Genomic DNA, 72,089 nt, shown 5'->3' on the forward strand with positions numbered 1-72,089 from the left:
TCCTATCGGCCCATTTCACTCCTCAACGCTGAGCCGAAAATTCTGGCCAAACTCCTGGCTACTCGTTTGATTAGGGTACTTGGCGATTTGGTACACCCGGATCAATCTGGCTTCATCCCGCACCGAAACACAGCATTAAACCTTAGGCGTCTTCATGGCGTCATCGCCAGGGCGGGCACGTTGCGGGAACCGGCTATTGTGGCATCTCTTGATGCCACGATGGCCTTTGACACGGTGGAGTGGGCATACTTATGGGCCGTGCTGGCCAAGTTTGGTTTCGGTCGCGGTTTTGTGAGTTGGGTTCGGTTGCTGTACGAGGGGCCACTAGCGAATGTTGTGGTGAATGGTCGGGCATCTACTCCGTTTCAGCTTGGTAGGGGTACTCGGCAGGGTTGTCCCCTGTCGCCTCTGTTGTTCGCCCTCGCACCGTTGGCTGCGTGGATACGTTGGCACCCCGATATACGGGGCCTTCGGTGGTCGCCTGATCACGAGGACCGTATTTCGCTTTATGCCGATGATATCCTGCTGTATCTTGCCTCACCTAAGAAGTCACTTATAGTGGTCTGTGACGTACTCGCCTCGTTCGGTAGGAACTCGGGGCTTGTGATTAATTGGGGCAAATCGTACTTGTACGTTCTTAGTGGCGAGGTCCCACCGATCCCTAGAACATGTTCGATACAGGTAGCCCAGCAGGGTTTCGTGTATTTGGGGATTTTTATATCCATGGATCCTGCTGTGCGCTATGAGAGGAATCTGCTCCCCCCCTTGGCGCGCTTGAGGTGAGATGTTGAAGGTTGGCGGAGGCTGCCGCTCTCCCTTGTTGGGCGTGCGGCCCTGTTCAAAATGATGTCTCTTCCCCGCTTCCTTTACGCCCTCCAGAACACCTTGGACTGGGTACCGGCCAAATACTTTCGGGAGGTCGAAGGCCTCCAACGGACGTTGCTGTGGGATGGGCGGCCGCGAATAGCTATTTCAAAGTTGACGCTCCCATGGTACGATGGGGGCATCGCGCTCCCAGACATCCGACGGTACTATTGGGCCACGCAGCTGAGCGCGATCAACCATGGGCTTTATGGCCCTGCCCTCCGCCCTGGATATGCCATGGATAGGTGGCTGCTGCGTGGCGGCAACTACTACAGGGCGTTGTATTTGCGGTCCTTAGACTCGTCCCTTACGGGGCCCACAGGCGTGGCGGTGCGTGTATGGAAGATGGCGACTGATTCGTTGGGCTGGAAGGGTAGGCTCACCCTCGCCACCCCATTGTTTGAATCTGAAAGATTGGGAAGACTCTGGCATACGAAGGGCTTTGATAAGTGGGACCTGATAGGTATATCCAAGGTGGGAGATGTGCTGCATAAGGGGAGGGTGAAGTCCTTCGAGGAGTTGCAGACTGAGTATGAGCTAGGGCCCTCAGAGTATTTCAGGTATATCCGGCTGCGTCACGCCCTCCGATCAGTCCTCGTTGAGGGTGAGAAGGTGCCGGAGTCCTCTCCCCTTGAGGACCGAGTCCTTGATGGTCATATGCCCGAGAGCACGATCTCGCTTATATATAAGAAGTTGATTAACGTCCGGGCAGACATGCTTTTGGGGCTGAGAGAACAGTGGACTAGGGATGGCCTTGAGTTGGATAATGAGGACTGGCAGTCAGCGGTTTCTTCTCCTAAGGAGGTTGCGATCCCGTCGCGTCTGAGGCTGGTGCAGCTTAAAATACTGCACCGGGTGTACGTGACGGGGCCAAGGCTGGTCCACATGGGATTCTCGGAGGACGGCCTGTGCAGAAGGGGATGTGGTATGGTGGGTACTTTCCTGCACATCATTTGGGAATGTAGTGCCATTGTGGAGTTCTGGAGGAGAGTCCATGCAGTTATGGGGGAGGTGACGGGCACAGCGGTACAGCCGGAGGCGCGGTGTTGCCTCCTGAACGTCTGGGGGCCCACTGACCTCGATGAGGCGCAGACCCAATGGGTGACTCTGGGTAACATGGTAGCAAAAAGGGATATCGCGCGATTGTGGGGCTCCTCGGGACCCCCTACACTGACCGCGTGGAAGGAGAACATGGACTGGAGCATGTTTAGGGAGAAGACGGTCTACTGCTCTAGAGGTCGCCCCCGGAAGTGGCATGCCATCTGGGGGCGGTGGAACCAATACAGGGGGGGAATATGTCTTGCCCCGGATCTGGAACCTCCCGAGGAACAGCTTTCCCCCTAACCTACTTTCCAGCAGAGTTGGGTTCTAGGAATCGTTTTGGGCCTCTGCTGTCCCCCTTCCTCCGTACACAGTTTTTGTAACTAGTAGACGAGTGGGGTCCTGCCTCCCCTTGGGGCATTCGCCATTGGCTTTCAATGTTCTTGCCTTGCTGGGGTTTGTTGTGAGTTTTTTCTGTATTTACTTAAAATTGGACCTTTGCACTACTCTTTGAACTATATTGGGGACACATCACTGTATCCAACTCTTAATGCTGCCGAACCTCCGGGCTGTCGGCTGAATAGCTGTGTCCTGAATTCTGAAATAAAGGTTTTCCAAAAAAAAAAAAAAAAGAAAATGTCTGTATTGAAGTAGAGCGGTGAGGGTGTAATAGGCAAGGGGTTATACTACAGACTCACACACCTGCGTGTTTTGCTGTTTGACCTGCGGTATTTGCTTGCTTCTGTTGTTGAATGTCAGCTTTAGGCTAGCGCCACAAAGCTACCAGGAAAGAACGAGAAAGCCCATCTTTTTCTTTTATCCAGTATAGTGTCCTGTTGCCGATGCACATTGCGTTTTGAGCAGGGGCCCGATTCGTACTACAGGAGAGGGTAGATTAATCTAGAACACACTATCCCTGTGCAGTGTTGGCATTCCAAGGATGCAAGCCTTCCCTTGTTGACTGTTTTTAAATGAACGCCGACACACATGCCTGAGGCAGACTCCAAGGAAACAAGCGCGCGTATGCCTCCTGCTAAAAGTGGGAGGGAGAGCACACAAAGCGTTTCTTACGCTGCTGTTGATAATAAATAAACAAGCATTTACCGCGCGGCATGCATAGATGGGTGCTGCAGCCAGAGAGAGAGGCGGAGGGAGTTGTGTGAGCGCGAAAGCACTTAATGAGCCATGATGGCTCGTAACTGTGAAACAAGGCTAATCAGATAAGAAAGGCAGATGGCGGCTGCGCGCGTTCACGCACCCATGCACGCAAGCTTTAGGCCAGGAAAAGCTTGTGGGTTGCACTTTGAAAACCCCCTTATTGAAAGTCGAACAAGCCGCGCATGCGCTGCTCTAGGCTCGACCTAAAAAGAAGATAAACCAAAATTAAAACCTCAATTAAAAAGAAGAAGGTAGCAGGCCTTAAAGTTAGAAATGGAAAGGATACTGCTGACTCAACTTATGAACGTGGAATGGGCTCTGATGATGCTAGACAGTGCAGCTGAAGTAACAATAGCTCGCCAGAACCTGATGAAATTTCTGGTGACAGCGGTGTTGAATGAACATATCATGGTGGAGTCACCTGATATTAGGGTAAGTGTCCAGCACCCGTTATATGAAATAACACTCCAAATGGAGGGGGACAAACCCAGAAAAATTAAAGATCTCTTTTGGGAGAACCTGACTTATGGCTATGACATCCTTTTGGCTGAAAAAGATTGTCCATCTGAGATTGTTATGGTGTGCCCAAAGGGATAAACAGTAATTTTTCCTGCTTTTTCTGACCTCTTTCCAGTATCACTAAAACATTCATACGCACAGGAGTGGGCGGTAGCACTTGCTCCCGCATTTTATCGCAACCATGTAGGGTACGATACGGAGTTACCTCACCATATAATACCAGTAAAAACTACTCCAACTCAACAGAGACAGTACACAATAAAACAAGAAGCGAAAAAGCAAGTCAGGAAGATCTTAGATCAACTTGAAAACCAAATTGTAATAGAGAATTGCACCTCTTCAATGAATAATCAATTGTTTCCCGTAATTAAAACTAGACGGTATTATTTGTCAGGTTTCGACTACAAACATTTGAATATATGCACAGACATTTGCAGTACAGAATGCACACAGTGCAGCATTAATGAATAACATTGTGCGGAAGAAAATACAAAACAACACTAGATATCTCAAATTTCTTCTGCCAAAATATAGCAAATGAGAGCAGATACTTGACAGCATTCTCAGCCCTAGGCTCTGAGCGTCAATTTAGTAGACTGCCCCAAGGGTATAAGAATAGCCGTGGGTTTTTGTCAGCTAGGGTAACAGAGTTCCTTCAAAATTTTGATGAGGAGGCATTGTCCTATGTAGATAATATTTATGACGGATGATGATTTATTGGATCATTTGACCAGGGTGAGCAACATAATTTTGGGATTCGCCTCTGAGGGCTACAAATTCAACTTTCAAAAATAGCCCACCTCAATGTCCTATTTTTGGGATATGAGTTGTCAAGTGAAGGGAAAAGCCTAGCAGTTAACTTTTTAGAAAAGTGTGCGCTGCTCCAAACGCCAACATCTCTGAAAAACTCACAATCCATATTGGGATTCCTATATTTTGGCAGAACATACATTTTGGATTACACAGAAAAAGTGAAACCTTTCTACGATTTATTCAGACCTGATTTTTCAATTGGACATTGGACACAGGAACACATAGATATCCTTCGTTCCTTACAGGCTGACATGATAGCTTCCAAACACCGACACACAAGTGTAAATTCCACAAATCTGGTGATCCGTGTAATCGCGGGTCAATCAGGGTACCCTTACCTAAAATTCAATGAAGGCGAAACGGTACCCATAACGTACAAATCACATTTGTACACAAACGCTGAAATGTGCTTTGCTTCTACAGAAAAAATTCTGACAGCAGAACAGACTGCTGTAGTGTGAGAAAGAGAATTGGCACAGGGGAAACTAATAATTGTTGTAACTCCAGTACCGGCCTTAGATACTGTTATAAAAGCAAGCGTTCCATATGCAAAAGCGCTCCATTCACGGTGGATACAATGGGCTAGTTCTCTCACTGCAACAGATATAGACTACAAATGATATTCTACATAAAAAACACAAGCATTTCTGCAATACAAACAAGAATATCCTCTCCCGAATGAAATAATGCCTCTAGATCAGTATGAATACATTATTTACACTGACTGTTCTGCTCAGCCTGCCATAGCAAGTAAACAACCCTACAGCGCAGCTTGTGCGATAGTAAAAAGACGTATGCAGGAAGGCAAGTTCCATCCTAGCAGTACAAAGACAGTCTCTAGGAGACTGCATGGCACAGACGGCAGAATTAAAAGTCCTATTACTGGCACTTATAAATACGGATCGGGAATTCCCCACACTTATAGTATGCAATTAATTTTACTGTGTCCAGTCTTACAATGAATATCTTCACTACTGGGGTCAAAATGGGTTTAAAGACTCAAAAGGTTACACAATAAAGCACAAATTGCTTTGGGAACAAGTGGCAGAGCTGACTAAAGACTTGGCAAGAGCTCACGGGATACACACGCTTTGGTCATCAACGTGATGGCATTCACATTGAAGGGAATTAATTGGCTGATGAAGTCGCCATGGCAACAGTGCGAACTGCTGCCTTAGCTGTAATCACTTGTTCTAGCATGAGAATAGACGGACCGATAATGGTAGCTGTCATTGCTTCATGTAAAAACAGCTCAGCCGTGCCAACGGCTTTCCACTCAAGTACTTCTACAAGTTAGATGCAAAAAATATTCTGTATGCTCAAATTCCAGGAGTGGGGGATAGAGTAATACCAAACTTGGATTGCAGATTAGATTTTATTCTAGCTGCACACAAGAGTCTGGGTTCTGCACACACAGGGATTACAGCCACAGTTTCTCTGCTGAAACAATGCTATTGGTGGCCAGGTTTAACAAAACAGACAAAAGCATTTGTCCTTAAGTGCGACATTTGTCAGCAGATGAAGGGTTTGACCGAAGCACGTCCGGCACAAACACCATTACTAATATCAGACAGAACTCTCGCTTGTGTCTATTTGGACCACTGCAGCCCCTTACAATCTGATGGGGCTTACAAGTTCATTTTGGTGGCAGTGGATTCATGCTCTAGATTCCTGTGGGTTTGGCCTCAGCACTCGGCTGACGCTCAAACTGTTATAAGGGATTTGCGAGTCTTCATAAGGACATACGTAATTGGCACATTACATTCTGACCGTGGCCCTGCGCTTAGCTCCAGAAGCTATTGGAAGTTTGGGTGTTGCACTGCGGTACTCATCTCTGTATCATCCCAAGGGAAATTAGATTGTGGAGAGGAAAAATCGGGACTTAAAGCAATCCTTAACAGCTAGGGTATTAGGCTTGGGTGGTAGTTGGGTCAATCACCTATATGGGGTCCAGGGGGCACTTAATAACATGCCAAGAAATTATCTAGGAGGTATCACCCCTTACGAAGTCCTATTTGGGACGTGAATGTAGGTACCTGACCTTGATTGTGGCAGCACAGTGGTGAATGAAAAACCATTTGACATCAATAAATGTTTGGCTGTTTTACAGGAACTCAATGAATTCCGGGCAGTACAAAGCAACACCCAAGTAAAACGCACCGCCACTGAGGAAGTAAAACCAGTAACAGCAAGACCTGCCTGGGTCCCTAAAGTCTGGGATCTGGTCAGAGAAAAGATTGTGGACAAGAAATAATTTGGGCCATCATACAGAACGCCTGTACCTGTCCTGGCTGTCGAAGGAACAAGAACAGTACTTCTTCCGCCCCTTGCTGGCAAGAAAAAAAAAAAGAGATTTGTCTCCATTGATCTGATCAAACCACACTATGTGGCCAATCCTGAATAGCAGGCCACGTGGCATCCTGGGTAGCTGCCGATCTCCTCTCGCTACCCTACCGTAAGTTTAGATAGAAAGACTGATAACATTTGAAAAGTCTTCTATACGTAGTAAAGAAGTTAGCAACAATGAAATGGAACTCGTTCCTATTGAAATTGAACATCAAAATACAAATGAAACACAGATCTCAATTCGTCCTACCACCGACATCTACATCAATATGCCTCTAAAAGAGACATCTGCAAGTTCAACAGAACCTGCTGAGCTACCAAAGATCGCCCGAACTGCATCTGGCTACTTCATCGATTTCTACACATTTTCTCTGGATCCAAGTGAACCTGAGTCACTGCCAGCTCCAATTTCCTGCCAAAAAAAGGGCATGATTTCTAACTTTTTCTGAAAAAGATATACCTAATCTCACCATGGCTACAACTCTGGAAAATAACTGGAATACTGTTCCTACTATTCTGGATAGGTTTAGTGACTGTCTTTTTCTTACTCGTGAATGGACATAGTCTTCCAGAACGCTCCGCAGTATCAGATGTGACCTTGGTGCTGAAACCTCATATGTCATCTCATCGTGAACAGAGAGACCTGTCCTATGTGAACATTACAGCAATTCCAGTTCCTGACGGAATAGTTTGGGACAGAGTTTCATATGATGTATTTGGTCCCACTGAACTTTTAAAAATACTACATGTATTCAAAATTCCTTTAAATGATATCATCACCTCCAGTACATGTTCTAACGATTGGGATTTTGAAACTGTTAATAGTATGCTGTCTGATTTAGAACTGTCTGATGACTCATCTGATTTTGATACCATGTACTGTTACCACCATTATGGTCATCACTTTCTGCATAAAACAAGTGCACCATGTACTGTTTTCGCGTACCACCAATGGGAACATTGCCCAACAACACCGAAAGGTAGTTCACAAACGTTTGCACAAAAGTTTGCTTATTTTTCTGGGTTTAATACATCAGATCCACGCTCACATATTTATAAGCTTGCACCTACATCCGCAAAGAAAAATATGCTTACTAACACAAAACAGATATTCTGCATCCTTCATTGCCCAACTGTCTGAACAGGGTTTCGACTTGCGGAAAGACACTATAGACATAAAATCAGTCTTGGGTACTAAGGAATGGCAGGTTCAGGGAACTGAGGCATTATTTAGAGTGTGCCTCACACCACAACAAATTATCTTCCTGAACGACTCTGTGCAATAGACTTTCTGTCATGGGTTAGCCAAGATTAGGGACTTGAACACACCTTGTATTCCCTTGCTTTCATACTTGGAGGGATGGCAAAACTATACAGCTAACGGTGAGGGTACACTAGATGACATCATGCATAACGTTTCATACAATTCAACAGACCACAGTTGGAAGGGATGGTTGTTTTAGCCTAACAACACAAATAGGTGTCAGTCAAGATTCAAGGGTACCACCGAAGGGTTTAGTACCCATAGGTCTGACTTACGCTATGTACAATGAGAACATCCAGGGGTGGTGACATCATACAGTGTTGGAAAGTTATGCCTAGATTGGCTAAGAACCTCAACACTGTCATAGGTGAAACAACACTTGTCCTTACTCTCAGGCAACATGGATTTTAGGGATTTTTTGCTAGGTCCCCGAAAGCCACCCCAGAAACACTTCCTATACGCAGTTTATAATGACATTTTGAAAATCTCTCAACAAGAAGCTGCAGAGAGTTTGCGTGAAATTGGCAGAATTAACTTAGTAAAGGCTTTGGCTGACAATGGTATGACCACACTGACATCCAAAATGTATTCACTGGGCAACATTGTATCTTCTGCTATAGAAATAATGGAACAGAATCTGTCCCTCTTACAACATGGACAATCACAGTTACGTTCTATTGTGTCGTTAAGCAAGACGCTACAATCATTGCGCTCTGGTATGTGCCCTGGCGCTATATCAACAGTGCGTCTCTGTTCTTTGCATATAATTTGACTGAAAAGTAGACAACAATGGCGCAAAGGGATGCGAAATATACAATGCTGCGCATTGAAAAATTAGACCAATTACCTTTCACCGTGGCAGAGTCACCGTCCACAGAATGGGTAATTCATGGCCATATAAAATTGGCAGTAACAACTTTCCAGTTTCAAAATTGCCTAGAACACCACCAGGTAGGCAGGTATCAAGCAATGGGTAGGGAATTCATCCATGAATCTTGGGAGTTACCGTACAGATTTAGATGCAGGAATGGGGACACTTAAGTGTTTCTCAGCGGTACAGACCGAATTCTTTGAGTGGATCTCTCATTTGCCAGAATATTATGCTCCATGGGGCCTGTAACGGCTCAGTTGCACACTTGTCCTGTCATTTGAAAAGGTCACGAGTTGCTGTGACTAATCCAGTGTTCAGGCTGCTCTCAAACACAAGTTACTTAATGCTAAATGATCAAGGCTGTTGTGGGATTCTTGCAGGTACCTCATATCTAGTCACAGTAAGTTCCAGGGTTACTTGTTGTATGCAAGTATTGTTTCCACTGACCCACACAGTCAGGGAGGCGCCGTTATGGCCTTCATTGAATGTTACCTCTATACGGTTTGATACTCTGAGCCAAATAAAAGCCACACTTTTACAGAAAGATGTGCCCTTAACCTCAGCCAAAGAGTCTTTTTATCTTCAGGTTGCAAGGTCCTCAGCTGAAATACAAGCACTGGTATGAATTAACTGCCCTTTTCATTTCGGATAAATGGTACAGCGTATCTTTAACATGTCTGATACGAAGGGTATTGTCCACCTATTTAAGACCATAGGTTCTGCACTGTTAAGCATCTTTCAGACAGTCTTCGTAGTGATTCCAGCTTTTATACACTCCGTATTTGGAAGCATTTTTGGAGGACTTCCGCTAATTCTGCTACTGGTAGTGGGAATCCTGATTTAATTTTTTCTGCTACGCAATGGACGTCGCAGTCACCAAGGAAATGGGAAAAACGCTCATGGAGCGATGTTACCGTGATCGCATGGTACTCTGTCTGGGCACACCTCGACTTTGGGAGCTAAGCGAGTCTTGATTCCTATCATTTTGACCTGTCTGGATTGACTGTGTTTTGCCTGTTCTCCGCTGCTTGTTCTGCAGATATGAATGCGTGTTGGATCTCTGTCTATCACTTCCATCAGTTGCGCCACCGGATGTGGATGTATTACTGGACCCATTATCGGCCCATGTACTGCAGTGTCCCCAGCGTATTCCCATGTTGATGTCGGCATTCTTTGAGCCACCAGGGGATGCTTCAGCTTTTGTTGGTTTGGATACCGGCTCTACTAAATGCTACTCGGATAAATCCGAGGTTCTTTTCTTCCGTTGTCCTCCGGATCCCTGTTGGATGTCCTGGTGGCCGGCGGATATGTTTCCCCCCTCCAACGTGGCCTCGGTGGCTAAAAATCTCGGTGTGAAGATGGACAACTGTCTTACTTTTAAACCAAAGATTATGAGCCTAGTTGGTCAATGCTTTGGGATTCTAAAAATGCTAAGAAAATTTCTTCCTTTCCTTTCCATCGCCCATAGGAAAATTACGGTGCAGGCCATGATAGGATCTAGGCTGGACTATGCCAATGTCCTTTATCTGGGTCTTCCGAAGCTCCTTCTCTCACGCCTGCAGGATGTGCAGAACTCGGCCGCTCGGGCAATCTTTGGCCTCGGCCACCGCTCCCACGTTATGGGACTGCTGCAGTCTCTTCACTGGCTGCCTATTCAGAGGCGCATTGAATTCAAGGCGCTCACTGTGGCATTTAAGACTCTTTGTGGCACTGGTCCCCTCTATTTGAGGAAGAGGATCGGTTTTCATCTGCCGGCCAGAGCCTTGCGTTCTGCGTCACTGTCTCTTACCACGGTCCCGGCAATTGGGCGCGCCCGGATCGGAGGGCGGTATTTTAAATATCTTGTGCCCTGGGCCTGGAATGCCCTCCTACTGTCTTTAAGAAAGAGTGAGAGCTTGATGGCCTTCAGAAAGAAGCTCAAAACATGGCTGTTTGGCCAATACGTTTTCTCTCCCCTGCTGGAGCTCTACGGTTATGGGTCTGACAGCGCCGGGACACACTGCTTGAGTAGCTGAGCTCTTAACAAAACCCCAGATAACATAACATACTACAGTCACACAGGCGTTTGGATATTTCAACTGCTTCCTCAGCATCGGCTGTGGGAACTGAAGATCATCTTTGCTCGATTGCTCTGATCTGTGAGGTGCTACTGTGACCGTCGTCTGCGATGGCACGCAGCAGCAATGTTGCATCTTCCACACAGAACACATAAACATTTGGCTCTCCATGTGCTGGGAAGAATTCATCCGTTTTCCAAAACAACCAAAATTGGAATTTTAAACAAAACATTTTTTCCTTCTATACTATTACTGAGCACTATGGCTTTCAGACACTCTCAGTTGCTCCAACTATATATATGAACATATTTTAAAGGACTTGTAGGACTTTTAACATATATAAAGGATCTATAGAGTTTTTTGGCACTTTTTATATACCATTAGAAATTTTTTATTCTAAACATTTTTTAAATAATGTTTTTACGATTGATCAGAAGTACATTCACTTTTTAGAATATAGTCTGGTCGGACGAGGAGTGGATGTTATGTTTTGTAATGTACCCCAATATAGTCCTGGGTAGTCACCTAACCTTTCACCTACATTTTCTGTACCATTGTACTACAGAACGGTTTTTGGTATTGACCGTTTACCTAGTTAAGTTGCTACATAAATGTTGTGTGGTTTTCCCAGAAAGCTAGCCTTGTTTATTATGCATGAGGATTCTCAGAATCACAGCAGGATTACCATATTTTGCATAGTAACTATGTATAAGGGTCATCCCTTTCGTCATCCTTGGCCAACATGACACAGCAAGGTAGAAACCCTGAGGATACCTTTTGGGTATATAAACACCATATCTTTGCTGGGGCAGGCATAGGAGAAAGACTTCCATGCTGACGCAAGACGCTAAGGTTCCTGCACGCAGACACGCCAGCACGCAGTGGTCTGACATCCCTCGCGGTGTGTCCATCTCAAGACCAAGACGGGTCCTTCATTCTCTCACAGCAGGTAATGGGTTTGGCTTCAGCCTAGAGGGATTCTTAGCTCTATACCTACATACATGCTAGGTACACCGAGTTAGGGTTGCATCGTAGGAGTACGCATTATTATTGTCCTGTATTTATACACCTGCCTATATTCATTGTTTTAGCACTATGGTAGGAACCTACCATCCATTTACTCTATTGGTGCTTATGATCATTTATATCTGTTTCTGTCTTATGGTTGTTTCAGCACACCTATTTTACATCAGAATGACGCTGGTTCAAAAAATGCTCATTGAAAACGTCCCCACCGTTTGTTCTGTGTATCTCTCGGAGATAAAGTGAGCACAAGTGACTGAGCGAAAAGTACTGTATGGTTTGCACAATCCCTGATGGGACAGGGTTGTCATGTTCGATAGTTGCCAAGAACTATTCTCTCCTTGGTAAGAGGAGTTTACAGTGGCACTGTGAGCTAGCTGGTATGCAGGCGAACATACCCGGTGGGGGTGTCTGAAATCAGTCTGGACAACAATCCCACAGACGATGTTGTCTAAACGCGCCGATCCTATATAGATTTATAGGGACTACACGACAACACGTCACCCAGATAAGCCCCGCCAAGTCACTTGGCCTGAGGGGGGAGGGGAGAACTGCCATACCTTTGTCTGCCTGTGCTGTTTGTTCCCCATTGTTATCACTATTTTCTAGTTTGGCAGGTACCATGTATGCTGCTGTTTTTAAGTTGCGCAGGAGCCATGTACTCTGCAATGCCCTTTTCTCTGCTTTCTAGATGGACAGGTGCCGTGTACTCTGCTGTACACTTTATTTTATGTACTTAAGTTTGAGCGCCCTATTTCAATATCTGTTTACTTAAATGCTAATGCAATAGGTGGTGCTGATTAGTCAAAAGCCTCTTTTGCCTGCTGATCTCAATGTCACCTGGCATGCTTGCTTGTTTTCTATTTCTTCAGCTTCCCTGCCATCTAATTAAAGGCCTCCACTCCCTGCCCTAGTCTTCCACTGCAGATAGCATTCTAATTTACAGGAAACTCTACGTAATCTTCTAGAAGGCTGCAGACAGGCAAATGTATGACAGGCTACAAGTACAGCTTTCAAACTCAGTCCCCTGCTTGGATCCATCGGTCCATCCTGAGCAAGATCTGTCTCTCCCGTTAGCGCCATCCTTGGGTTCCCCCGCCACCTGCAACGAGAATAATCTGGACATCTTCCCCTAGAAGCTGGCAGCCAGCAACCCCTCTGGGAACTTCATCCCTTTGAGACGGCTTCAAACAATCTTGCAACTTGGATTATCACCCGGCGCTGCCTTTTCCCCATCTACTTGACTACAACCATCTTTTCACCATTTAACACTCCAGCTATCCCAGACCATTACACGGACATCAGATTAGTGCACAAACCAGGCCCTTCTAGTTTTGGTATTACCGTTTTCGTTAAGGAAGCTCTACCAATTTGAGATTGAATAAGAAAGCCTTGGATAAAGGAAAAGGACCAGTTGTGTGAAGTAACATAGCGCTAAGGACAGATAAAGATTTTGGAACGATGAGAGCAGAGGCTAAAGGATATGCATTCATGATTCAGCTCAGGGGTTGGTGTTCAAGGGTCCTGCACATGGACTCTAATTCTTTCTAGTAATTCTTGTTTGGCTTCTATCATTAAGGACTCGTACTTCAGGCTGATTGTAAAGCATTCATGTACGGTTGTCTGAAATTATTGTGTTCTTATTACAGAATACCTATCCTGACTGAAGAAGTGTGCCTTACCACTAGAACTTGAGGGGTCGTGCTCATAGGAAATAACTTCCACCCACCATCCTTTTCACGGGAGCTCCAAGGTACACCAAAACCATTGTTCTCTCCCCAACTCCTCTTCTCCATAGGGTTAGTCACCGGTATCAGTCATCTCTCCTGATGCTAATGATTTACCTCAAGGGGAAGTGGTGGAAGATCTTTGCTTCTGCAAAAGTCCTGGGAATTTAGGCGAGTGCCCCTTGTTATGACAGAATCTCTTGACACAGAACCCATGACCCCCACCCCATCCTACTTGTTGCAGTACCATATGTTGGTGGTGGTGTCCATGAGCACCTGTATGAGCCTCCCCCTGATGGTGGGCAGAAAGGCTTTCAATGCCAAGCAAATGGCTTGCGACTCGAGCAGGTTGATGTGCAGCCAGGCTTTCGACGGGGACCAAATGCTTCTGATGTCCAACTCTCCCAATTGGCCTCCTCAACCAGAACTGATGCATCTGTTACCACTGTCAACTCTGGGTGGGTTAAGCAGAAGAGTCTGCCATTGACCCAATCACAATCAAGGAGCCACCAGTGCAGGTCTTTTGCAGTATCCTCCAAAAATCTGGACCTGATCGGAGAGAAGAAGAGTGGGGGGACAAAAGTGTACAATGTTCAGAGTAGCTCCGATGAATGGGGGCATGTGCAAAGGATTCAGGTGTCACTTTGGCTTGTTGATAATGAACCCCAACAATGTTGGGAGATTTGCCAAAGTCTGGAGGTGGGTTACAGCTGCCTTTGGTGAGCACACTGTTAGCGGCCAGTTGTTGAGGTAGGGGAAGAGTGGGACTGCTGACCTTCGAAGATGCACTCTGACAATCACCATCAATTCTGTTGAGGGGCAATGGTGAGGCAAAAGGGGAGCACTGTGAATGAAAAATGCTCTTGTCCCACTGTGAAATTCACACGGTGCCTGTGGGACTGCAGGACGCTGATGTGGAAATAAGCATCCTGCAGGTCCAATGCTACTATTCAGGGTCGAGGGCAGTCAAAACCTGGGCCAGGGTGAGCATCTTGAATTTCTTCTTTTGCAGAAAGGCATTGAGAGGGCAAAGATGTAGAGTAGAATGAATGAAAATAGCTGGAGTAACAACCAAAGCCTGCTTCCAGTGCCAGGACTTTCTCTATGGCCTCTTTGGCCAGAAAGGCCTGCGCTTTGTCGAACATAGACTGGTTCCTCCATCAGTCATTCGAAGGACCGTGCAGGGTGTGGCAGAGTGGAAATGAATGGAAGAGTGCAGCCCCAAAGGACAATTTGTAGGACCCATTTGTCGGAAGTTATTGCTTGCCCCACTGGGAGAAAATGGCAGAACCCGTCTCCTACAAGATGACTATGGTGTTTTTTTTTATTGGGTGCAGAAGATAAACGACATGGAACTGGGCTGCATGCGTCTCTTGTGGTCCATAGGATCTGTGGGATGCATGGCCTCAGCCCTGAAATGGCTGGGAAACATACTGGGCTGATGCATAGGCTGTTGCTGACGCTATTGGTAATGCCTACCGTAGCCATGTAAGGGTCAAACTACTGATAAAACAGTTTCACCGGGGCAGACAGGCCCAAGGAGAATGCTGTGGTCCTACTATGCTTAAATCGCTCAAGGACCAAGTCTGCTTTCCTGTTGAAAGAAGTGAGATCCGTCGAAAGGCATGTACATTAGTGAGGTTTGAATGTCACCGGAGAAGCCGGTAGACCTTATCAAGGTATGTTGTCTGAGTGCTACACTGATGCATGTTTCCCAGCTTAGGCAATTTGAGGTGTCCAGCCTACAAAATATCACAAACTTTTCTGCATCGCAGATATCTTGAATAGCCTGTGTGAGAGAAGCCTGAAGGTCCTCTGGTACAGCAAGCAAACCTTGACTACTGAATCCCAAAGTCTGTAGCAGCTTAGAACAGTTGGCACTGACCACGTGCCAGGCAAGGCTGGTGGAGGAAAACACGTGCTTGCCAAAGATCTCAATGCACTTTGACTTCTTCGATGAAGTAGTAGGGAATGCATTTGTGTTAATCCCACTGGTAGACACCCGCACAACTAAATTTTCAGGAGTCGGGTGTTGGGTTAGAAAAGCCAGGTCAACCGGAGCAGGGCAATGGCGCTGAACTATTTGCCGGTTTACTGGGGCCCCTTAGCATACCTTCGCCCATAATCAAAACAAGGTACCCCTTAGGGCCTCATTTAGAGGGAAAATAAGCTCTGTGTGTATTCAACCTGGTTGGGGGACCTCAGTCAGTACATTTGTCTTTACCTCCATAGTTGAGAGTTGAAGTTCAGGTGCTTCAGCACCATCTGCATTATAACAGCAGAGCCCGGGGGAGAGACCAATCTGGAGAAGTGTCCAGACCATTGGCATCTTGCAATTCCTCACACCAATTGCCATTGGTGTACTGAGATACCAACTCATCCCATAATCATATTGATCATTATCTGAATTTGCCCCTAAAAAGATTTTGGATAGTTTGATTCCTTTCTTGACGAAAGGACAATGTGTCAAAGTCTGATTAGTAGCCGGAAGGCTGCAGCCTAATGGGATCAGGGCATGGCCTCGGTCGAGTTTGAGAAGAGTTTGACTCGGAGTCAGAGAGCATAATTGGTTGCCTCTCTTCCTCGGGATCAGCATCAATGCTTGAGGGTTCAGCACTGGTCATGGCACTGGGATTGAAGCAGCACCAAAGCCAATATAGAAACCGAAGTAGGTTCCGAGGGGAGTGTCCCCTTAATATGAAATCAACAATATCGACGGGACAAAATATCAAAAATAACATATAGATAGTTAAGTCTAGAATTTTTATACCTAATTCTATACATATGTACCTATGCTGTACCTCGATCTTCAAGGTATGTAGATTTGGAGTTAGAAACCATAAATCTATTCTTTCCAATATGCACTTACCATTCGATATTTTGTCCCTCGATTTTCTGTATTTTATAACCGTATGCCACAATATTGTTTTTATTGATATTAAATAGTACTATAGTTCCGAGGTTTCAGCTGGAGCTGAGATTGCAGTTGGAGGTCCTCGTATTTCCTTGGGACTAGGAGGAGCACCAAAGTGAGCCAGTAGGGTGCCAAAAAGACATAGCAGAACTTCACAGAATTCATTTATCTGCTACGATGTCACCGATGACAAGAAATGTGTGTTGCCTCGGCACGTGGGTCGGAATCTGCTCTGAAGGAGATGATTTGGGAAGCGAGACAGAAAGTCACATTGATGCCCTTGTGCCTTCACTGGAGCTTAAATGTGGCAGAAAGGGACAGAGTCCTGCTTTCTTGTGCTTCTTTTTTGACTTACCTGTTGTCTTTGACCGCAACAATAATCTGCTGTGGGAACTACTTCTGGAGTAAGAACGGGAACTCCCTTTCGAACTCGTCCTGCCACAGAGTGGAGTTTTTCGGTGTTTGTTTACATAAAGCTTCACCACACTCTCCCTTATGGTCTTTTGTGTTGATTTTGTGCAATTCCGACATGACTGGAGCCGTGGTCAGACCCAAATTACAAAAGGCATACCAGATGGTCATCTGTCACAGACCTCTGTTTGCGACAGTCCCTAGAAGGCTGGAACCCTTTGGTGTTGTGTGTGACATTTCCCCTGCCCACTGGTATAATAATTTTGAGAGAGAGAATTGTCTCGTGGAAGCGAAGAGGGTAGCTCCGGATCTGCGTCTGGTAGTGTGGAAAGAAAGGAACTGACGTCAGCGTACTACTTGGATGGGGCTTAAATGCGACTCCGCGTCACTTCCGGAGCTGAACATCATTGTCGTGGAGCCTTGATGCTATTTACCATTGTGCAGGGGTACTTCTGAAAAGTTTCTGGATCCAGTATGATGTCTGGGGAATATTCACAAGGCGAGGAATCTGCAAATCTATGTATCTATCAGAAAGTTGTTTCACCAACATACTTACACCAACAGGATCGCAAACGATCCATTTTTGGACAAAATGACAGCCATTTTGTTTATATAACCTCTTTGTCAGGACTCAGTCATTCACCCAAGGGAAAGACTTTTCCGCCCTTATATATAATTGGAGGATTACAGGGTATTTCAAAGCATACCTCTTTCAGATTCCAAGTGTGACCTGGTCAGTGCTTGCCATTGTCACAGCAGGGAGGCACATTGTTCATTTGTCATCCTGTAATCCGTGTCTGGGTCCCATGTGCAGAGCAGCAGGGAGCAGTCCCATTAGCTGCTAAGTGCACTTATTACTAAAGCAAAGCAACGACCAGTGACCAGTCAGGTTCATATAAAAACAGAGGAAGACATTTCCCAGACGCAGGGAAGGCACTCGGCAGTACAAGAAGCCTGGAGGACATGGGATTCAGAGCATCTCGGCCTGTCTCATCAACAAGGTGATGTTGTCATTTGAAAGCTTCAATCGGGACATGGCAGGGTTTTATAGGCAGATGTGCTTCAGATACACAATCAATACCCTCTTAAGAGTGTGTTAACAACTATTAACACCCGAGGAATAGGTCAGTACTTAGGTAATCTACGCTTCAGACTGCTTGGGTTAGTTGGTTGCTCAATAAACTGCAGTCTCACAACTGCTGAAGTTGTGTCGACAAGAGCCCAAATCCACTAACTTTGATTTTATTTCATATGTCATGATAATCTTTGCATAACTGGGAATCTGACCTCTACAGAGAATCTTGGGTGGCCTGCCTTGTATTTCATCCGGTGTCTTTTTTTGTTTTTTGTGTAGAATGCAAGTTTGTGGGAAGTTTTTTGCCGGACTCCTGTTCCTCCTGTCTGTGGAGCTCTGCTGCGCCCAGCACTGGTCATACGGCCTACGACCTGGAGGCAAGAGGGATGCGGAAAACCTCCTTGACTCCTTCCAGGAGGTGAGTTCTATTGTGTTGTGTACAGATCTGTGAGAACGTCGAGGTGGTAGAATTACATCCCTGGCAGTGAGCTCAGCTTAATTAACTTTAGACCTTGGCTAAAAGCCGAAAATGATGGGTATCAGAATACAAATGTCGGTCACCTCAAAAAACACAAGGGGCATATTATCAAGCCAGGCGATAAAATTATCTATGGAATTCCAGTTGAAGCCCAGGTTAGATGTCCTTTACATCTAACATGGTCTTCTATTGGAATTCTCAAGGGCATATTATCAAGCCCATTATCGCCATTTTAGCGGCAGTTTTCTGCCGCTAAAGCGGCGATAATTTTATCGCCTGACTTGATAATATGCCCCCAAGTTTGTTTGAAGTAGCAACGTTTTAAATTTACGTCGATAAAATCCATCAAAACCGACATTGTTCCTACCTACCACAGCCTAATCTCCAGCATTAATATTTCATAAGCTACTTAATCAACTAAACTACAAATATGTGTACCACAACACACTTATTTGATACAAATTCCAATCCAATGATTTGACCCTGAAATATCACTATCTTAATACAACAAGCATTGTCAAAGCCAAGAGGACTGATCTAGGCAAGCCTGCAATTGTTTTTTTTTTTTTTTGCAAACAAATACAATAGACATTAAAAGCAAGAAAAAGTGAAATATCCACTCTCAAGGTGGCAGGCATGTTTGCGAAAAATAAAAAAGTTTGTGAAAAATTAGCCATGAAAGCCGAAATTAGCCTGCCCGCCCCGGTAAAAAAGAAGTGGACTACTTTTTAGGTGGATGTGCAATAGCAAAATATATATATTTATACATTTTGTTTGTAAAACCTGAGGCTAGTGGAGCAGCTGATTCTAAGCCAGATCTTAAAAAAAAAAGTTTTACTTGGGTTTCTTTTCTCTCTTTTTCCTCAGCAAAATGTGACACTCCTGAGTTTCCCAATGTTTTATGTGAAGATTTCCAGTACTCTTCTTTTTGCTTTTGTCAGTGATTTGGAACCAATTGATAGTTATTACAATTAAACGGTGTGAATAAAATAGTTCAGTATTAATCTGGACTAACTACTAGGGGGCAGATTTACAAGCCCCGTGCGCCACTTTTGCGCCGCCGTTGCGTCACTTTTTTGACGCAGCGGCGGCGCAAAGCTAGCGCCATGTTGCGACAGATTTGCAACGTGACGCATCTAGGGAGATGCGTCATGTTGTAAAGCCCTGCGCCACATTAAACTCGCGTCAGGTTTAATGTATGCAGGGTGGGCGTTACGTCGGAAAAAGCCTTGGAAAAGTGACGCAGTGAAATCTACAAGATTTCACTCAGTCACTTTTCCAACGCTGTTGCGTCAAATCCTTACGCCTGCTTCAAGCAGGCGTAAGGCGTGACGCACCATGTTAGGGATAGGGCAGGTTGGAACAGTGCTGGAGTTGCGTCGCGCTTGCGACACAACTTCAGCACTGCGCCAACCTTACGCCAGCAGATGCATCTCGCATCTGCTTGTCCTTGAGCCATGATGCACCGCATTGTAAATGCGGCACATCTGCGGTGGCAAACTTGCGTGATGCATCTTCCCTGGCGCATCTCTGCTGATTTGCAGGGATGCTCCAGGGAACATAAATCTGCCCCCAGATGTACAGTGGAAATGTATACAAAACCAGTGATGTATTTCAATGACCAATCTGGTTTCCGTGGCTCCGAAAACTGGTGCTAAGATTTACAAAGGTTCGCACGATGCAATGCAGTGTGAAAAAATGCATCGATGCATAAACAGGATAAAAAGAGTGCAGTGCCATATTTACAACCAGTAATATACTGATGAGTGTATCAGGGATAGAGGTGGTAAAATGCCATTTTGGTGTGAACCTAAACGCAATTTCCCAGAAATGTAGCTTAGCTTTTGGATGTGGGGTGGAGATGGTTACCTGGTGATCTGATATTGGTAGGATAGGTTATAGTAGTAGCAGCAATATGTTGCAGACGACTAACTGTAAAGAATGGTATGGCATCCCTTTCTTGAAGGCATAGCTATTGACAAGGATGCACCGAAGGCAGCAAGAAAGAGTAGAGTGCATGTGGCCAATTGAGAATTTGATTTATGGGTTGGGAAATGGACACAGGTGGGTGCCCAGTCGCCTAACTACACATATGCATAGGACCCAAGTTTCCCAACTCCTTGTGTGATGTGCTGCTTCAGTGCAGGGGTTTTCTATGAGTTCTGGGACTTGTACTCCTGTTTTCTAAGGAAATAAACAAGACTACAAGTCCCACAATTCAAAGAAAAATCTGGAGTGGCGCAGCCCATGACAACTGGACCTAAAAAACCTGGCAGGGCTGCATATAGGAATAAGCGGTGCGGCAGAAACTGGTGGAAGGGAGAATTGTATAATGTTTCAGTGATGAAATATCGAGAGGGCATTCATGTTTTCTAATGTATCTGATTATTTCTCGTCAATTACAATCGTTTGGGTAGCATGTCATGTTGTAAAACGTATGGGCATCAGGCCACATAATACAGTGACCCTACGCTGGTGCTGTGCATGGAAATGCATTTGTAAAGTCTGTCTTTGCCCAATACCCATACTGCTCTTCCTTTTCCAGCCTGGGAGTGAGGTGGACCAAGCAGCAGAGGTGCAGCATTTTGACTGCACTATTCCCCAACAGAACCCACGCTTTGGTCTCCAGAGAGGGTCCCTTGTAAGTATGACTTAACTTTGGAAGAAGTCAGTCTGTAGCAATAACTCTGGAAGTTCTCAGGTTGTGTGACAGACGCTGGGTGTTTGTTCCTGGCAGGGGAGGCGCCTACCTGACAGGCCGAAGATGCATATCAGGGCTTCCTGCTAGATAACAGCCATGGATGTGGGTGGTTGGCCAGGGGTAAGTCCTGGTTGTCAGTTCCTCTAAGTGCTGTGAAGTTGGTTTGTGTGCTTCGTCCAGCTATCAGGCGGGTGCTTATCCCCCCTCATAGCTGTGGAGCATGAAGGCACATCCTGGTGGCAACTATCTTTCAGGTGCTACCAATAGCTGGTGGTAGAGAGTATGTTGTGTATGGATCATGAAATGCAACAATACCATAACTTTACTCTAGTCAAATTGACAAAGCAGATATTCACAAGAGAATGCATATGCATAGATGTGTAATATATAGATATATATTTGTGCGCGCGCGCATGTGTGTTTTGTTTGTTTCTTGGCTAGGGATGGTGCCCAGTAAATGACAGAGAAGTACCCTGGGCATAGAAAGAAACCTAGATGAGATATGTCAGCGACTGCGGTGTAGTGTTAGAGCAAGTGTAGGCGTCAAAAGTGTTTCCCTTAAGGACGCTGAGCCCCCACATTTGGTATCATCTCATATGGCCTTCTTCTTGAGCATGCCAGGCGGTCATGACATGAGCGGACTCAATATTCATCGGCAAGGTACTTCTTGCATTGCATATGACTATACTAACGCAGTGTATTCTTACAGTGGATGGATGTGAGGGACCCAAAGTGAAAATATAGAACTACTTCATGGTCAACCAATCATTTTATTCAGATTGCCAGTGGGTCGGATTAAAAGAGAATACATGGCATAATTCAACTACTATATCAAGTTCAAAGAGTCTGGGGCTTTCGTCAAGATCAAGGCCCCTGAAACTAACAGTCTCTAATTGGACAATTGATTATTGTGGAGTGTTTACATTGATGAAAAGACAAAATATATCATTAAAAAAGTTAACTGTCTGGGTCTGGTGGCTTAGTGGACTAATGCATCCACTGTAGAGGCCTGTGTTTGACCTCATGGTCACAGGTTCAGATCCAGCCAGACCACTCAGCCTTTCATCCTTCTGGGGTTGATAAAATGAGTACCATAGAGCTAAACATCTGTTATTCAGCGCCAGGATACCCCTCTGGGTGAAGGTGCCGCTTTACAAATTCACATTGTTAAATTCTAGAGTAGGTTGACCTGCTATTCACAAGTAACACAGTGATAGCAACCATTGCTTGAACTTTCTCCCATCTCACAAATATCAATTGGCCTTGGGCGAAATGGGACACCTCTGAAAGGTTGGGGAGGGGCCCCTGAAATGTTGGAGACCCCCCTGCTTTACAGGGGCCTGTGTTATCCCTGCTACGTAGGGCTGCTTTAGGAGAAAGGCCCAGTGGGCTGCCATGTTGGTGATGTGTTGCAGGTGTCATGTGGTCACGTAGAGTGCTCGCCTCCAGGCCGCTTGTGTGGAACAAAAAAGTGAGCCCTGATTTAAGTGACTTGGAGGTAAAGATAATGAACTAGATTGGATACTAAATACACCCTGCAAGAGCAGCAGTGCTGATGTCATTGTTTGTGTGCCTTAATGCAGGAAACAAAACAGAAGAATAATGTGCATCATATCTGGCGTTTTGATTTTCGAATAATAAAACTGATGATACAGTGTAATCATCCGTCCTATGTTGCAGACGTTGCAGCTATATAATCAGAAGATCGCTTGAAAAAATATTTCCTCACGTGAAATAATTGTATTATTTTAAAGGGTGAAGGTGACTGGCCTCTAATATAGGTACGGTCTGGCTAAATCGAACAGCCTAAGATATTAATGCTGAGTGGGAGTCTGTGGTCGTAAGAGTGAGAAGGTGGTAAACTCCTGTTAGAACAAAGCGTAGCTGAATCGGGGGCTGATGAATTTGAGAGTGTCAACTTAGTCAGGTGAGAAATATGTGTAGATATATGTAGAATATGGTCATGAACAGTGCTGCATAATCTTAAAATTTGCTTATCGAGAAACCTTTGGTGTTCTGGTGTAGTGACATATATTGATCCTCCGCTACCATTGAGTGGGGAAGCCATGTTATGCGCTGGATCGAGGAAACGCCTCTATTATGTTAAAGTCAAAGCCGTGGTGTGTTATCATTAAGTCCCAAGATATATGTACTCAACCTGAACACCAAGCGTTGCTCTTTTTCAAAATGTTTGTGGTTGACATTGTGTTGATTGATAGTGTTGAAGTTTTTCACTAACAACCCACTTGACGTCACCATGGTTGTGTTCCTTCTCGGTGAATTGTGGGCTCATTTTAGTGGTAGTACTTCTGTATCGGAGGTTGCTGCAGTGATCTTGTACCAAATCTTAACCATCCTGATTGCCATTCCAACACAACATACATTGGCACTGAATCAAAAATATACATATATATACTCCCTGTTGCTATTTGTGTATTTTCTGAGCTCCTTGGAGGGAGAGGTAAACCCCAGGTCTTGTTCAACGTTTCATTCGCTAAAGTGGCATGTGTCGCAGTTGCGGCGTGAGGCATGACCAGCTATTGGCTTAATATTCCAAAGGATGTGTTGTTTCTCATCCGTTAACTTTCGTGTGGTGTAAATTTATACGTTTCACAAGTTGCAACCCTTTCTGTAAGTGAATAGTAGGTATGAAAAGGAAAGGTCAGAATGTGCCATGGCTTGTTGATTGTTTACTTCATGTAGCTGGCGAGCGGACACAAAGAGGACACAGAGGTAATCCTAGTGGTAGGGGCTTTTGGTATTCCAGAATGGCCTCACCGATGTTGCGTGCACTCTTTTCTTGTCACGTGGTATGCTTTTCATTGGATACTTCTTTTCTTGTAATGTCAGGGTTAGTGTTGACGGCTTGTTCTTCCTATCTAGAGGTGGAGGAACAGGTCTGTCTCCACCTCAGAAATTGTCCAAAGGACAGATTTTCTTTAAACTCCCTAGGATGTTAAGTGTTAATTTTGAATAAAGCATTTCGATCTATAGACAACCTATAAAACTCCATCGTCAGTTGATCTTTACGTGGGGTGATCAATAGATCCAAGAATGTCAGACTTCTTTCTCCGATAGGAATGGTGAAATGGAAGTGAGAGTTTAAGTTGTTGATCCACTATGAAACAACACTGGCACGTCATTAAACTGTGTTAATAACTTCGGGGCAGATTTACAATAAACTAACGCAGCACGGTGCAGCAAGTCATTTTACCGCGCCGCGCTGCCTTAGTTTTGAAGCAGAGGGATGCGACGCATTTAGAACAATATGTCGCGTCTCTGTGCTCCCACCTGTGCACAACCTGCTGTCATGCGCAGACGCGGGCACCCTAGCGCCATGGTGCAAGGATGCCTGCGTCACGGGGATGATTGTTTATGCGCAGAAAGGGTTTCCTTCCTGCACATAAGCAATCAGAAATGGCGTTCTACAACTTCTATGTGTGCTGCATTAGCACACATAGAGCTTGCAAACTGTCATTGTTTTAATGATTCTTTGTGTGCAGGAAGGGACACCTTCCTGTACATAAACAATCACCACAGGTAATTTCCTCTTTCTATGTGTGCTGCAGAATGCTGCACGCATAGAAAGTACAAAAAACACGAGGTGAAATGAATACATTTCTCCTCGTTGCGCCTCTCTATGCCGCCCCTGGGGAGGCGTAGCATTCAGACGCATTTCCAGATTTACGATTTCTTGTAAATCTGAAATTGTGTCAGGTTCCATGGGTGTTGCATGGGAACACCCACAGCAACACCCAGGGAACGCCCCTTTCATGCAAAGTGCTGCGTGTAAAGTGGCCGTATTTACAAGGACAGAAAAAGTCACACAGGGTGGCTTTTTCTGCCTTTGTAAATATTGTGCAGCAAAATGCGCTGCTGGTGCGTCACAAAAAGTGACGCACCAGTGGCGCAAGGGGCTTGTAAATCTGCCCTTGAGGTTTTTTTTTTACATACATTAAGCCAAAGGCAGTGTGTAGAGGGGGCTGGATGGCCAGGTCCTGTGCCCAATACTCTGTGGACAGAGTTTGCACAGTAAGGGTTGGCCGTAGGGTCTTGCCTATGGGCTGGCCATTCACCCACCCATCTGTGGGTATCCAATCCTTGCTGTGCATGGTGTTCAGGTGGCCAAGCTATAGTTGGTCTTTTTTGGGGGGGGGGGGGGGGGGGGGGCACTGCCCTCTGCCATGGTTCGTAAACTCACACAGACTCCTGGGCCCTTGATGGACTTTGCGAACTCTGCAGGAGGTCCAACAGGGCCCAAGAGTGGAACCCAAGATGGGGCCCAACATGGGTCCAAGAGTCCTTGACAGAGGTCTGTGGACCTTGATGTAGGATTTGTGGATCTTGGAGCTGTAAAGGGGTCTGGTGATACTGCTTGAGGGTCTGCATACTCAAAGGCAAAATGTGCTAAGTGCGGGGCGGCTCCATTTAGAGCTCATCCACTGGAGCCGAAGGTCAGGAGAGGCGCCCCATGCTTTTCAGTGGCTCCTTTACTTTTTTCCCCATGATAAGAAGACCGAGCCAAGCCCCATGTTCTGTACTGGCGGATGAAACAGATTTTTCTCTGTTTTGGTCAGCCAATCATGAGCTTCAGGTCCTCTGCCCCAGCTTTGGGGTCTCAGACTCGAAATGGAGTTTGGGAAAAAAAGGTTATTCATCTAATCAGATCTGTCAGCTTTTTTGAAGTTAGACCATCCTCAGACTAATGGTACAGATCTCGTTCCAATTTTAACCCTTTGAAGCCTACCACAAAACTCTTTTAATACCAATATATCAAAACCTAAGGGGCTGATTTACACCAAGCAAATGCAGCTCATTGACTAAAGTACTATTTCATGGCAAGTTTAGTGTAATGTAGTTGAGAGTTTTTCCTGTACTGGAGACAGTGTCCTATGGGCGTTGTACCATTGCTGAGTGTGGGAAGTGGTAATGGCATGACAACCTTCCTCTCCTTGAACAATAGCAATTTTTATAGTATTTTACACAATGCACATCTGCTTCCTGGTGCATGCAAAAGCATATTTTCGGGTGTATTTGTTTTAAACAAAGCAATGTATTTAGCTGAAATTCAAGGAATTAAATTTGTGCAGTAATGTAAAATCGCATTGAAGAGGCCTCATGAATCTTAGGAGAGCTGTTTGTTTGGAAATTCATTTCAACATACTATTGTGAGGTAGTAAACAGTGCTTTTAGCCTGCAAGTTTCGTTGTACAGTGGTAATAATATGGGATTTGTCCTTTGCACTATTGCAATAAGTGTGTTGCTGTGCCCTTATTAGTACATCTGCTGTACATAATATGCTATTCAGCCATGTGTGCATTCATTATAAGATATTACACTTTCCACTGCTGCATATATGGGGTTGCTGAAAAACCACGATAATAAGCTTACGGCCTGTTTTAGGATCTGGCAGACAGAATAGTGTCTGTCAGGATGGAGGAGGACAATACCTCCTCCATCTCAATGGTAATCTGCCTGGTCAATTTAGATAGGATCACTGGCCCAGCGGTCATTCGTACATAGAAGGGAATTGCCTTCACAGCAGTTCCTTTTAATGTACTAAAGGTTTGGTAGACTGCTTCAGTTAGTTTTGTTGACCATCCAAAGTAGGAGTTTGTTTCTGGAGTGAACAAAATAAATTATGACCCCCGTTCCCCCACACTCAAGGTAGTGGGTGACAGTGAGTAAGAAAAAAAGGCACCACTCCTCAATTGGGCCATTGGGGGAAGCATTCTGTCAAGTGAGCTAACTGGGGCTTTGGGTGAGAATGTGTCGTCTGCCCATCTCTATATGAGGTGGGTGGACTGAGAGCTAAGCAGACAGGATACTCTGGCACATTCGTGAAGCAGTACCCTGTCTGCCGAACTCTAAATCAGGCCCTTAGTTTTGCAAAAGCGAAAACAAAACTGAAAAAGGACTAACATTTGGCAGATATGCATTTATGAGGATTGTGGTGTATTATATGGTGTGGTTGTGCGACCTCTCTCTTGAATACTTGATAAAACTGTTTTGGTTTCAGTCAGGCTCATTTGTAAAACCTCTTGCTCAACTCTGGGTGGCTGTGGCTTCGAGCCGCAAGGCTTAAACAAAGGAACTAGTGTCAAGCATTTAGAAGAACCAAACAACAAAATAGGAAAGTCACACAACACGAAAGAAATCCAACTCTGATTTATAAAAATAAATTATATTTCAATGAATTTTGATCACCAGGATGAGCAAAATCCACCAGAAGTTTCTGGAGATAGAGATTTTTAAGTAAAACGTAAATCTTAGTGTTTTCATCCAAAGTGCAAACACGCATTGGTAACTGTAATGTTTGGAAACTGTTGAAAAGTTTTAAAGAGTTGTGTGTGACTACTCCAGCACAGACTGAGCAACCAATTCCTTCAGGGAGACCAATAACAGTATTTGGACAGTTGTATGGTCACCAAAGAAGTCTCAAGTCCAGTCCCACACTTTACACACAGGCCGCCGTAGACTTCAATGGAGTGGTCCTGATGCTGAGGATGCTCTGGGTGCTGTGAGGTCGGCGGGGGCCTTCCTGGGCTTATTCCTCGGTCCACAGATAAAGTGGGGCAACTTGGGTCATTGGGATTGATGTCTCTCGAAGTCCTCTGCGAGCCAGCAGAAGCCCGGCAATGCCAAGGCTACAGGTCTCTGGTCACAGCAGGTTCAGCTGTATCTTTTGATGATAGCTAGTGTCCTTCAATGGTGACCAACCTGCACTCTGACTCCCCCGGGTCGGGTAGACTCAGGTGCAACGCTTGACCATCAGGGAGTGGTCTTCCTGGCTGAACATTGGTGGTCTGCAGCGAGTTTGTGGAAACGGGTATTAACCAGCTGGGACAAGCTGCTTCAGATTTTTTGCCCCTGGTGCTGGAACAGGGAGTCTGCCAACTTACTCTTGCAGTTCACATTTTTGGTCTGGGGTTCTGGAGTGACTTTTCCAGGAGCCAGGAACCACAAGCACAATCCTCTGCTAGCTCAAAGAGCAGCATTTGCAGTCTAGCAGTTGGCACAGCCTCTATTGCCAGGTCCTAGGAAAGAAGGTTCCAGGACACAGTGGTTGCATAACAAAGATTCAGAGTTAACTATAGGGGGTACCTATGTTCCCAGGTTGCTCAAGGGTATTGTTCCCAATTATGTAGATGGGGGATGACATTCTAAGAGAGGGCTCTCCGGATGAGAAGGATGGGTGCCCAACACTGGGGTTCCTTATTGTGGGAACAACTATGCCAACAGTGGGGAGGGGTAGGGTACTGACTCTTGAGGAGGATGTGGCAGAGTCATATCCTCACATTAAGGAGGCACTCATCAAGCTGTTTGGTTTAACCTCTGAGAAATACTGATAGACGTTTAGTAACACACAAAATAGGGGTTAGCTCAGACATGGTAGGCTTTGTGGATGCTCCTGTGAAGTCAATGGAATGCTGTATAAAAGGTAACACAGTATTTACCTAAGTGGGGCTCTACAATTTAGTGGTAACACATACTTACAAATTGTACCTCAGAGTAGTTAAAACAGCATGTGGGAGATCTAGTCCCAGAGAGCTGGAGAAGATAGCTGATGAATGGATATGCACTAGGGTGCCCCAAAAGTCCCAAGGTGGTGTTCACAAGAAAGGACAGGCCCTCTTTAGGGTAAAATATAGGGCCAAAGATAAAAAGGAGTCTCCAAAAGATGTCCAGTTCCGGGGGACGGGGGTTGGGGGGCCACGAGTCCAGAGCCACATCCCATTCAAAGGGAAGGGTGTATCTGGGTAAGAACTTTGACCCTATAAAGGTTGGTATGTGCTATGACTGTAAAAGCCAGGACTCAAGAGGGGAGATACTGTGTGCACCAAAAGGTCACCCACCGGTGACCATCCCAAAGGCAATGTAAGTGTAGGGATGCGGTGGAAGTTGTCCCTGGAAATTGTAAGTGGTACACTGAAGCCACTTTAGTCTCCATGAGTGGGGAAGAAATTGAACCCTTTGCTCACTGGCCTGCCAGTATGGAGAAATACAGGCAGTTGCCAAGTGGCAATGGGTTGGATGTGAAGGCCCTGAGGGATACAGAAGCCAGCATCACCATGGTTATAGCTGAGCTGGTTTCCCCAGAGGAGATCATTCCTGATGAGGTGCACCAGATAGTGAACTTCGACAATGTTACACAGTCATATCACGTAGCTGTGGTAGATTTTGAGTGGGGAGGGAATACTTGCCCAGAGAAAGTATCTGTGTCTCCTGCCATCCCAGTGGAGTGGCAACGACTTTGAAACTTCTGCCTGCGCAGAGGTGGAGAGAAGGACTCATGCAGCATCGCCTGGTCTTCCTGATTTGGTATATATCTCCAGTAGAGCACAGATGCCTCAAAAGGGAAGTCCCTTAAGGTCTGGTGCCTGAACGGGAAGTTGCTTCTCTGAGAGATTTGCCTGACCTGCCAGAACTCCGAGGAGCAAGTAGGCCCGCCAGAGAAGACTTGTACCAGGGACAAAAGACTTGTCCTACTCTTGAAGGCCTGAGTCAGTTAGCTATCTAACAGGAGGAAAAAGATGCCACTGCAACCCATAAGGTTACTGGAAGGAGGGAATCCTGTACAGTGAGGCAAGGGGACCCCAAACCAGGGGCAACAAGGAGAATTCTGGTCCCCCCACCCAACAGTTCACATCCTAGAAAGTGTCCAGTGGAGATGATGTGGACCCTAGCCAATGGGCTACCAGGATTCCTCCCGCCTATGACAACTTGCGGCTATGTGTGGCATCTAGCAATCTCAGACTGCACTATTCTGTCCACTCTCAATATGTCTGAAACCTTCCTCCACTGTTAGGAGCTTGATAGCCCACCTAGAGGTGTGGCTACCTGTGGGCAACACGCCCACGGAAAAATATGGCTTGGCAAATGCTTTCCCTCTCTGTTCCTGATGTCTACTTGAACAAAGGGGCTGCCCCTCTCGAGTGTGGTTGCCATTTGCACATCTAAGGCGGTTTCACCTTTGAAGCTTGCCTTCTGGGCCAACACCCTGTGTGGCTTCCTATGAATGGGAGGTAACCCCTCCCTCTGTGGCAGGGCTCTATTGTTCTAAGGCTGGGGAGTTGTTTATGCTACTACCCAGGAGGGCAGAAGGCTGTCTGGTGGCCGGCAACTGCGAGTGGCTACTTCGAATAACTGGGCAAAGAGTGTCATTGCTTATCTGTAATAGTGACATTAAATTCCCCTTGAGCATCACATCGGGTTTAATGCCACAATTGATTTCATACCTTGAAGTACCCATTGTGGTGGTTCATTCAGAAGTTAGCACAGCTGATGGGCCAGTGTGTAATTCTGTGCTAGCCAATGGGAACACTGGGTTTTCCACAGTAAACACACCAATTTAGGGCTTTTACTGATATGGCGCATATAGAAATATATGTCCTACTTAATAATATACTGCTCCGTGCCCTAGGCCTTGAAAGGCATTCCCTAGGAGAGACTTACATATATTGTTAAGTGAAGTATGGGCTTTGCCATTAGTTTAAATGGCAAAGTTGAACTAGCTGTTTGTTAAAAAAAATGCTCTTCCAGCCTGCAGTGGCAAGCTGGGAGCCATTATGTAGTTTAACTTACAGGCCCTGGGTAGCTTGGTGTCATATACTAGGGACTTGGAAGTAGGTTAGGTCAAGCCAATTGGGATAGCCAATTCAACATACACTTTGTAAAGAGTCAGAACCCGGTCATTGATGTCTGGTTGGCAGGCTTCGGTGCACTCTCAGGGTCGAAAAACGAGTAGCATCAGCCCAAAACTTTGGGCTGAACATGCAAAAAGAGGTATTTTTGTACAGCATTGCCCACCATAACTCATCCTCTGCCATGATTTGCTCTTTGTACACAGCCTTTTTTGTGTTTTGTTTATATCCTATCGGGAGAAGGGTTTACTGAAATTGGTTGAGGGCACAAAATGTGTACATTGTGGCACACCAAAACCGGCGAATTTCAAGGTTTTTTTGTTTTGTGCATGAAGAATGTATTGCCCTCCACCTACAACTTTTCAGCACTTTGACTGATTGGTAAAAACCTGACATACTAATAGAAAACTAATCCTTCTGATCTTCTACCAAATATTGTGCAGATTTGTGGGTCAAAGCTATTAGCAAATTAACACTTTTTTGGCTCCCGTCTTTCTAGCTTGTCTCCTCTTTTATAAAACTGCTCAAATTTGAAAATATCAAGGGCCTAATTTAGTGCTTGGAGGGTGGCCTGCCATTTGTCAGAATGGCGGATTAACCACCTGCCCAATTTAGAGATCACTGCTGGCCCAATGGTGATCGCTGTGATTTTAGAGGAGATGCTGCCATAGTAGCTTCGCTGAAGTCACTAAATGTTGGGTGGGTGGCTGCCATCAGTTTTGATGGCTATCTACCAACGTTTTTGTGTTTACAAACAAAATAAAACTCCAAGTGGGATATTATTTTTGAAAAACAAATAACTATTGACCCCCACACCCAGAAAGTTTTACTCTTGGTGTGGAAAACATTTATTATAATTTTTCTGTTCGTCACCGAAGGGAAAAAAAATGGAAAAAAAATCTGCCCTAAATAGGGAAGTTGGTGTGATGCCCTTTCTCCAACGGTCAGCACTCCATAAGGCCATCAGAGTATGTTTTCCACCGATGGAGCCAACGGCAACCACCAACAGAAAGTTGGTGGTCCACCCAACTTACAATAGGGTGAGCGGACCAAGGACTGGCGGACAAGGTACTCCATCACTTTTGTGAGAGTTTTCCTGTCCAACAAACTCTGAATAAGGCCTCAAGAGAATGCTTAACCTTCTATGTGGCTACCAAATTTCACTATTCGTCAAAAGATGCTAAACTTATTTTTAAAAAAATGCTTTTTCAACTATCAAGCTATATGAAAGAGTTAACCCTTTCAGAGCCATCTGGCACCTTTTTAAGTGCTAATATCCCCAAAACTACTGAACAGTTTTACACCTTACTTCAAAAAGCATTCTCTTTGAGTAAAGTTCTACATTCATAACAAGTTTGACATAAATCTGTTACGTTTAAAAAAGTTTTTTTATTATATTGTTGCTATAGTGGTGAGCAAACTTTTCCCTGTTAACTAAAATGGAAAAAAACATCTTTGGGGCGCCAAAATGCAAAAACACGTCTGTTTGACCACTATAACAATTTTTCCCTACACAGAACTTCACGAAAATTGCCATGTAGTTCCTATAAATCTATGTAGGATCTGCGCTTTAAGACAGCATAAACTATGGGATTGGTGTCCAGACTGATTCCAGACACCACCCAAAGGAGATGCTCGCCTGTAGACCAGCTAGTTCATAGTACCACTATAAGCCCCCCAACCTTACCAAGGAGCAAGTAGTTTCTGGCAGCTATTGAACATGACAACCCTGACCCCTCAGGAATTGCGGAAACAGTACAGTACTTTTCACTCAGTCACTCATACTCACTTTGTCTCAGAGAGATGCACAGAATAAATGGTGGGGACGTTTTCAATAAGTATTGAACCAGTGTCATTCTATTATAAAATTTGTGTGCTGCAACAACCAATAGACAGAAACAGATATATACGATTACAAACACCAACAGAGTAAATAAAAGGCAGAGCTCTACCATGGTGCTAAAACAGTGAATATATGCAGGCATATAGATACATGGTAGTAATTATGCATACTCCTACGATGCTAACCCTAGCTAAATGTACCTGAATGTACCAAGCATGAATGTAAGTGTAGAGCCAAGAATCCACCTAGAAAAGAGCCATCCCAATTACCTGATATGAGAGAATGAAGGACCCCGTATTGGTCTCGAGTTGGACACCCCGCGAGGGATGTCGGACCACTGCGTGCTGGAGTGTCTGTGTGCAGGGACTTCAGCGTCTCGTGTCAGCATGGAAGTTTTCTCCTTGCCCAGTGAAGATGTGGTACTTACACACCTGGAAGGTACCCTCAGGGATTCCTCCTAGCTGAGTCATGGTACTGTGGGCCTGTCGTTCAAGGATGACGATAGAGGTCACCTTTGTACAGAGTTATTATGCAAAAGATGGTAGTTCTGCTGTGATACTGAGAATCCTCATGCATAATAAATGAGGTTAGTTTTTGAAGAAAACCACACAACATTTATTCGGCATCTAGCTAGGTAAAAGGTCAGTGTCAGAACCGTTTTGTAGAATGAGGTAGGGCAAATGTAGGTAAATGGTCATGTATCTACCTATGCCTATATTGGGGTACCTTGTTGCTCATAACATTAGCAACAAACCCAAAGTGCCAAATCTGATGCAAATTCGTCTAAGAGGAGCAAAGTTATGGGCTTTTGAAAATATGCTGTTTAACAAACTACATACCTGTCGGGGTTTGTCAGTAGCACAAGAGAGAAGAATAAGCCACTAACCTTAGTAACAGCCAGCGGGGACGACAGCATGCAGAAAGGCCTCCCTATTCTCCGGGGCACAACCCCCCACAGTGTAGGGGACACATCTATGGGAAATAGCACTCCGGGGAACAGGGAAGGGAAGGTAAATGAGGCAGCGCAGAGGGTCTTGCAATTCTGGGGTTGCGGCAGGTCTAGGCACCTTCTATCGACGTACTATAGAAAGACATAAGACAGAAGGATATTTAACTCTCCGGGATGTATCTAGGTTAAAGTTACCACCACCCCTTTAGACAGAACCCTTCGTTCACTCACAGAGTTCTGAAGGAACTAGCGTCTCTGTCCGTGTTCGGTTGCCTACTTCTCCTACGTTAACTCCTTAAGACCATACACATAACGGAAAAAATGGAAATCAGGCCGCCTGGCTGTTATCTTCACAGCAAGCGGTACACCAACTTGTCCCTTTAGAAAATGTCTCATAAGCGTTAGGTACAATTATCACAGCTTGAACAAGTTGTTCCCTCTAGAAAAGGAATCCTTTTACCTTAATGGAAGAGCCCTCGCGTCTCCCCGCGTATTGCCCTTGCAGTCAAGGCAACCATGGAAAGGCCGAGAAAGGAGAAGGGGTGAAAGTAAGCGTTACCTCTACCAGGCGGTGATTCGTATCTTCGGCTCTGAGGCGGGTAGGAAAGCGTCCGCCCTCAGAGCACCCAACTCACTCCGAGGCGGGAAGGAAAGTGTCCGTCCTCGGAGCTCCGATGCCCATGTCTCGTTCCCTCAGGGTCAGGAATGGCGCACGGTGGAATGTTGCGGGAACTAGATATCCATGCGGGAAGGCAAGCGTCCGCAAACCTTACTTGACAGGAAACAGCATACAGGTAATGCAATGCGAGGAGGACGAGACACGTCCTCTCGCCGTTAGCTACGATGATTGATTGTCAAGCACCCTCCCATTGTGGAGGCGGTGCTTATGTAGGGAATGCCGCCCACGGGAGCCGTGTTGTTGCCCGGCAGGCCCCATTGCCTCCTGGGAGTTGTAGTCCCGTCTACGCCCTGACTGCCTCCACCATCGCCCACAGCTGCAGGTGGACTTACGGGGGTGCGAGAGGCCTTGACCATGCTGGACACATCCTAATACCGTCACAATACCTTTGGTAATGTCTTTTCTGGTGGATACTCTATCTACCTGCAGACTCCTCACTTTAGAATATTTCCCCGGTGTCAGACTGGATCTGGAGAATTTTTAAGCAGTGCTCCCACTTACCACTATCTGGCGTCATGCGGCTCTGCTGTGACTCCGTTCTGCCCTGCATGTGACAAAGTGGATCAGCATATAAGTGTCTTCACTGTGTGCTGACATCAGTTTCTTATCTTTTCTCTTCCTGCTCCCTTAGACACAGAGCATTAACTATTGTTGGTCACAATCTGCAGAGTACTAACTTGGGACCTTTCTAGATGTTAAACAGAGACTGCTCCACAGAAGACAGGGTGCAATGGCAGTAAGGAATCTGCAGCTAGATAAAGTATCCATAAGAAAAAGCATTACTGAAGGTAACTAACTTGTTTTTATGGTGCATACTTTTACCCGCAGATTCCTCCGCTTCGAATAGATAACAGAGTATTTCCCCAAGGTGAAGGGTCTGTGGGGTGGGCTCAGATCAAAACATCCTGCAGACCTGAGCAGGCAGAGTACCATTCCCACCCACCTTGCGGGTGAGGCAGTAGGACTTCGTGAACATGGGCATTGAATCTCACATTGCACCTGGTACATGACACGGACAGGAACCCCTCGAGCCAACACAGTGATAGCGGATTTAGCTCTTGTGGAATGTGCGTTGAGACATTCAGGAGTCTGCTTCATGGCCATATCTTAGTTCACCACTCTATCAACCGCAACAAGGTTATTTTCTGCACAGCCTTCCCTTTCTTTACTCCAGGGAACCCCCACAAAGGTTTATTGTCCACTTGATGATCCTTGGTATGATCTGTGTAAAGGCATATAGCCCATTTGGGGTCAAACAGATTGAGCCTTTCCTCTTTCAAGAAGTGAGGGCCAGTAAAGAAAGCTGGTAGAGCAATGGATTGCCCAATGTGGGAGTCATGACATTTGGGAACAAAGCTGCCAACGCCTCAACAAAAATGTGTGCAGAAGAAATATGGTGTAAGATGGGTGCACCAACAGAGCTTTTAATTCTCTCACATGATTAGCTGATGTAATTGCACTGCAGAAGATAGTGTTCAAAGTCCAAAGACACAGCGAGCAGCTATGCATAGGCTCAAAGGGCGTACATACGAGGAATGTAAGACCAAGGTAAAGTCCCACTGTGGCATCACAAACAGATTGGATGTGTACAGTTGGTCTGGTGAACACAGAAAAGCTGAAAAGACTAACAAATAACCGTTTACCCACTGCCAGGCTTTGCTTGGCTAAAGATAAAACAAACAAAAGGACATCTGATATCTTCGCTTGTTAGGGTTTAGTGTCCCAGATACCAAACCAAGTTACATTTTATCCCAGCGCCAGGCATAAATGGATTTCTTGGAGGGGTGTCTTTTGGTAAGGATGACATCCACCACTTCAGTTGGCAAATTTATTGAAATTATTTCCTGCCACTTATCGATCACACATGGAGGTGTAATTGCGTAGATTTGTGTCAAAGCCCTGCCTAGTTGCTGATTTAAGAGGTCCTTGCAAAGTGGTCGCCTGAACTGAGAGCAGATGCTCATGCTCAGAAGTTAAGGGTACAACACTCTCCTGGCCCAATCAAGGGCGATTAGGATAACTCAAGGTCAGTTGTTTCTGACCTTCTTGAGGTGAATATCAATGATGTCAAAAGATCCACCGGTCATCCAGGACAGACTAGAACAAACCTGCCTCCAACAGCCAGTTGTCAAGGTACGGTAATACAGGGGCTCCCACCCTCTGCCATCTCTTTCATGAGCGTCCAATAGGTGCTATGGTGGCCAAAAGGGAGCATGGAAAACCCAAAATACTTCTGGTCCACCTTCAACTGCAAGGAATGCCTGTGGGGCTGTAGGATGGGCATATGGTGATATGCATCCTGTAAATCTAAGGACACCAGTCCAGAGGTGATAGGATCTGAGCGAAAGTGAGTATTTAGAATATGGCCTTCATCCGCAGGAAGGTGTTCAGAGGTCGGAGATCCAAAATAGGTCTGAGATCCGTGTCCTTCTTCAAGATGAGGATGTATAGGAGTGCAACCCCCCATCTTTCTCAGAGTCCAGTACCTTCTCTATGGCATCTTTGGAGAGCTACAGGTGAACCTCCTGTAACAGTATGGACAAATGGGCTGTTGAAATGCATTCTGGTGTAGGAGCAATATTGGGTGGGGAAGAGGGAAAAATGGCCGTAGCCTTTCTGAACAATATGCAAGGCAGGGGAAGAGGAGTTATAGAACTGATGCCTTCTCACCTGCACGCTATCTACTTGTTTCACTTCCGTGTCCCTGAAAGGACTGAGTTGTCCATTCCATTACTATCTCTGCCTGTACACTAGGGGGCATATTTATGAGCGCATTGCATCATGCTTGCACCACGCATCGTGGTAAATGCATGATGCAAACCTCTAAGTCAGATTTATGAAGCCACGCAAAGTCACTTTGCATGGTTTCATTAATCTGGAGTAAGGCAACGCAGACCAAATCGCTATGTTGCCTTACTCTGCGCAAGGAAGGTGTTCCATGGACGTTGCAGTGTGTGTTCCCACGCCACTCCCATGGTTTTTGACACATTCCCAGATGTACAAGCACTTGTAAATCTGGAAATGAGCCAAAAAGATTTGCCTCCCAAGGAGAGGCTTATATAGGAGAAATATCTTTATTTCTCCTCGTTTTTTAGGTCTCACATGCGCTGCTTAGGAGGACCTTTAGCCATTGTTCAGCTCTTTTTCGAAGCACATACTTGTGCTTGTGGCGGCGTACAGCTTGCGGGACTGCGCAGCGGCACGCCACAAGCACGAGTATGTGCTTTGAAAAAGAGCAGACTGGGCGCGCACGCACGCACCACTCCTGGGCTTGTTTATTTTTTGTTTAAGCGCCCCCTTCCATGTTTTGCATTTGCTGTATGTTGTTAAACTTCCCACGAAGTCGGAGCCGTCCTGCTGCTCAGTCAGTGCTTGTTTTTACTTGTCCTGACGCGGTAAGGTTTCTGCGGAGCTACCTTGGGCTGTTGTGCAGGATGCATCCTTCTTTCTCATCGCTTGACATGTCGCTCTCTTTGTTGTTAAGCTTGTTAACTAAATTGTGCAGCAAGAGGAGGCAGAGTGTGTCACGTAATCCAGTACTTGGTGTGGCGATATAGTTTTGTCATTTTAATGGCATTCATACTGTCGGACAGACGTTCAACGCCTAAATCAAGCATTCAAGATCGGAATGTGAGAAGGTATGTTTTGCAGTGGGTGCCACCGCACCGCAATACGTTGCACATTTTCTTTACATTACAAACGTTTGAACAATTTGAGCTAGAAACTATTTTTACATTGAAATCTGCAAATTCTGCAAGAGATGGTGTATCATGTGGAAAGGATGGTAAATACACAATTATGCGAAAACTTCACATCTGCAGAATCGCTTCATTCTGCTGGACCTTACTATTGGGACCAGTTACCTTACCTCTTATGAAGCGACCTTTTTGAGCTTTGTATTGAAGTGGTATAAGCAGCAGTTAATTGCTCTTTTTAAAATGATCCGTTACCTTATCTTGCAAGCGGTAGAGATGGGTGCATCATGGTCCTGCTCAGCAGTCCGCATGGATGCCTATCAGATCCAGACTATGGCTATAGCCTTTTCAAGCTGCACTTGATCCATCTGGGGGAAGCATGACAGTTGTTGATCCTAAGACCGCTGCTGGGGCACCTTGAGGTGCAGGGATAGAGGCATGTCTTCCAGCACAATGGCAGTTATTCGCCACTGAACCCTTCTTTAACGGATTTGTGCTATCAAAGACAAAATAGGTTTATCTAGAGAAAGGAAAAATCTGAATTGCCTACATTAATAGAAGTACCTGGAGGTCTGGAAGTCCAAAATGCTGCAGTGTTTTGGAACAAAAATATTATGATTCCTAGATGACTGAATAAAAAGTGGATTCTTCAGTTGAATTTTGAGATACTTTTTTTGATACAGCTTCTTCACTGCCAATTTTCACAAGTGAATTGCAGGCGGAACAGCGTATGTGCCATGAGCTCTTTATACTCTTGCCACCTCAAAAACACTTATATGATTAGGCTGTTCGGCGAGTATTTCATCTAGTGTAATATTTATTTATGGACTATTTTGCTTTGGAATATCTTCCCTACAGAATTGCATGTTTAAATACACATTACAAAATCATCACTTAAATATATGAGCATGTTACATAGATATTAAGGTTAAAATAGTGTACATCCATTATGTTGCCGTTGCTCAATTTCAGATAAATAGGCCAAATCATAGCCTCACGAAACTTGGTGAGACCGTCATAGATTTTCATTGAGCAAGTGTGAGAGATTCCCATTAGACTGGTGGGTGGCTTAGTTTTTCTAGACCAGCTCAAATGTATGACCATGAGAGAGGTCAGTAGATACCAGTGCATGGCGAGGTGAAAATACCCAGATGCAAAACGCAAGAACGTGCGAATGGGTCGGAGATCCTTGATCATGTGTTATGCTTCAGAGATTCAGGGTCAAGTGAGATCTTCAGTAGGTACTTGAGATATTTAGGCTAGATTCAATAAGCTGATGTAGACCAGGAGCTGGACTAGACTTTCAAAACCCCACGCGTGTGCCTGTTTAGAAAAAGAGCCGGAGCCTTACCCAAGGCCGCCTCAAACTCGGTACCTCCTATTCTAATGGTGCTTCTGTGCCTATGCCTATAATCTGCAATCATTTGTACCATGTAGGTTGGAGCACATGGCGCTGTTGGGATTTGTCTAAAGTCCGATTTTATTCATTCCGTGTGAGTGTTCTGGCTGTGTGATGTCCGACTGTGTTAGTGTGGTGCCTATGTATCTGTTTGGCTAAATACATGTGAATGGGAGGCTGAGTGCATGTCTGAAGTGATCAGATGCCAATGGGCACCCCTTTTGCAGTCCTCTGATCCATTTGACAAAGTTTGTTCTCGGAGTCGTAGTCTCTTTGTGAGGAGCCATGTTATCACCCTATGGATTCCAGGATATTGGATCATGAGTCTGGCTATCTCTGTGGTGTTGTACTTAAAAGGTGTATATTTTACATAAAAGTGATAGTATTTCTGCTTGAGTATAGTGTCGAGCAGTTTAACATATAATATGTAAAGGAGCACCATGGGGTGTTGGTTCCTGTTTGATTAGGTTTGTGTTCTCGATGTTAACAAGCATTGGCATAGCCAATAGGTCTCGTCTTTGGGACCTTATAAGTGTTTAGTTATCCAGCACAATATCCTTGGTGCAACAGCATCAAGTGTTGCATGGCTAAACACTTATAATGTACCAAAGGCGAGACCTATTGGCTATGCCAATGCTTGTTCCTCTCTCTATGTATGCTGCAGAATGCAGTACACATAAAAAGAGGAAAAAACCTCTCAGGATTGTTTTAGTGTAGGTAGGTGCCCCTTCGTGCACAAAAACAATCCTGCCTAAAACACAGGCACCCTTGCACCATGGTGTAAGAGTGCCTGTGTTGGCACTAGGCTGCCAAAATGGCACGAGCACAGGGGGAAAGGTCAGGAATGTCGTATTTAATAAATACAGTGAATTCCTGCCCTTCCCCTGTTACACAGGGCAGTGTAGCAAGCTGACATGCTGTGCTGGCCAGCGTGGCAATTTTCATAATTATGCCTCTAAGCCCTGGGAATAACCCAGAAGTTTCTCAAACTGCTGCAGAAATTATTTGGCAAGGGTCAACAGCCCCAAGGAGTGTGCTGTACATCTGCTGTCTTGAAAGCATTCCAAACCAGAGTATGCCTTCTCCCCAAAGAGGCAAGACCCATCAAAGGGCGTATCCATAAGTGACTCATGTATATCACTGTAGAAACAAATAGATCTCATCCAGGCATAACTACAAAGATGCTGACAGGTCTGACAATATAGTCTGTGGAATCCAGACCCGTGAGGATAACATACTTGGCAGAATCCTGCCCATTATGTATCGCCTAAGCAAAGGAGGCATAAAGGTCCTCCAGGACGCTGGCCAGATCTCACTGGCCATGTCCCAATGGGGAGGCGTGTAACAGACCGCATTCACAGAGCGTAGTGCTAAGCCTAGCTAAGTGCTGGCCGCTTGCCAGGTAACAGATGGGCAAAAACATTGTTTCGACCAAGCAGCAATCACAGTATCTGTGAGGCCATCGTTAAATAGTTAGTAAGGGATCTGATGCTTCCGGCCCAGTCTGTAGAATCTTCTTCAAAACATTTGCTTTAGTCGGACTGCAGGGCAGGTGTAATTCTAGTACTTCAGCTGCCCTCCGAACCACCACTTTATTCCATTGGTGACAAGTCAAGTTCTGTATCCTGGGAGTATATCAACCCACCAACATTTTTCAAAATTAAGGTAAAATGAATTATCAGTATAATGAGTGGGGAGCAAAGCCATTCTCTTCATCATCATCAATATCCTGAGGTGCAACCTTCTCTGGCAAAGGACCAAAATCAGATCTAAAAGGTAATTGATAGTTACAACATGTGGAGGCACAGTGTTAGAGTCAGTATGCATTACAACGGGTTGCACCTTTGTTATATTATAGCGTGACATTGGTCAGCTTGAGCCAACGTTGGTTGGGGGTCAAACATGGGCATCCGTACTAGGTCATCCTCTGGTGCCGTTGGCTGCTACCAGTGTGGATTGTAGGGCCAGACTGAAAGCCCATATAGGAGTTGGCATGGGCCTCTAAATGGGTCCCAAGCAGACAGACCACACCAGAGAAGGAAAGTAAGGCATCTGGAAGTTCCTGCAGTTCTGTGAGGACCAAAGTCGCAACAGAGGAAGCTGAAAACTGCTGAAATTTTGAAGCATGGCTGCTTTGAAAAGCCTCAATCTGCTCCAGGGTTGACGACAGCATGGTAAATTAAGGACGTGTTGGTACCATCTGGGGAATCTATTCTGTGGCCAGAGATCTCAATGGAGAGTGACTTACATCTTAAGGCCTCTCGCACCTTCTCTTTGGAATCAAAGTGGCAGGAATTAAATGGAGTTTGGCTTCACATTATTATGTTTGAGCTTGTACTTCGACTTATCAGAGAACTTCGACCCAGAAGTGGAGAGATCATGGGAGTGGCCTCATGACTGAGACCAGGCCCACAACATGGAGCAGAAGCAGGATCTACATTAAGGCTGCAACTTCTTGTGTTTGAGGACAAACAAGTTTGCCTCCTGGTCTCTAATCGCCTTTGGGTGCATTAATGCACGCTTATGACACAACTTTGAATCATGTCTAGAGCCCAGGCACCGCATGCACACCTTGTGAAAGGCCTTGACTGATATTTGCTTCATGTAGTCATGAAACAGTTTAAAGCCTGTTGGTTTCAGTGGGGACATTATTCACCAGTCCACAGTACAAGAGATTTTTAGGAATCATCAGAACACAGGCAAAGTTGTAAGTAGAGCTCCTGATCCATGTCTAAAGGCGTAGAAAGAAAAAATTACATCAGAGAACATGGGTACAACTTATATGAGACACTGCTCCATCCCTTCTGGCCGGGAGGTAATTCAGAGCCGCCACAACACCACCTAGCAACATGCTTTACAGTTCTCCGGATCCAGTCTGGCAGTAGAGGTATATTCTAAGGTGAGTAATCTGCTGGTAGATGTATCCATCAGAAATGTAATTTTCACCCGGTTCCATTTTGGCTTAGAACCTGGGTTTCAGAGCACTTAGATAAGCATCGTCTGAGATGGACTGATATTCACACCAAACCAGCAGTTCATAACATTCTAATCCATGTTTTGAACATGTAAAATATATTTTGGTTGGACTGGGTTATGAATCATTCCGCATGTTATTTGGGTTGTGAGTGATTATCTAGCCTGATTTCTGATAGAGACTTCTAACCACAGATTCCTCACCTTTTGGATATTCCTCAGGCATCAGACTGGATCCCGAACATTTTGAGTAGTTCTTCAGCAAGTTGGAGGGTTGCACCATGTGGCTCTACTCTGATGACGTTCCGCTCCAGAATTGATGCGAAAGACCGATATAGCCGCAACTTCCGCATGCTGATGTCCGTTCCTAACTATCTGCATCACCAGATGTTGATCTTGATCCACCGCCTGTTTCTTTGAGTCAACTATTTTCCAAAACTTTTAGTGTGCAAAAGAAATGTCACCTCCCAAGCTGACAGGTTTCAAACCCTGTAAAGACTGTTCGAAACAAATGTCTGACAGTTAATCATCCGGTTTGCCTGTGATTCCTGAGGTTGAGCCACAATTCAGAGACTTCTTGATAAAGTACCTGATGGCCACACGCGACCGCTATACATTGCCAAGAACCGAAAAACTCCGCAACGAGATTGCTCCAAGTCGAAGATTCGTCATTTACAGTTTATAAGTCAAAAGAATCGTTCCAGAGGTCGGTCATTGTCACACTTTAAGTGTTCCGGTAAGTCAAAGAAGATGCATAAAAAATCCAAGCAGAACTTGTCCCCGCCCTGCCACTCACATTCTCATGAGAGAACTTTGTCATGCCTCTCAATCTCACTCCCAAAGTCTGTTTACCTTGGAGCCTATCCCGCAACTTGTCCCAGCACAACTAGAGTGTCTAGGGCCTACTGCAACACAGATGCAGATCGAAGAGTTCTGAAAGGCCATGCTTTGACTCTTCTGATTCTTACCTCCTGCCTCTGGCATGCCTATCCGCCCCAAGGAGCCATAAGGCCCCCCTTCATCCAGGATACCACCAGCGGGTTCATCCTCAGCGTTGGTTGGACCCACCGAATCAACCACTTAGCCTACAATGACTTCACCTCCTGCTCCACACCAATTACAGGAGCCTCTGCATTGATGTTGACTCTGACGCCAGAAGACGTGGTGCCCATTGTGCTCTCTCCGAATCAGTCAGTACTGTTATGACCTTATCAGAGGTCTTGCTTGACTTCAGTTGAAGCGCCGCCTCCCCCACTTGTCTTGCCTCCTCCACAAGGACACACGTTGCCTTGTATTTTTGGTATAATTGGACAATGATAAAATTGCAGGTGATATAAAAGAGTACTCCACACACACAGTAGTTAAAGGGTAGGAGGAAAACGCCCCACTGCGACCTCCTACAATAACCTACACACACGTAGAAATGGGGCTTCGCAAATAAAATCGCTGTGATTTAGATGTGAATAAACACAAAAGGGTTTTAATACTGCCCTCACCCACAGAGAAGTGTGGCATGCTTCATCATAGGGCTGCTAACAAACCTCTGCGCAGACCAACGCTGGAGGTGGAACAATAGGGAGGTTAAGACAAAACAACAAATAAAGAAACAGTGCGGGATCCGGTGAAAAAATGCAGATAAACAATTAAAACTGACCATGGGAACTCCAGATGTATACTTTAATGATGGATACCCTGGTCAGAGTAAAAGGTAATTTAAGGACCAGTGGATGGTGGGCTGTAATGAACCCCCTCCCCCTCCACTCTGCAAACTGTCGACAAGTTTCAGCCGGCGAAGGCAATTTCCTCGGCTTTCATCAGGACTAAAAATAGAAAGATCCCTTAGGTACTATCCCTACCTCCTCACTCATGGGGTAGAGCGTAGACACAAATCTGAGTGAATGCTCACAATAGTGGAAGAGTAACTTGCTCACCGAGGGAAACAGAGTTTCATAAAAACAATGCTTGAACTGGCGGGGGAGCGAGGACAGCTCCCTATAGTCACGCGTTCGTCAAGGTGAGCTATCGTAGACTCATTGTCTCTCTCGGTGCGTGCAGATGTAAAAGGGTAACCATACCATGAACAAAACTGGTCTGATGAACTTCAAGAAGCCAGTGGCCTTGACACTTTCCCCTGAGTCAGGCAAAGGTAATGCATAGGGTTGACGCTGTTCTTGACCTCCAGCAGCCCACCTCAGAGATCAAAACCAATGCCTTGATGGAGGTACTCCATTGGGGCAAAAATATACTAAGCCCTTCTTGCCCTTCAATGAGGTACTTACAAACACCCTCCAAGGGGCATGGGCCAAACCCTGCTCTGGCACCCCCTGTCAATTGCCATACTGCAAGACGACACTACCTTGCCTTGCCGACCCGGCATTTTTGTCTCGGCACCCCTCCCCTGAAAGCTTGGTGGTATGGGCATTCACAGGTCAGATGAACTCAAATACCTTTCCAACTACTCCCCTAATAGGGAGTCCAAATGTGTATGAATATTAGAGAAGAGAGTATTTTCTTCCACCAGCTTGACCATTTGATCTGTGAATGCCATCTGTCCCCTAAGCCACTAATACCACTCTCTTTGGAATTCAGTGGTTCGTGTCCTCCCTGATATCTCAGAAGACCGCTGGCCTGTACTAACTGAAGCCATACAGAACAGTTGTGATGTGGCAAAGTTCACAATTTGTTGTTGCTTGTACACCACTGATTCCATTGGGTGGGCCATTGCAACCAGTGTTACCATTTACTGCCATGTTTGGTTGCAGTGTTCCACTTTTTCCAGCGATGTCCTGTCTTCCCTCATGGACATGCGGTTTGACAGGACTCGGCTGTTTGTGGACAAGGCAGAATTTGATCTAGAGCGGTTGAAGAAGAGTATGGCAACAACACGCTCCCTAGGCTTATGTGCCCAGCAGTTTCCCAGCAGTGGCTCCCATTGCTGGGACAGTCAGGGTCAAAGAGTCACTAAGTCGGCTGCCCCCTCCACCCCCCCGCCACACCCCTTAAACATACCCTTAGTGGAGCACAGCCACCCCAATTGAATTAAAAACCTAATTATTCTTTCCAGATTGGCATACTATCACATCAGACAGGGGTGCACTCCAGATTGTCTGGAAGGGGTACACTTTGCCCTTCATTGCTGCTCCGCCGCACAATTCCACCATCCCCAGAGCAATTGGCAGAGGACCATCTGTATCCGTCTTATGGCAGAAAGTGCAAGCCTTTTTGACCAAAGGGGCTATTGTGAGGGTGCCTGCCTCAGACGCAAACCATAGTTATTTCTTATACTTTCTGATGCCAAAGAAGGCCCTCTTCCTATCTTAGACCTGCACCCTCTCAACACCTTCATCTGTAAGGAAAAATTCAAGATGCTCACACTGGCCCAGGTCTTGACCTTAGAGACAGAATGGTGGCAGTGGATCTGCAGGACACCTATTTCCACATATCGGTCCTGCAGGTCCATCAACACTATCTGAGGTTTGTAGTGGGACAGGAGCATTTTCAGTTCACTTTGCTCCCCTTTGGTCTCACCAGCACCCCTCAAGTGTTCACAAAAGTGGTGGTAGCAGCACACTTTTAGGTCAGAGGCTCCATTCTTCCTCCCTCAGCAACTGGATCTTGAAGGCAGGCATGCGCCAGATTACGGCGAACCACCTGTCATGTTAAAGTTTCACTATCATTTAAAAAAAAAATATCTTTATTTAAATTTTCAACAATTTCGCAATACAGACCAAGCTATCATAGTCCAATTCTGCACTGATATACAATGTTCTTGTCACTGCGACAATGCTAGCATAGTTATGACTCATTTTTTAAATAAAGTGCATCGCATAATGGTATCAGCTGTTTCCCGTCAGTGGACATGTATTAATGATTTGGTATGAGTACGCAGTACCCGCACATACCGTCACATCTAATTGAGGGGTAGGACACTCTTATCTTATATATCTGCTGTTTGTTGTTATTAATATTTGTGCAAATATGTCTATCAATATTTCTATATATGCTGCATGTACGGTACAATTTCTGTAGAACGATAATCAAGAAAGCATATATTTTAGCAGGGTAATTAACATTGTTGCTTTGCCGGATGTCTACATCTTCCGTCCTAAAATAACTCATAACCAATAATTATAAAGAAAAATATAACAAACTGTGAGAAGCCAAATGCACAAAGCTTCCTACATGTAAAGTATTGTGTGCCATGCAGGCGAAGTCACATTGGGGCCATGCTTAACTCGTCCTGTATAGGTTGTTATCCCTAGTGTATGTACAGTTGTGTGGTGTCCAGTGTGTCCCTTGTCAGGGGTCGCATCTATGTTGTAATATAAAGGAAAGTGGAGTCGTTACCCGCCCCTGCATCTCTTCCCAAGGGTGTCCCGTCTACGCTGTCCTGCCGGCCCCCCCGGGCATTCTCTTCAAACCTCTTCGCCTACTGGCCGCCCCTGGGGAGCGCTCGTTTCCCCATTCACCCGCGTGAGAGCTTTCAACATGTCATCCCAGACTTGTGCAATAGGGAACTTACGGAGCCCCGCTGTTTCTTCTCTGTGAAGATTGGCGCTCTCCGCTTGCGCCCAGTTTGCAAGACATTTTAGCCAGTAGGATACCTCTGGTGGGTCCCTGTGCCTCCATTGTTTAGTTATTAATCGTTTTGCGGTGACGAGGCCTAAATCGCATAATCTGGAGCTCACTTTGTTAGTTTTGGTACGTTTATAGAACCCCAGGATGCAAACCTCCCATGTGCGTGGTAGTTCAGCATTGGTGCTGCGGGTTAGAATTTCCGTTATTGCACGCCAGTAGGTATGAAGCAGGGAGCAGGACCACAACATATGCAGCAAATCAGCGCCTAATAAATGGCATCTCGGACAGGCCGAGGTTGTGATGTTAAAGTATCTGTTGATCTTGTCTGGTGAAAGGTACGCTCTGTGTAAGATATATGTTTGTATAAGCTTTAAGCATGAATTACGCGGTATGTGCGTGGTGCTAGCTAAGACACATTCCCAATCTTTGTCTGTCCAGGGTTGACCTCTGTCCTCTGCCCAGTTCGCCCTGAGTTTCTGCAGCGGGTTCGATACATGTGCTAGGAGGGCCTGCACTAGCCAATGAATCACATGTGTTCCCTCCACCATCACATGTAGATACTGTAGCAGCTGATACGTTTGCAGTTCGGTCGACAGATCCCCCCATGTTCGTGTTAATGTCCGTGTGATGGCTGTGTACAGGAGAAACTGTCCTGCCGGCAAGCCGGTGTCTTCTGAAAGGGTTGCAAAGGGCAATAAGACACCATCCGCATATAGATCTCCCAAGGTCTCCACTCCCGCCCCCGTCCAGGCCGCCAGCTCTGTCGGTCATGGCTTCTCTGCCTCGGGGTGTGCCAACCAACGGCAATATCGGAGCGTAACGGACAGTGCCTTTAGTAAGCTGAAGACTCCTACGGTAGCATCTGTAAGCCACCTCAAGGTGTATCTGTGTCGGGCGGGGAGAGCTCGCCAGTGGATGAAATAGGCCACAGATTTGTGTCTGTGTCCATGAGTTTGCCTCCGTAGCGGCATCCGCTAGGTTCTTACCGCTGAGCCACTTCGCGACCTACTGCAGCTGTGCGGCCAAATAATAGAATTCTAGATGGGGGACCGCTAACCCCCCTCGTTCCGGTGGTGTGTATAGTTTCTGCAGTGCTATCCTGGGCCGTCCCGTGTTCCATATATAGCCTCTGACCAATCCCTCCAGCTCCCGGAACAGCCGCACCGGGACATATACTGGAAAGTTTGCAAAATAATACAAAAGTCTGGGCAACACTATCATTTTAGTGAGGGTGACACGGCTCATTACGTTTAGCGGCAGAGTTTTCCAGAATTACATCTGCGCTCGTATATAAGTAATGGTGCGCACCAAGTTGCCTTCCAGTATGTTCGCAGGGGACCTGTAAATGTATATGCCCAGATATCTGAACATTGTCGGGTGGCAGGCGAGCGCCGATCCATTCATTGTTATCCCAATCACGTCCACGTTTTCGTTAAAAGGATAAGTGCCCGACTTGGCCCAGTTCACCTTAAGTCCCGAGATTTCCTCGAACCTGCGGAATATATCGGATACCGCCAGCGGTATCTCCTGCAGATCTTTCATATACAACAACAGGTCATCGGCATACAGGGACACCGTATGAAGCCCATCCTCCAGAGGTATGCTCCAGTCTGCTCCGCCCTCTCTTAGCATGTTCGCCAAGGGCTCCATGGCGAGGGAGAAGAGCAGCGGAGACAACGGGCACCCCTGCCTAGTTCCACGCCTGACCGCATCCGATACAAGTCTGCCTGTGTGAACGCGTACTGTGGGAAGCTGATACAATAACTGTACCATTTGTAAGTACCCATCTCCTAGCTCATATTTACGCAGCAATGCTGCAAGGTAAGGCCACTCCACTGAGTCAAAGGCCTTCTCCAGGTCGAGTACTAGTCAGCCAGATTGTGGCCACTGCTTCGCTGCGTATTTCTGAACTCTGAACAACCTGCGGATGTTAAGGGAGGTATTCCTGGCCGGGATAAAGCCGTTTTGGTCTCCATGAACCAGGGCCGGCACGAACGGGGACAGACGCCTGGCCAGGGTGGAAGCCAGGATTTTGTAATCCGTGTTTAACAAGGCCAGTGGGCAATAAGAGCCTAACTGTACAGGGTCTCTACCTGGTTTCAGGAGAGAGACTAGCGTGGCCTCATTTTGTGTTCGCATGAGAGGGGAGTCCTCCAGGGACGCCACATACACTCGCAGGAGCTCTGGTATCAATATATCAGAGTATGCTTTAAAAAAATCGGCCGGCAGTCCATCTGGACCCGGGTATTTGCCATTCGATAGCGAGAAAATACTCTTGCGCAGTTCGTCTGGTAGCAGAGGGCCCTCCAGTTCATCCTGCTGATGCTCCGCCAGGTTCGGCAACGTCAGTGGCAAGAGAAACTCCTGTATATCTGTGTCCGAGGCCCGCAAGCAAGACTGATACAGTGCAGCATAGTGCTCTACAAATGCCTCGTGTATACCTGCCTGTGTATGGACCATGACGCCATGTACGGTTCGTATAGTCGTCACAGGCGCGGTGATTGTGTCTTGCCGTATTAGCCATGATAACAGCTTGACAGGCTTGTCTCCTGTGTGATGGGTGCGCGCCGAGTGTGCTGGTTAGTTCAGATTTCGAAGGCGGTCAAGCAATCTGGTATGCTCCTCTTTGGCTCGCGTTAGAGACCCGTCTCCGCTCTCTGTGGCCTCCCGCTCTCCCTGAAGCAAAGTGTCTTCGATACGTGTGAGTTCGGTCTCTATTTGCTTTCGCATACCTGCCTGCATTCCGAGACATTCCCCTCTTACCACTACTTTGAACGCGTCACATTCTACTTGGGGCGTCGTAGCAGTACCAGCGTTTTCTTCAAAGTAATGTGCTATTTGTGTGGCCAGCAGATTCCGGAAGGGCGCATCCAATAGCATGTCTGGTTGCATCCGCCAGGTCGGAATCGGCGACTGGGGGGGTACCCACTGCATTTCTAATATGTGTGGATTGTGATCTAAATGCGTCCTACCTAAATAATAGACCGCAGACACGTGTGGAAGAATTCCTCGGAGAGCATGTACCTGTCCAGTCGCGCATGCAGACCGTGAGCATCAGAATAATAAGAATACACCCTATCTTGAGGGTAGAGGTGCCTCCAAACATCTCTGAGGCGCCAATGTTCCGCCCAGGTGTTCAACGCCTTCATGGCAGTGTGCGTGGCTGTGCCCGGCTGGGGGGGGGGGGGGGGGGAAGAGCGATCCAGTGTGGCATAGAGTACACTATTATAGTCTCCCCCAGCAGCAGGGGTATGTCATGCCATGACGCCAGGATACGCAACAGCTCATCAAAGAAAACAGCCTGGTCAGTGTTGGGAGCATACAATGATGCAATCACAACCTGTTTGCCATCCAGTGTGCCCCTCACCACCACATATCTTCCCTCTGTGTCTGTCAATGATTGTGTGACCGCGAAGGGGACCCTGGGCCGCACCCAGACTAGTGCCCCTCGGGCATATGCGGAGTATCCCGTAGCATATAATTGACCTCGCCAACGATGATGTAAGCGCTGTATTTCCGCTGCAGTCAAGTGTGTCTCTTGCAAAAGAGCTATCTGTATATGATGCCGCCTGAGGTATGAGTTCACCTGGTACCTGCGGGATGGTTTGTGCATGCCTCGCACGTTTCATGTGCCAACTCTAGCTGTAGTCATAGTTTCCATAGTACACAGACTTCTCGTGTATCCTCTTCCATCCATCAGGATCCCACAGCATTTGTGTCCTTGTGGAACCCTGCTTTCCCTGCATGAGACCCCATAGCAATGTGTGTCCAATAGGAGCAGAGTGTGTTAAAAGACATCTCACAGCAAACCAACAAAACAACAAACTTTGAAATAATGCCAAAAGGGCGATAATGCAACAAGCAATAGTCCAAACCCTCAGCAGAGGTAATAGTCAAAATGACCTGGGGGTGGGGGGTGCTATGCATCGAATACCAATGATATTTTATATACGTGTCTCAGGTTCCAGAGGCCCCCCATCTACAGGCTGATTACTATGTAATGTGTGCCAGCTGTATGTTTGGACCCGGGGTCTCCAGTCAAGGCAGCGGCCTATTCTAGCGCCAACATATACATGACAGAGCTGGAGATCAAACCCCTCTCTCTCCTCTAGTGGCCCGTCTGCATCTCCCGCCCCGACCCCAAAGTGACGATCGACCTGCGACCCCCCCACACGGACACACCCTCGACAATTAAATACTCCTGCATATACCGCACGGTACCTCCACTTGAAGACCAAACAAATGTAGTGTCTCACAGTGTTCATATGATGTGATCTGCTGTCTGTGGAGTGACATCCGGCTGCTCAGTTGAGTCCTGTGAGGTGTGCAGCCCATATATCAGTTCATCATCATCTCCGGACAGGCCATGCTGACTCGTGATTGACGCTCCCTCGGCCCCCAGAGAGCCACTGATTTCCGCCACCGCCTGCAAGGCATCCTGCTGTCCATTGAGAATCAGATCCGCATGTGGTCCCATCGCCGGCGGGAGCGGCGACTGGGTCCCCGGTGATCTTCTCTCTCTCCTGCGACGGCGGGAGGGGCCCCTCAGTTTTGGCATGGGGCCGCCATAAGGTCGTCTCCGGGTTGCGCGGTCGTGAAGGTGTCCAGCCAGTCCTCTGCTTCCACAGGCGTGGCAAAGAAGTGTGTTTTGTCATTTGCCACTACTCGCAATCGCACCGGGAAGAGCAGGGAGTATTTCAAGTTATGCCGCCGCAGTCGCCTCTTCACCACCATGAAGGAGTATCGTTGCCGCTGTACTTGGATGGTGTAATTCGGAAAAAACATTATTTTGTGGTTGTCTATCTGGGTATCTGGCAGCTTCCTGGTTTCCTGCAGGATGGAGTCACGGTCCCGATAGTTGAGGAGCATAGGTCGTGGGTTAAGTCCCACAGGGGCGGGGCGCACAGGCACTCTATGAGCCCACTCAATGACGAACTGGGGTGAGAGGGTCCCCTCCGGCAGGAGATCTTTGAGCCATTTTCCATGTGTGGCACAAGGTCTCTACCCTCCCAGCGTTTCGGAATTCCCACAATGCGTACATTATTTCTTTGTGCGCGCCCTTCAGCGTCCTCAATCCTATCCTCCAAGAACCCCACACGGTTGAGCAGATCTTGGACTCGCTTGTCCGTCAGGGCTACCTGTGGTTTGATGTCGCTAAGTGAAGATTCCAGGACCGTGGTTCGATCAGTTAGTTTCCGGTGGTCTGCGTGTAGGTGAGTAAGGTCGACTTCCACCTTATCTATCTTAGATTCCAAGGAGGTGCGGGTCTGGTTGATGTTTTCCTTCAGCCGCTCCATCGCCGCAAGCATTGCGTCTTATTCATTCGCCATTTGATCTGTGGTTCCGTGCTTCGCCATCTTGTCCACCTTCGCCTTAGCCAGATTCTGTGGGGTCTGTGTTCCCCCCACGCCAGCCCGCGCCCGCGTGCCTCCCGACATGTGCCCTCCTCTCCGCGCTTCGATGCCGCTTCGTATGTCGCTGGGTCGGCGGGCGATGCCTCCGGAACGTGCAGTGTACAGTAGGGCTGTCTCGACCATTAATTCTACGTCTTGCCCTTGATGACGGTACCAACGCATATCCCAGTGGGCAGGTCGCTTTGCCCACGGCGATGGTGCAAGTCATCTCCCTCGTTGTTGTTAACTGGATTTCCCAGAAAGACACCTCCTAGAGGCGTTATTTGCAGTCTTGTGCAGCGTACCGCAGCTATGCAAGTCCATGCCAAAATCAATTGTGAACCCCCTGCCTGGGCACAGCACGCGTCCACAGTATGGATCTAGAGGGGGCACATCGATCATCCACATCCAGAGTGACAGTTCTTATAGCACAGCAGTCCCGTAGCAGGCAGCTACTCGGCAGGAGGGCCCCCTGCCGTCAGGGCACTTGGCAGACAGGGGTTACCAGCTTCAGGACGCTCCTCAGGATCGCGCACGGGAGAGACCAAGTAGGTCACCGCCGCTCCCGGTTCACCAGCAGAGGGCCGGGCACCCCAAGCATGTCACGGCAGCCGCCGCGAGCGGAGCAGCCCCGGCTTTAAGGACGGAAGGGGCAGACGAGGTTCACTCCTCACTCGTGCCTCCCCGACTGCCACAGCACAGGCGGACCAGGTGTATCATTCCGTCTTCGTGACGCTCCCGCCGCCTCCCGGTCTCACGGGTGCTGGGACCAGGGCAACACGGGCAGGACCCAGCGGTCACTCCTGGTAACAGCAGATGTTGGAGGGGGGCAGATACATATGGCAAAGCGGGCGTTGGCTGACCCGTACTGACCGTCAAAGGCCGATCTCCATCTCTGCCCGAGTCGGTGATCTCACGGGCCGCAGGGACCCCGCCGCTTCGTATCTTCACTCCACCGCAACGAAGAGCGGGCGGCTTTATTCCATGGAGGCGGGGGCAGAAGCACAGCAGAGTGGGGGTCCCATTCACTCTGCAGCCCTGAGCAGCAGCTATCAGCGGGCAGCGGAAACCCCGTCCGCGGGTTTGCGCTAGTCCTTGTGCAACTGCGCCATGTTCTGCGGCCTGGTGGGTGGAGCCAGGCCGCGGGCTCCCATAGCTGTAGTCCGAGCAGCGGACGGCACCATGAGCCGACGTCGGCACCACGGGACTCCGATAAGTTCTGGACGGTGGCGCCACGTTCAGGGCAGCGGTGCTCACATTCTCTGTTCGGCCGTTACCATCCCCAGCGGCTACATGCGGAGATATTAGCCTGTTTAGGGGAGCCTCGTACTGAGCAATACCTAAACACGTCCTCCGCCATCTCGATCGTAGCCACGGCCCGTTAAAGTTTCACTATCATATGCCGAAGTCACATCTGACTCCTTCTCAGACACACTCCTTCATTGGGCTACCCCTGGTGGGATAGAATCCTTTAAAACAAAAGGATTCTTTTCTCATTAAGTCGACAGGAGGGTTTTTATATTGATCCAATTAAGTTGGGCTCTATAGTTTGAGTAAGAGCCTTTGAATGTCAGGGTAGATGCACTCAGTCATTGTCGCTTAGTGAAGCACAAGTTGCAGTTACACCAGAAGGTGACACAAGGTGTCTTCCACGAATGGGGGAGACCCTTGGCTTAATCCATTCAGCACCACACAGCATGCTCAATGTCAGCTCTTCTGCGTGCTGGAGTTTCCAAGTCATCTGCCGCTAAGAGAGGTGTTCCACCTAGAGTGTACCTTGGAACTCCTGCATGCCTTCCTACTGATACCTCTTCTCCTGAGTTCTGCAAAAGATCAGAACAGGGCACAAGTTATCCTTGTGGCCTTTGATTGGGCATTGAAAGTGTGGTATCCAGAGCTGCTGGGATTTAGCATCTGTCCTTAAATTAGGCTGCCCCTCAGGAAGGACCTGCAATTGCAGCAGCAGGGCAAGGTTCAGCACTCTGGCCTTCCCAATCTCTACCTCCATGCTTGGAGATTGAGCAGCGACAGCTGGATACTTCCAACTTTCCTCCAGAAGTGGTAGATGTCATTTTGGCAGTCAGGCGTAAACTGTATATTCCCATTGTTGCCACAAATATGTGGCTTGGTGTGAAACTTAGCAGGTAGGCCCCCTCCAGGCACACTTATCTGAAGTTGTGTTGTTTGTTTTGTCCCTAGCCTGTCAAGAACTTGCTCTGGGCACAGTTAAAGCATACCTTTTGACTCTTTTGGCCATTTTATGGTTGGCGGATGAGCCTTCATCCACACAGTGTTCTTTGTTATGATCTATATAAAAGCTCAGCGGTCTTTTGGGGACCAAGGAATGGAGTCTCTGCTCCTTCTTAGAGAGGTGCGACGGAGTATGGAATGCCGTTAAGGTGATGTTTTCAACGACAAGGAACAGTATCCCAACTTTAGGCAACAAGGATGCCCTTATCCGCAAAACCAGCTTTTCTGGGACGAAGGTGGAGTATAGCGGGTTGACAGAAAGAGCTTGAAGCTCACTCACAGGCCGTGCAGATGTTATGGGGGACGAGGAACACAGATTGAGAAGCCGTAACGAAAAGCTGCGAAGTGACTCAAGTGGAGTGCACATCAGAAACTTGAGGACCAAGTTAAGGCCCCACTGTGGCATGACAAAAGGAGAGGCAAGATACAAATGTTGTAAACCTTTTGAAAAGCACATAACTGGAGATGCCGTTCCACATCAGTCAAAACATCACCTTATCAATGTTTTTTACCCCACCTCTGGGGGCCTGGGCAGCATCAAAAGCAACAGATGTTAGCGATGAGAGCGGTGCATATATGGGCCCACATGTCATTTCCGGAGTGAAACGCAGTCAGGGCGGAACTGCATTGTGCCCCCACTACCGGCACACAGATGTACTGCTTAGAAGTTTCCAGATCCAGTCTGACGCCTGGGAAATATCCAAAAGGTAAAGATTGTGTGGGTAGATAAGAGTCTCTACCAGAAAGAGCATTACCAAAGGTAACTCACTTGTTCGTCGAATGGCAAGATTTGACACAGAAATCAGACTTCTTGATATGTAGCATTATTTCATTTAGCAAGTGTGGGGGCTAGTTAAGAACTTGGTTGAGAGTGTGTCTGTCACCACTAAAGTTTTATTTATAAAATTTGGTATACTGCCTTTAGCGGGTTTTACATCCAAATGGAAAAACAATGTTTGGCCTATCCCTATTGATTTTTTTTAGGAAGAGTTAGAAATCGAAGTGCATTTTCTTGCTTTTGGTGCAATTTGCTACTGCTGCTGTGAAAAAGCTGGGCATCAGATCAGCACATTTCCTGATATGTTGGACCATTCATAAAATGCTGATTTTGGATGGGGTAGAAGATGTAGCGTTTGCATAAAAAAAGTCAGGAGTAAAGCAGGAGGGGGAGCGGAACAAGAGGCATGGAAGAGCATGAATGGATTTGGGGGTGAGGGGAGACGGCCAAGCCACCACTTAAAACAAAAGTTAAATAAAGAATATGTGGTAAAGGGGAGGGCGGGCCCTTAACATTCAAAAGGGTTTCACCAACCTGGTGATATATATATATATATTTTCAAGATTGGTTTGTTGAAAACATTAAATAAGAATCACTTTCCTTAGACTGGTGATTTGAACAAAGCACATACAATGTGGACCACCACATCTTTGGTGGGGATAATGCAATGTTCCCTCCCCTTCAAAACTTTGGCTTGAGGACTACGCCAGCAGTTAGCTTGATAGAGTGACTCCAGGGGTTCCTGGGATGGTTCACATGGGGCCATTATGCCTTCACCTCAGGAGTATGAAGTACCGGAAAACACTTGTGTTGAATGGTGAGGTGTAAAATGGCACAACCAGCAGACTTAGTATTTAATCTCTTTGATTTGGGTGAGCGCTGAAGATTTATGTATTTTCATCTAAATATTGACCTAAGAGGTGCCTGATTGCTCTCAGAATTTGCTAACTCAGCTGTAGCACAGTAAGGAGAAAATGGAATATAAGATTGGAATAATCAAGTTGGATGATGGCCATTGTACACTCCCCCTTAAACTAATTTTAAAACTTCACTCAAAATTCCAAGTAGTGGAGCCATTTACAGAGAGAAGCATTCACTAAGTCAGCACTGTTTTTAGCCCTTGCCTTTCATAGGTGAAAGCCTCTTGTAGGCCATACCAAAAACTTTGGGGCAGATTTACAATAACTGGCGCATCCCTGCATATTAGCAGGGATGCGCCAGTTATTTTGCGTGACTCAAAAAACCCCTTGCGCGCCATGGATGCACCGCATTTACAATGCGACGCACCATAGCGCACGGATAGACAGATGCGAGACGCATCTGTCACCGTAAGGGTGACGCAGTGCTGGAGTTGTGTCGCAAGCGTGTCGCAACTCCAGCACTGCTCAGGGGTGCCCTATACCTGCTATGCTGCGTCATTCCTTACGCCTGCTTCAAGCAGGCATAAGGATTTGACGCAGCTGGGAAGTAAAAGTGTCTCAGTGAAATCTTGTAGATTTCACTGCGTCACTTTTACGGGGCTTCCTTGCGACAGAACGTCCACCCTGCATACATTATACCTGACGCAGATATAATGTGGCGCAGGGCTTTACAACGTGACGCATCTCACTAGATGCGTCACGTTGTAAATATGTCGCATAGTGGAGCATTGTTTACGCCGCCGCGTCACAAAAGTGATGCAACCGTGGCGTAAAACTGTCGCAAGGGGCTTGTAAATCTGCCCTTTTGTGTGCTTCAAGCCTGCCCATTGCTTACTATTGGTTGACTTCATTGTCACTCTCATTTGATTGCTTCTTATTGTATGGCTTGCCTTCCTCCTCTTGTTTTCATCCCTCCTCTAGAGTATAGCCTCTTTAACAACCCTTTGATTGACTGACTTCTATCCTTCCCTTGCTCACATTAAGTGAACTACTTTTTAAAAACTTTTTATTGAAGCACTCCATAAGAGTGCTTGTGTTAAAAGGCGCATTCACCTGTTTGCAGCTTCCTTCCACCAAATCCTCCCCCTCCCTTGCTACCGCTCCCCCATTTACTCTCTCCCTTGTTTACTTCATTGTATCCTTCATGCTACATGTTACTCCCTCTTCCCCACACCGTGTCCACTGCTTCCTCCTTTGCTCTTTTATTTTGTTTGATAAATTATTCTTTCCATCTGCCATTCGTTCCTCCCACTGGTCTGCCCGCCCCCTTACCGTTGCTTTCCTACCACCTGCTCCTTCATAGCTCTTCCACCCCTTTGAGTCATTATAAAATCAATATGTATTTTGGAGGGCCTAGCAGGTACTACTTTCTGCAGGCCCATTCCAATTTTAAAAACACACTTTTGTGCAGCAATTTCTATTTTTAGTTTACAGATCAAAGTGGCATCCACCATCTTGGATTGGTTAAAAAAAAATCTATAGAAAATGACATCCATGGCAATCAAGTGGTGATATGCAAGTGCCTAATGAATGATGTGGTGCCAGAGGCATCATGACACATTTTCTCCTTTTTTGTGCAGAATTACCAAAAAGCATTCTGCATTTTAACAATGCCATAGAGAAGTACTTCCCAAACTTTTTAGAACAAATAACGTTTGGGACCTACCAAGATTTAATGGGGCATTTGACTTTTTTAATGTAACTAAAGCATTGTGTGGTAGCGCACGGACATTTACGGACAGCACATTGGTCATTGAAATGACTACTACATTTGCACAGACATACAGTTTTATTGACATAATTATATTGCACTCAAATGATAATGTATGAAAATCAGGATTAAGTAAACATTTATCACTTGTGCATCACCAATTCTTATTAAAATCTTTGTTGCCCTCACACTTCAGAATAAAAAAAAGTGCTTCATTTTTGCTTTCTTAATTGCTTAATGTGTATAGTTAATTTGCAGATATTTACATTTTTATGTTACCAAAAAATGACATCTTATAGTCTTTCCTTTCACACTCCCTGTGCCCCAGCAAGATTGTCACGTAGTTAACTTTACCTTTCTTACTCTGACTACAAAGTGAGAGGACGTTGTAAACACCAATCCACATCTTAAAAAACACATACGCAGCAGTTTGTTAGAGGACTTATCCTGACATTTTACCGGTCTTTGCAGTGCAGCACAAGGGACGAGATAAATACACAATTTAAAGGAATCTTAATGTATTGCTTGGACGTTCGCCAGAGTTTGGTAAACAAGGATGTACGGCATCAGCGAAAAGCATTGGGAACGCCAGTTGGTTAAAAAGGCGAATCCTATTGGCCTTGCCAATGCTTGTTTCTTTTTTGCAGTTTGTAATGAAATGCATCCTATTATAAATCATGCTCCTTTAAAATAACCATGTTTCATAGGAACCACAGAACCCACTAGACAACTCTTCCCACTAGCTAATATGTACATAAAGCATTGCGAGTCCACACAGATAGCAAAACAATTCTCCACGGTAGTGCAAGTTAACCCACTACATATAGACGTGCAAGGACATACACATACTGTTCAATGGCGCTAAATAAAACCGGACACCTCACATGATCAGACATTTAACGTGCTTTGCGAGACTTCCTTAACAAATACCCCTCACACAATCTACAGTCCACAATACCGCAGACAGCCCCAAAGCCATATAGTTTGGTAATGCACCTCAACGGCCAATTGGCAACAGTTTACCCAAGGGGAATGTCCGGAGTGACAACGTTCAATGGTTCAGCTTACACCAAACAGTAGGGCCGTATAATAAACCAGCTGGAACCAACAGCAACACAGAATATGCATAGACCGAAAACGAGGGTACCTGATTTAGACCCTGAAGCTAGACGTATGAAAAGTTCATAACATTGTGGAAAGCTATTCACCAGGTTATAAAAAGCGCTACGAGAGTGCATTAATCTGAGAAATGCGCTATAGTACAACTGCTTCTTTTTGCATTGCAGGCACGATGGCTTGAAGGAGAAACTGGTAGAAAGAGACTTCTTTTCAACGAGGGGAAAATGCTTCCTCAATGAAGTGTCCATCCAAGAAGGCGAACTTTGGATATGCAGAGATTTTGTTGATTCCACGTTAGCTGATGTAAACAACAGTGCTTAATTGTAAATGGCTTGCTGCATGGTTTGCAAGCGTACAATGAGCAGTGCCAAATAAAACTGTAAAATAAATTCAATGGGTACAATCTTTCGCACTGCTCGTTTTTTTTTTTCTTATTGTCATTTTCTGTAAATGAAATATACATGTAAAGAAAATATAGGAGCTGTGGTGATTGGGCCCTCAGGCCCTCATGCATATAAATGAAGGACGCAGGACACAGGATGGCTGGTACTGTAAACTGGCCACGAGCACGTGCGCTCGGCCCCTTTTATTGTCAGGGTCACCTGACTGGTGACGCCTGTGGTGGGTGGGTGTTCAGTGTGGGTTACAGGCACAATGGAACACTAGACTGTATCCAGCCGGATACTACATCCCTCCCAAACTTTAATGAAAGTTCAACCAAAATGAAGTCCGAACCTGTGGGAGAAAACGCACAAGTTACAAACAAAACATTAGCTGGCGAGCAGGACTTCCACGTAGTCTCTTGGCTGATGGTCAGCTGCCGGCGAGGGTGTTCTGACAGCCGGGACCACTCTGTCTCCTTGGCACAATGTCCGAGTGCTCTATGGATGCGTGATTTTGGACTTACAACGTGGAAGTGCGCTTCACAGTCTCTTTCTTGTACCGCCGTCGGTGGAAGTGTGGGTGGAATGATGGTGGACCCTCGTTATTCGACTTTCCGCTGTATGCCCTGGTAGAGGTGTTTCCTCCAACTAGTAGTTGTCTTCTTACAGGACTCACCGTTGCAGGATATCCCTCTCACGGATACCCCTCTCTCGTGGGTGTCCCCTCTCACTGGACGACCCGGAGGCCCTTTTGTTGCCAGGCTTCCACTGGAACGGTTGACCGCGCCTGGTCGCTCCAATCGCGTTGGAGGAGTCGCTACGGGTCCTCTTTCCGTGTCCGAAGTTCCACCTAAAAGGGTGCTGTTGGCACTTGGTCCTTCGCGCTCTGCCTCTGTTCTCCTAGGATCTCCAGAGCCAGCCTCAACAGTCCATCTCTCGTCTTGGGATCCGCTGCCACCGGTGTCCCTGAGGCCTCTGCCCCTTGGATGTCCACGGTCCTGTTTCCGTGACGTCCCAGAGGTGGTTGTTACCAACGGACCGGCCTGCTCGTCTCTGTCATCCCCGGGTGACCTTCGGGTTAGCGCATCGACGTATGCTCCCAGTGGGGCTGATGTTGTTTTCCAGGTACTGGGTCTGGGTGTCCATGCACCTTCTCACTCCCCTCTTCGGGTACTCCTTCCGGTGTGTGTGTTGATCTGTCACGCACACCTCTGTGCTCTTCTCCTTTCTCCTTCGGGTGTTCTCCTTCTGGTGTGTGCGTGTTGATCTGTTACGCACACCTCTGTGCTCTTCTCCTTTCCTCTTCGGGTGTTCTCCTTCTCCTTCCATTGCGACGCGATCCAGTCTTCCCGCCTTCTTGCTCGTCCTTACCAGGCTTCCTCGTGTAGCGTGCACTCTACGCGTTTCCCTCTGGTCTTGTCCCGCCACTAGGACACTGTCTTCTTTTCGCTCTGTGACTGGACCGGTCGTCGCGACCTTCTGTCTCGTAGTTGCTTTTGATGTTGCTTCTGATGTCGAGTGATGTTACCGGACCTCTCTTCCTGCTCCTCCTGGTCCTCTTTGTGAACCTCTCATGGGGTCCTCTTCACTTCTCTTCTCTCCGGCTCTGACCTCTTGGCAGGTCAGTGTGCTCTCCGACCTCTTGTAGGTCTGCATCCTCCTTGCGACCAACTGGTGGTCATCGTCGTCCTCCTTGCGACCATCTTGCTGGTCGGCTTCTTCCTCCTTGCGACCATCTTGATGGTTGGCTTCGTCCTCCGCGCGACCATCTGGGTGGTCGGCAACCTTCGCGCGACCATCTGGGTGGTCGGCAACCTTCGCGCGACCATCTGGGTGGTCGGCAACCTTCGCGCGACCATCTGGGTGGTCGGCAACCTTCGCGCGACCATCTGGGTGGTCGGCAACCTTCGCGCGACCATCTGGGTGGTCGGCAACCTTCGCGCGACCATCTGGGTGGTCGGCAACCTTCGCGCGACTACCTGTGTTGGCGGAATCGTCGAGTGCTGGTGCATGCTTCTCTTCGTACCGTCGCGGTATATCTTCAGAGTCGCATTGCTCCTTGCGCTGTGTGATTTCTTGATGTGGTGGCTTCTTGGCGCCACTGGGTGTACTCTCTGCGCGCTCCTCAACCTCCTTTGTCCCTGGAGCAGTGTCCGCTTTTCTTGCACGTCTTCGCCCTTGCCAGGTGCTGAGCTCCTGAATCTTCGTTCGCTTGTCTGGTGTTGCTCCTTTTCTTACTATTGCAGCGACAACCTGTGGCCACCAGGTACCGCTGCGCTCTCGCTCTGTCTCAGCTTCGTGCTTCTGGTGGTCCGCGCCACCGCTCCGTCGACCTGCTCCTGGTCACTCCTCTTGGCGCGCTTGTGTCTTCTTTCTTCTTCCCTTCTTGGAGTTTCAGCCCTCCTGGCGCATTCCGGCACCTTGTCTCTTCATCCTCACAGGCAGTGTGACGGCTTGGCGCCACCGTGGCATGGCAGCTTTGCTGCGCACTCGCTTTTGCACACCTGTAGATTCTTCTCTCTTTTTTTGCTCCAATCCGCCGGGCTCCTGTTGCTACTGGGTTTCCTTGGCTTGCTGTGTATTCCCCGTGGCACCTTTCCTTCCTTTCGCTGTACTCCCCTTTCGCAGCCTGATCCTGCTCCTCAATGCTTGTGTCCCGGTGCTGTTGCACTCACTGCTCCATGCATTCGCACCTTGATTGTTCCAGGGGGCGCAGTACCTTGAACGGCCACTAGATGGCGCTGCAGTTTCCTTTTTTTTTCGACTTGGGTCCTGCAGCTCTACTGCTCCACGCTGCCGGCCTCTCCCAGAGCTTCCACTGCTTCGGAAACGATCACCCCGGGAGCAGAGGGAAGGAGGGCAGTCCAACACGTGGTGAGTGCTCTATCTGTTTATTTCCTGTACCCACCGGGCTGTGCAGGGAGGGGGGCACACTCGCGCTCTTCGCGCGTGCTTTGAGTTCACCGTTGCGCTTCCATGCACCTTGGAACTGCTATCTGTCCCGATTGGGGCCCACGCCTGCAGGCACCACCATGGGGCTTGGTTTCATTCCCCGTTCGCTCGGGAGTGCTCACCCGGTGCCAGCGCTTCTCTTCCTTTTTCTCCTCCCGCCCGTGGCAGCTTCTCTCGGCTCACTTGCTGCGCGGGCGGTGGGCGGAGGAGATGGAGGTTGCCGATGTGTGCTGTCGCTGCGGGTGGGCTCCGCACTTCAGTTCGTTGACTCCGGCCCCTAGCCTTCGGACGCGGGTGGACTCTCCTCCCACCTGCACAGCTCGCCTCTCGGCCGCACACAGGCCTTCCGTGCCCCCGGCTCCTGGCAGCAGACCCTCCTGCTTTCTCGGCTGTGGGGGAGGCTCTTGGGACCGCGGGTGGGCTCCGCTTTACTTGTTTGTCCCTGGCAGCCCCTGCCATTGAGGGCCGCCTACGCCGACCTGCTCTCTGCGTTGGTCCGCTCTCCCCGCTCCCGAGGCCGCTTCTTATGGCACACGCCGGCCGGGGCAGGGGAGGATTAGCGCCATTGCCGCGCAGGGGGGCGGAACGGGTGTTGGTGCTTCACTGGGGGTCTCGGCGGGTCAGTGGCAGATGCCCGCCGGGCTTCTTGGCTTCCTTTCTCGCCCCCGCCGTCGCTCACCTGCAACCCACACCATGCGGGGTAGGCTCCCGCCGTCCTTTATACGAAAGTCTCTTTTCGCGCTACAGCCCCTTATCTTCCGGGCTCACCTTCGTTCTTCAGATGCGGGTGGGCTCTCGCGGGCCTTCAGCTGATCTGGGTCACTCTTCCAGTGATACGGCAGTCTTCACGCGGGGTGGGCACCCGCTCGGCTGTCTTCGACCCCGGGGCTCTTCACATGCCCCGTGGTCTATCTTGCGTGTCCGGCGCCGGCTCTCGGGGTCAACTCAGTCGCGGCCGATGCGGGTGGGCACCGCACGGCTCGCTCATCTCCACCCCCACGGCACTTCCACGCGGGGACCGATGTCAGCGGGCGCATGAGGTGCGGAGTGGGCTCCCGTTCACCTCGCTTTCTCCCTGGGGCACTTGGCACGCCCGCAGGCCTCCGCGACAGCTGGCGCCTTCCTCGCAGGGGGGGGGTGCCGATGCGACGCGGCAGCTCTCCTCCCCTCACTCGGTTTCCACGGCCTCATACTTCCCCCACCAGGACCGGGGGAGGCAAGGCCACCGCACACGTGGGATAGGACCCACTCGTCGCCATTGTGGTGATTGGGCCCTCAGGCCCTCATGCATATAAATGAAGGACGCAGGACACAGGATGGCTGGTACTGTAAACTGGCCACGAGCACGTGCGCTCGGCCCCTTTTATTGTCAGGGTCACCTGACTGGTGACGCCTGTGGTGGGTGGGTGTTCAGTGTGGGTTACAGGCACAATGGAACACTAGACTGTATCCAGCCGGATACTACAGGAGCCATTTCCAAAAGTATTTCCTTTTCATCAACTTAATAAACAAGTTACTTACCTTTGGTAACACTCTTTGGTAAAGAAACTATCTATCTACCCGCAGGCCTTAGACTGGATCCGGAAAATTTTCAGCAGTACCTCTGTGGGCCAGCAGGTGGTGCTATGCTGCTGTGAATTGGCGCTGTTCTGCTCAGGAAATGACATGGGAACTCTATTAATGCGACACTCTCGTGCATTTATGTCAGTTGCTTTATTGAGTGTCCACGCCCCCAGACACAGAACCCCAAAAGCAAATTGGTGTGACTTGGGATCTTTAATGGCAGAGTCCAATGATAGAACGGGGCGGAAGGAAAGTTCAGTGTGTAATCTGTGGCTAGACAGTCTCTCTACCGGAAAGATTGTTACAGAAGGTAAGTAACTTGCTCTTCTGATAGACACATCTAACTGCAGATTTCTCACTTTTTGAAAAGATACCAAAGTACCTATTTGGAGGTGGGTCTGTGAATGGATTCAAATAAGAACGTCCTGTAGGACGTGGCCAACCCGACTTCAAACAATAGGGCTTTGTTAACGTATGGAGGGACGAACATATAGCAGCCTGGAAAATGGCCAGGACAGGGATCCCACGTGCCAAGGAAGTGGTAGCTGCTACAGCCCATGCCCATGTATATGAGTGTAACGTCGGGTCCTGGGGCCTAGAAATTAGTAACCACGCCACACGTGTTCGAGTGGTGGCTAGAACACTGCTTGCCACGCCCAGCACTCCGGGCCATTTATTTACTAAAGTCACGTGCCTTCCATGTGGACGTCAGACACATCCACGGTGGGCACGCTCAGGGGGTGGTAGGGTCCACTGGCAAACACTACATTCCTCCTTTACCCACAAATGCAAAAACAGAACAAACATTATGCATAGCGACAAACTTTTCTAGAGTCTCTAGCCCAGTCTCTGTAGATTTCCTGAACAAACAAAAGAACAGTCTTACTTGGTCTTGGTGCAGCTTACTTCCGCTTCGGGAGTTGACATCGGGCCACAAAGTCTCGGTACCTCTAGGACGGCTGCGGGCATGGGCGTAGGTGGTACCTGCTCTGGCTGCGCCCTTCTGGAGGAGTCGGAAACATGTCCTCCGAACAGTCTGTACCCACCACGCTGGGGCTGCACTGTGTCCCTTGCGATTCCCGATCTCCTTGGGCCGGTGTGGTCGAGGCGCTCTCCTTGTCTTCGACTCTGCATGGAGTCTCTCCTGCCGCAGCTGTCTCTTCTTCCGTGGTCTCTCTGGGACTCGGGGTTGCCGCCGGCCAGTAGTCTTCTTGCTCGGGTAACTCTTCCTCTCTTTCGCCTGGGACCCTCTTAAAGAACGACACATTTCTTGTGACCTCTTCTCCATTCCTGACCGCCGTGATCAGTGTTCCGCTGATCCTCGTGACTGTCCAGGGGTCTAGCTCGAAGGGCAGGCGGAACTTTCCCCCTGGGTGGTGGTCTTTCACCAGCACTCGGTCACCCACTTGGATGGGGCTGTCGGCAGCTCTCCTTTTCCGGGATGCTTCGCGATTGTTTTTTGTCCTTTGTTCCATAGACCGGTTAGGCGGGGTCGGTGCTGACGCCCACCTGGGATGGTGTGGAATAGTGTCGGTGACCGTTCTGCCGAAACAGAGGCGGCTTGGAGAAACCCCCGTGGTGCAGTGGGGCGTCACCCTGTACTCCCGTAGAAATTGATAGAGGGCTAACTCTATGCCCTGGCCGTCCGCCAGTGCGATCTGAATTGTCTTGTTTAGAGTTCTCATTAGTCTCTCGACTTCCCCATTATCTTGAGGCCACCTCGGGGTTATGCGTCGGTGCTTAATGCTGTGGGACTGCAAATACTCTGCCAGCTCGGTGCCATTGAACGGGGGACCATTGTCCGTGCGCAGCTCCCCAATGAGGCCATGTGTGGCAAGTATCTTTTCCAACTTTGGAACTACCTCAGATGCGGCGGTCGAGGACAGGAGCTCCACTTCGGGGTATCGCGAGAAATCGTCCACCACCACCAGCATGTACTTTCCCCCGGGGAGGCTGCCGAAGTCTGCGCTGGCTCGCACCCATGGAGCTGTTGGTCCTTCCTCGGTGATTACGGCGCTGGTGGGTTGGGTAGGCTGGTCGCTAGACACACAGGACATCGCTGGACGATTGTCTCCACCATCTTGTCGAGGCCGGGGAACCAGAGCTTGCTCCGAAGGCGGTTCTTCGACTTCACAATGCCTTGGTGCGCGCCATGCGCCAGGAGGGCTGCCTGTTGGGTGAGGCAGTTAGGTAGCACCAGACGGGGCCCTCTCAGGAGGCATCCTTCCGGAGATACGGACAGTTCATTCCGGACTTGATGGAGGGCCTTAAGTGTCGCTTGGGCATCCGGTGTGCGGAACGACGATGGGCTTTGGAGTGCTTTCCAGTTGCCTGACGTGACGGCTTGGATGGCGATCTGTAGGCAGTCATCATCTTTGGTGGCTCGCGCCACTTCCTCCAAAGAGATCGGTAGCGGCTGTGACCTTTCCACGATCATCCTGACGTATTCCTCCGTGGCCTTGGCTTCTGCAGCTTCTGAGTCAGTGGCAGGGCGTGCGTGCCTCGACAGAAAATCAGCAGGGTTCTGGGTGCCCGGCCGATACTCCACCGTGAGTTGGAATTCCTGGAGTTGGAGCACCCATTTTTCGATGCGAGGAGGGGGGCATGTGGAGGAACCTCGGAGCAGCGGGACTAGAGGTTTGTGGTCTGTGATGACCACAAAGGGGTTCCCATACAGGTAAATGTGGAAATGCCGGCACCCCCACCGGATGGCGATGGCCTCTCGTTCGATCTGCGAGTACCGCTGCTCCGTCGGTGTGAGGGTTCTGCTCCCATATGCAATGGGGGCCCATTCTCCGCATGCTTGTTGTTGGGTTAACATGGCCCCCAGGCCTGTCGGGCTGGCGTCCACCACGAGTTGCGATTCGTTGCGGGGATCGAAATAGGCCAGGGTGGTGTCGGCCGATCGTGCCGCTTTGGTCCTCTGGAATGCCTCTTGCTGTGCCGGGCCCCACTCCCAGGTGGCAGCCGCCTTTGTGAGGTCCCGAAGGGGGCCGGTGAGGTCAGATAGGTCCTTGATGAACCTCCCACAGTAGGTGACCATCCCGAGGAAGCTGTGGACTGCTGTCACCGACGTGGGGGCTGGAGCCGCTTGGATATCCTTGACCTTTTCTGGGTCCGGCCCAATTCCTTGGTCTGAGAACCGGTAGCCGAAAAAACTGATGTCCTTGCGTAGGAAGTCGCATTTTTCTCGGTGGAGGGTCAGCCCCTGCTCTTGAAGCCGGGTGAATAGCCTGGAGGCGTTGGATGTGCTCGTCCAACGTCGGTGCGTGGACCAAAATGTCATCACTGACATTCAGAACTCCCTCGAGCCCTTGTAGTACGTTCTGGATGATATTTTGAAACACCTCCACTGCACTCGATATTCCAAAATTGAGCCGGATGTAGCGCCAGAGGCCCGCGTGCGTGGAGAAGGTGGTAATCGGGCGCGAATCAGGGTGCAGGGGAATCTGGTGGTATCCAGACCTCAGGTCCATCTTGGAGAACCACTTTGAGCCAGACAGCTCTCAGACTATTTCGTCTATGGTTGGCGTCAGGTGGCGTTCGCGCTTGATAGCGAGGTTGGGAATGCGCATGTCCACGCAGATTCGCACTGCGTCTGGCTGTTTCGGCTTCTTGGCCACCACGATGGGTGACACCCACGGGGTGGGCCCGCTTACCCTCTCAATGATTCCAGCTCGCTCGAGTACCCTCAGCTCTGCTTCAACCTTGGGTCGTAGGTGGAACGCAATGCGTCGGTGACGGAGGGCTACCGGGGCGACCGACTTGTCTATGTGGAGGTGGATGGCGGGTCCCTTCAAACAGCCTATCCCTTCGAATAGAGATGTGTGGTTTTGAACCAGATGGTCGAGGCTGCGGGCTTGGACTGTGAGCGCGAAATGGATCAGCCCGAGGTCTTGGGCTGTTCGGCAACCAAGCAAGAATCCCGATCCCTCTTGCGACACATAGATCTTGGTTTGCAAACGAGTGGTGTCGTGGGACAGGTCCATTCGGAACATCCCGCACAGGCGGAGTGGGCGACTGGTGCCGTAAGCGGATACTTGTACCCTCGTGGGATGGAGAGCCGGGGCATTTTCTAGCATCCGTTATACGCTGGCAGCCATCAGGTTGATTGATGCGCCTGTGTCGATCAGGGCTGCCACGGCTTGGTCCCGTACGTTAACCGTGCACATGGGTTCTGCGGATGGTGTAGCCGCCAGTGTTTGTTGAACTCTCACGACATGGACGGAGGCCACGTCCGCTTCATCGTCATCCATGTCGCTGCTGTGGATGTGCTAGGTAGCGGCTCTACCTGTCTTACCCTCCTGGGTAGGCCACTCTGTTTCTTCCTGGGTGCCGACAGACATACGGTCGCGAAATGGTTAGCCTTTCCACACGCGCTGCATACTTTGCCTTGTGCCGGGCACGCTCCTCTGTGGGGCGTCGCGCCTCCACACCACGCGCAGGCGCGGCCGGGGGGGCTTGCGCCGGTCTTGGGTTTCTCCGCCGAGGCTGTTTCGTGTGGTTCTCGCCGGCGTCGGTCTTGAGGGCGCACACTGGCTCTGTCTTGATTGCGACCATCGGCTTTGGCTCCATGTGCGCGGCTCGTGCTTTAGACAACTCCTTTGACCGCCCGAGTACGAGGATGTCGCGCATGGGCATGTTGTCCGCCTCCAGCACCCTCTCGCGCAACTTTGACGACGCACAGCCTTGGATGAATTGGGCGCGGATTTAGTCGTCCACGTCGGGGAGCGTGCACGTGCTGGCTAGCTTCTTTAGTCTTGCATAAAAGACGTCCACTGACTCCTCCGGGAGTTGGCGGGCTTGGCGCAGTAGGAATCTCTCATAGTCGGCGCTAGCGAAAGGTTCAAAGTACGCCGTGATGGCGTCGCGCAGCGTGGCATATGTCCTGGGCGGGCCAGCCTCGGTTACGCCCTTCGATATGTCATGAATGGCTTCTCCTCCTAAGTGTAGAAGCATGGCACGCCGACGCTCGGCCGCGATCTCTGCCACCACAAAGTAGTTCTCGAGCCGTTCCACCCACTTCTTCCACCGTGCCGCCTGCGACGGGGGGGTGCCGGTGACTGTAAACGGCTCTAAAGGGGGTACGTTGGCCATGGCCACTGGGGATGGGGGCAGCAGCGGGGGCGGGCTCACCTTTACCCTTCCGGGGGCGGTGCACTAGTCCTCCAGGCGTCGTGCGCTGGTCCTGAGGGGCCCCACGGTGTCCAGGGGCGTCCAGGGGAGCAGGAAGGGCGACCCAGGGCCTCAGAATGGCTAAATTCGCATCTCACGCGAGATGCGTGAGAAACGGCAAGTCCGGACCACGCGTTGCACGCGAGATGCATGAGAAACGGCATGCGGGTTGCGTTGTTCCGCGGTTGCAGGCTCCGCAGGCTCAGAATCTTCCCGGGCAGGCAGGAGGCGGTCGCTGGGGGCCGAGGGTGCAGCGGTGGGCCTGTCCAGGCAAGGGATGCACACAGCACGGCTGGGCACAAGGTAGGCAGCCTGGAGACGGCTGGGGCCACACCGGGGCAGTGCGACGGCCACACGAGGAGGGGAAGCAGGTCGCTCCTTGGGCAAGAGCGAGGGGCGGTAAAGCACGCGATGGGGTGGCTAGACCACCTCATCGCCAGTGTAACGTCGGGGCCAGGGGCCTAGAAATTGGTCACCCCGCCACACGTGTTCTCGAGTGGTGGCTAGAACACTGCTTGCCACGCCCAGCACTCCGGGTCATTTATTTACTAAAGTCACGTGCCTCCCGTGTGGACGTCAGACACGTCCACGGTGGGCACGCTCAGGGGGGAAACTACTTTCGCAATTGCCAGGGACCCCCGTGACAGTGGTAGGGTCCACTGGCAAACACTACAATGAGCATGCAGTCCTTTAAAGGCAGCTTTTTGGCCAATGCGAGGCTGATCTTAATGCAGAGCATGATCCAATGGGAGATGGTTCCCTTCTGCACAACCTGGTCTTTTTTCACTCCAGAGAACCACACAAAGAGCTGATCGCCCACTCAGTATAGTTTGGAATGATCTATGTAAAAGCCCAGAACTTGGCGTTCAAGCAATTGAATCTCTCCTCCTCCTTTTAGGGAGTGAGGGGGGAGCATATAACAGCAGCAAGGTGATGTTCTTACTGACGCAGAACAGTGTCACAAATTTAGGCAAGAAAGATGCCTGCTTCTGCAAAACCAGCTTGTCTGGGAAGGTGGAGAGAGCTTGAAGCTCTGTTACATGCCGATGTAATTGCGACAAGGAACACTGTCTTGAGGGTGAGGAGCTGCAAGGGGCAGCTGTGAAGTGGCTCAGGAGTACACATTTGAAATGTAAGCACCATGTTAAGGTCCCACAGTGGCATGACAAAGGGAGAGGGAGGCAACAAATATTGTAATCCCTTTAAAATAAAACGCATACCAACTGGAGATATACAATGAGGGCTGATCTGACAACCACAAAAAAGCCAAAAGGTACCCTTTAACCAATGCCCAGAGCAAAGCCTTGCAAGGCATGGACAAAAACAAATAAAACGTCAGATATTTTGGCCTGAGGGGGTCTATTTGCTGAGTGCCGCATCAAGCCACAAATTAGTCACCAGACAGGTTATTACAGTTTCTGTTGAAGGGGGGCCTGACTGCCTGGTCTACATCACCTACCTTTGGAGGAAGGTCGAAGGTGGTCAGCTGTCTCTGCTCAATTTCTAATCATGAAGTTGGAGATTGTGAAGTGCAGAAATCTGTCTTGCTGCTGCAACAGCAGGTCTTCACTGAGGGACAGCCTGATTGGAGGACTGATGCCCAAGCCCAGGAGCTCTGGATACCATACTGTTAGAAATGGGGGTCTCTAGCTGGCAGAGGTAGGTACCTTTGTCCAAATAGGGACCCTTGCTTCCAGTAGAAAACTATGGATGCGTGATTTCTTGCAAATGCCTGTTGTTGCGACAAATTTCACCAAGCCAAACAGCTGCAGTGATGAAAAGCGTTGAAAAACAAAGAGATGCGTAGTTCCTGAGAACTTCGTGGATGCGACAGTTCTGCTGAACACAGGGGAGAGATGCGTCGGTCCCGGTCTGTAGGGGGAAGTGATGCGTCCGTTCTGAGACGACTCAGTCTGTGGGTAATGCATCAGGGAAAACTTGCGGCACAGGGACGACGCGTGGAAATCCGGGATGCGCCGGCAAATGATGCGTCAAGCAGCGCTGCGTCGACCTTTTCAGCCGCGATCCCTTAATGCATCGATTCTTACAGCGGCGATAGGTGCTGCGTCGGTTTCAGCAGCATGGCATTGCGTCGGAAAACTGTCGCCAGAAGAGCGATGCGTCAACTTCCTTGTTTATTGTGTTGCTTTCCAGCTGCCAGCAGCAAAAGCAACCTCCAGAGGCCCCACATAGTCACAGACACTCCTGGCAGGTCAGAACTCCCAGCAAGGAAGTTCAGGGGAGCTGGGGGTGAACTCTTTGTGTTCCTGAGACTTCAAAACAGGAGACAGGCTCTACTCAAGCCCTTGGAGACTTTCCTCGAGCAGGGGACACAGCACACAGCAAAGTCCCTCTCCTTTCTTTGGCAGCAACTGCAGGCCAACCCCAGACACACAGCGAGGACAGTACTTCTCCTCAGTTTCTCCAGCTCTTCTCCTCAGCAAAGGTTCCTCTTGATTCCAGAAGTAGTCTAAAGTTCAGGGGTTTTAGGTCTAATACTTATACCCCAAAATGTCTTTGTTCTCTTTGTGCAAGGGTCTCTGAGCCCAGTCCAAACCATTTCTGTCCTCTCTGGTGCTGCTGCCCGGCAGGAGGTGGAGACAGCTTTGTGTAAGATAGACACGTCCTATTCAGGTGCAAGGGAAATGTCCTACCACCACTCTAAATGCAGACTGGGCCTATACAGGTGCTAGTGAGAACTCCTCCCCCTACTCTGAATGCAACCCAGGTCTATTCATCCCAGCCCGGACTCATTCAGGAAAGGCAGGACACACATCACCCCCCCCCCCCCGCCCACGGTGGCTGTCTGAGAGAATGCACCTC

The 72,089-nt window shown here is 48.1% G+C and overlaps 1 protein-coding gene across 1 annotated transcript; it reads left to right on the plus strand.

Moving 5' to 3' along the window:
- The first annotated feature begins 17,945 nt into the window (after positions 1-17,945).
- Positions 17,946-59,556, plus strand: GNRH1 (gonadotropin releasing hormone 1). The gene is made up of 4 exons (XM_085635190.1): positions 17,946-18,009; positions 18,363-18,501; positions 21,107-21,202; positions 59,361-59,556. The coding sequence occupies exons 1-4, from the start codon at positions 17,972-17,974 to the stop codon at positions 59,430-59,432; spliced, it is 345 nt and encodes a 114-aa protein (XP_085491316.1). The 5' UTR covers positions 17,946-17,971; the 3' UTR covers positions 59,433-59,556.
- The last annotated feature ends 12,533 nt before the right edge of the window (positions 59,557-72,089 follow it).

Source organism: Triturus cristatus, chromosome 11 (genome assembly GCF_964204655.1).
Source record: "Triturus cristatus chromosome 11, aTriCri1.1, whole genome shotgun sequence".
Taxonomy (NCBI): Eukaryota; Metazoa; Chordata; class Amphibia; order Caudata; family Salamandridae; genus Triturus; species Triturus cristatus.

What these genes read in the sequence shown, in the direction of transcription:
- GNRH1 (XM_085635190.1), top strand. Translation starts at nt 17,972, where the DNA reads ATGGGATTCAGAGCATCTCGGCCTGTCTCATCAACAAG. An exon ending in CGGCCTGTCTCATCAACAAG is followed by an intron (nt 18,010 to 18,362) that starts GTGATGTTGTCA and finishes TTTTTTGTGTAG; the next exon opens with AATGCAAGTTTGTGGGAAGT. An exon ending in GTCTCCAGAGAGGGTCCCTT is followed by an intron (nt 21,203 to 59,360) that starts GTAAGTATGACT and finishes TTTGCATTGCAG; the next exon opens with GCACGATGGCTTGAAGGAGA.